Here is a 72089-nt window from a genome sequence, read left to right on the forward strand (position 1 = left end):
CTGCCTCAACCTCTACCAGCCAAAGACTGAGACTCACGCCCTGAAGGACACAAGGACATAGATGATCCTGTTGTTGAACTCGTGGTTATGCCATACCCCCAGAATCTCTACTCGGGCAATCTCACATCATATGCTCCGGACGCCCACATATATAACAAGCATCGGAACTTGCTCGACATTGGCCCAAGTATCCTCTACCACATATGTCACACCACGGCATAAATGACCATGTCTTCCCTGAACCTCATTGTTGCTGCAAACTCGATGCCCGTGAGTTCTCACCTGGTCCTGACTGAGCATATTGGTCAAACATGTAACCATATATCTAAGGCGGTGGAGGTCTAGGTGGCCATCCGAAGTAGTGGGGCCTATAACTGCCCTGAGACTGCTCATGATACCTAGCAAATCTCATCCTCTTATGCTGCCCTTGCTCACTTCTCTTTGTACCCTATTGCCGACGCCTGCCCCTTTCTATATTCTGGGCGAATGCCTGAATCCGGGAGATATCCATATTATCCTACAATGTAGCGGTGGCACATGCCTCGGTCAACTATGGGGTCAAACCTCTTATAAACCTGTGGATCTTGTCCCGCATAGTAGCAACTATGGATGGAGCATATTTGGCCAATGAGTCAAAACAGAGACTATACTCTTGAACGATCATATTGCCCTGCTTGAGGGCTAGAAATTGATCGACTTGAGCATGTCAGATCTCCCACGGTAAGGACTGGTCAAAGAAGGCATCTGAAAAATTCTCCCAAATAGCTGGAGGTGCATCACGTCCCATGAACCTCTCCCATCCCTCGTACTAAAGGATGGCTATATCTCGGAGTCAAAAAACTGCTAGCTCAACTGCCACTTTCTCCGTGGCATGCATAACCCGAAAGATCCTGTAAAACTGATTTATGAAATCCTGCGGGTCCTCCCTCTGATCTGTCCCCGTGAACTTTGGGGTACTCAAGGAAATAAACTCTCAGACCCTTAAACTCTCAGACCCCTCAGAAAATCCTGCACTAGCTGGTTCCCTAGCCTGTTTCTGGTTAGCTACCAAATGGAAGTGGAGGGGGAACTGGATGTGCAGTATCCCTGAGAATCTCCCCAGGTGGTGGAGGAGCCGGTAATGGCTGAGTAGGGGTCTCATCCTGAGCCTCAGACTGGTCCTCATCTACTGGGGGTACCCTGTTGGTCCCCTCACCCGCTGTTGTATCTCTCATCTGACTAGTCATAGTCTTCCTAGTCACCGTCATCTCTGTATGCAAACACCAATACGTAAGTTTAACTCAAAATTTCTTATAACTCAGTTCTACAGCACGATTTAGATTTGAAAGAAGGGTAACCAACTCTTAAATGCCCTATAATTTCCTGCTTATATAATGTGATGCACAACACATTTATAAACAAGACCCTACTAGACACGACTTGTAGATTCTATAGGATAGAACTGCTATGATACCATATTTGTCACGCCCCAAACCTGGGGAGGCGAGACGCACCCGGTGCCTTACTTAACCGAGTGTACCAACCTGAGACTGAGGGACTCTGAACATACAATGTCATACTTTGGCCATGGTACCACATTGCAAGACAATTTGTGAAATAAAATATAAAACTGAACGGAGACTAGCTCTGACTGAACATTAATATAAAGTTGGGCCGACAAGACCGTCATAAGTACTAAAGCTAACAAATCAAAAAAATATACATACAAGGCCTACAAGCCTAAAACATTTCACTGACTGACAGGATATGTTTACAAGCCTCTATTGATGGATGTATTGTGGTTGGAATAGGGCCTCGACCTACCTATAATATATATATATATATATATATATATATATATATATATATATATATATATATATATATATATATACATACATACATACTCAAAACCATAAACCCGGCAACTTGGAAGGACGTGGAGCTTTCTAATCAAGTTGAACTCGGACATCACCTACTGAGGAGGTCTACCTGTTTTTCTATCTGAACTTGCATGCATGAAATGCAGCCTCCCTAGAAAAGGGACGTCAGTACGAAATAACCCGAGTATGTGAGGAAATAGAATAACTGAATTGATAATATAATAATTGAAAGTAACTAGGTGTCAAAGATGAAACAAAATATAAAACTGAACGGAGACTAGCTCTGACTGAACATTAACATAAAGCTGGGCCGACAAGACCGTCATAACTACTACAGTTGACAAATAAAAAAAATATACATACAAGCCTAACATACTTCACTGACTGACAGGATATGTCTACAAGCCTCTACTGATGATGTACTATGGTCGGAATAAGGCCCTGACCTACCTATATATATATATATATATATATATATATATATATATATATATATATATACACACACATACATACTCAAAACCCTAGACCCAGCAACTTGGAAGGACGTGGAGCTTTCCAATCAAGCTGAACTCGGACAACACCTACTGAGGAGGTCTACCTGTCTGTTTATCTGAACCTACATGCATCAAATGCAGCCTCCACAGAAAAGGTACGTCAGTACGAAATAATGTATCGAGTATGTGAGGAAATAAAATAACTGAAAGCTGAAACTGAATTGATAATATAATAACTGAAAGTAACTGGGAGTCAAATATGTTCTGAAGATATACTTACCTGTTGATACTGACTCAACTCTCTCAATATAGTAACTAAAATAGTTGTCCGGCCTTATAAGGCTCGGTACGTGTAACTGCTCGACTATAGTAGGCTCAGTTATAGGCGCTCGGCCATACTAGGATCGGTATCTCGGCCATTCTGGTTCGCTCATAGGCGCTCGATCATAGTAAACTCGGTATATAATTTACCATCTTATTAGAGGTTGCCCAATAGGGGCCTGTCACCGATTATAGCTCGATGGTGGTGAAATACTGTAATACTGCTCAATAGGGGCCTGCCCACCAATTATAGCTTGATGGTGGTGAAAATATTGTAATACTATATATATATATAGGGCCAAATACCTATGTGACCCCTTAAACTTGGCTCCAATTTTCATTTTAACACTTTAACTAAGGTCAGTACCTATTGAACACTCAAACCTGGTCTTACTTGTGCCTATTAAACACAATAGCTGACATGGCAAAAAATGTGTACTTCACCACTCTTAAGCGCGTGAATGGATCTGAAATTATATATTCCTTCTTTTTTATTTAAAACCCCCTTTTTTTCTAAAGCAACCATATCACCACCTTATTAACTCCATTATTGTCGCTCCTCCGCCATTGGTGCGACCATTCTCCTTCATTCTTCTTTCTCCTCACACCACCCTCCACCCTTCCCCTTCTTCTCCTCCCTATCCACCACTGCCACCACCACCATTGATCCTTTCCCTTCCCTCCTTATATGAAACGGAGAATTAAAAATTCAGAGACGGAGAACAAGTTAACTCAGGAGGTTGAGTTGATGAGATAATTAAAATTGATTAGAAATTGGATTAAAGAAAATTGGTGAAGTATGATATTGACGAAGAAGACGACGATGGAAAATTTTCCGACCATGAAGCTCTGCAAATTTTCCATGAACTTCAAATTATTTTTTGTCTTTAGATATTTATTTTTTAGTCAATGGACCAACTTCATATATCATTAATTTGCTGCAGAGCTTGAAAGAAATTAGATTCCATAGAAGACTCTCCCCAATACTCATACTCAGCGTTTAAACAGATGGAATGAAACCCATTTCTCTTTCTCTTTTCTTTTTCTCTGTTGACTTGTCTTTTTCTTATTGGTGTCATTTGTTAGGTCAATGGCAAGTAGCTTCACGTTTTGAAGTTTGTTTAGGGTTATAAAAAAGGTGTTTAATAGGTATAAGTAAGATAAGGTTTAAGTGTTCAACATATACTAGCCTTAGTTAAAGTGTCAAAATGAAAACTGGAAGAAGACAATACTTAATTGAATATAAAGTCTCGATAAGGAAGAATACTGTAACTATGAGACGGGGATAATGTACATAAATTCAAGAATACGAACTTCTCTTTATGTCTCGTTATCAAATACATGTAGCTACAGGATCATGCCAAAATGAAGGAAGGGTTTAGCCTTTACATACCTTATCACAATCTTTCTAATAACCACATTGAACTCGTCTCTTTGCACCTTAATCTACACCAACGATAATAATACTATCATTAAGTTACAAAAGGTACAACTATCGCACAACGAACGACAAGCTTATTTTATATTAAAACGGGCATCATCTCCCCTATAATCTTTACTTCCTCCCAATTCGAGATAACACTAACAACACAAGAACACAACAATAAGAACATATATACATCATTTTCTAATCTTATATCGATCATAAAATACCACAAAACATCCCAACATACCCCAATCATTTCATACACAAAACGACAACCCTAGTAGTGTCAAACAATCCGAAAATATTATGACGAACGACCAGCCCACCACCCTACCATTATGTGGTGTTTCTCCACACCCTTTCTCCTCAAAAACTCCATAAAATAGTAACAAAACATTCAACCCAACAACAACACAAAACAGCCCATAAAATAGTCCACTACAAGTTGAATAACTCGAACCCACAGCTTCCGATCAACGTCCCGTGAGTTCTTACAATTATAGAATGAATTTCTATACTTTTTCCAACAGAAAAAAATGGATGAAAGAGAGTAGTATACTTACCTTATTTGGTGAATATCTCAGCTCCTATCTTGGTTCTTCAATCCTTAGGTTTTCCTCCAACTAGAAATTGAAAAGAAGAGAAAATCATTTAGGATTTGTGTTGGATTTTTTGGGAGAAGTTTGCAGGGGCTTATCTTTGATTTTTTTTTGCTCTATAATGACCGTAATATATGAAGGAAATAATACCTTAAAATGACCCTTTGGCCGACCCGAAATACCCCCTTTTTGGACATATTTAGTCCTCTCATTTATGCAAGTAGGTGATACATCTACTTGTCACCTATCCAGTCTGCGTAGTCTTGTAAAAACACATATATCTCTCTACTCCGATGTCGTATTAACAAACGGTTTAATGCGTTAGAAACTAGACTCATAGATCTTCAATTTGATGGGTGGATCACCCTGTAACTCTAAGTATATTGGGAGAAAAGCTCGGTGACATTTGACCCAAATTTCAGTAAAATTTATGAACATAACTTGTGATAACTTTCATCGACTTTTGTTCCACAACTCGCTTGATGTCAAAACTTAACACATGACTATCATGTGACTAAAATAACTCATAACATAACCCTCCTATCATGTTAAGTACCCTAGTCTCACCCAAAGGTACGGTTTATAACACTCCCAACTTGTCGACTTTCTACGAAACATTATTTTCTTTAATTCGTTTAGCTTCTGAACCTTCCAACCCTTTTGGTACTTGTTGTTCATGATCTTAGTTTGTAACCTCCAAAGCAACATGATTAACTTACTTTATATATTTTCAAAGATGATCTCACTTTTTGGTCTTACATCAGTTTGCTTACGACGTACTTTTACGTACGAAAATAAAGATATCTTGCTTAATAACGTTGCTGATTGTACTTCAGATGCACAAAAATAAAGTCAAGACCATCAGTTCCATAAGGTCATTAGAGTCTGCATATCAACCATTTTGGACCAAATTATAAAGCCAAAACTGGTATCTAGTCTACATACAGTTTCTTCTTAACCCCAAAAACCAGCCTGGTTAACTGCTTCAAAATGCGACTAGACTTGATACATATATCACAAGAAGAGGAAGAAAAAAAAGAATAAAAACGACAGGCTTTAGTGATCAGATATCATCCACAAGAACCCCGGATGAGATACTTTCCAAGGCACAATACTGTCAAACCAAAACAGAAACATTAGAAAAAAAGTTAACATCTTCATTTAGGCTCCATCTTCATCTAATTTACTCTTAGGCAAAGGCATTTGCCCTTCGTTTGGATCTTCTTCTTCAACCACGTGATCAGGTGGAGGGGCTTGCTCCTCTCTTTCACTATTTTCAGGGCGAAAGTTAATAGGGAACTTTGTTACTCTGGGTTTGTCTGATAATATATTTCTTTGAATCCTATCAATTAGGACTTTTTGCGGAGGCTCTTCCCTCAGTTGCTCATCATCATAATCATTGTTCACATAGTACCCAACTCGTACAAATTCCTGCCCCACATATGAGCAGGTCAGCAAGAGCACAGTGACACCAATAATGTCTTCTTCACGAATTTTTGAAGGATCTGGAGGGTCCGCCTAGCATCAAGTTTACAAAATATAGCATAAATTCAATGAGGCAGACAAAGCATTAGTTCTATAATGAACCATTGGAAATCCAGGAGATAATACCTGCAAGACAAAGCGGTAATTTCCAACATTTACGGGGCCAACAAGAACACTTTCTAGAAGTTGGTCATATGTCTCATCCTCAGCTGATCCAACATAGATAAGCTTCCATTCCAAATCTGCAGAGCATATGACAAAACAGATTTATCTGATGCAACCAAAATCAAATAATTTATAGTTACAACAACAACAACAACGAAACAACTAGGCCTCAATCCCAAGTTAATTGGGGTCAGCTGCATGAATCCTCACTAACCATGTCGCTCCATTTAGACCCATTTCAATCAAACAAATTAGATTACAGAAAGAAAATAAGTAACCCGCTTGGTAGTCTTAATCCGTGAAACAGCCAGAACGCACCCAACTTCTTCTTTTTTTATAAAACTCAATTTGGTGGGAGAATTTCTATCCGCAAAGAATTAAGCTTCTATTCATTCAATCCATAGATCATTTTACTGAAATTTTGATCCTAAAAGAGAAGGGAACTGTGTTACCAAAACAAACAGATAACCTAAAAAAGGGTGGCCTTATTAAGCAAATATTTATCTTTCAACAGGCAGATACTTACATAACAAAAGTAAGTATATGCAATAACACATGAAAGAAGAAAACTAAGTTGGAATAGTATGCATCTAAAATAGAAAATTCACAACAGCAGTAGACTCGATTTCCTCTCAATTTTAGCATATAACAAAGAAAATTTTCCCAATTAGTTCAACAGAATGTATCTGTAAGATCTCATTATCTGCAACAGACAGAATCACAAACTTCAATTGACAGGAGTTCTTGAGTAAGATAGAAGGTCCCCTAAAAAAATGCTAAAACTTTAAGTCCGTTCTCTTCCCTTTAACCACCTAAAGAGTCCTTAAAAGTTGGGACAGATGGTTGAGGTCCCAATGTCATTTGTTGTTCTGATACGGAATAAATAACACTCAACCAGATTATGGAGGACTAACATCCACCTTTGGTTTGACTGTAGGGGTGAATAAGCAGTTACACAAAACTATCTTATATCTGTTCTTCGAATTGATGATTTGATGGCTGGCTCCTGGCAGATCACATTTTCACTAAGGGGATTATTCATACCATGGGTCATAAACTAATTCATCCCTTCCAGAGTTTTCCCAACCTCTACCAACCATTGTGCCACTTGACCAACTCCTATGAATTGTTACGAAAATATTTTACTTAATTGACACTTAATAGATGAACACCTTGGTTCAGAAGTTGTTTTGCACTCTGTATCCCACGAATCAAGCGAATGATAAAAACTATTAAATATATACAGTTTTTCACCGTTATAAGCATTGTTATATCCCCTCACAACAATCCATTTCACAAAAAAGTTCTATCCAGATCCATCCCTAGTTTGATGGTATTATGTCACCCTCAAATCCCATAAACAGACCAAACAGCCCCAAAGGAAATAATGCAAAGTAGGTTATTTGATTCATCTTATGCATTAGGATTCAGAAATGGAGGACTACCGAATGTATTAATGCTTCACATAAAATATGGTATTAAATAAATTCCTACAGCAGTATTAGAATCTCTCTGCTGCGGTCATCAGCAAATGAAAATCCCTTTCTTGAAGCTACTGCCGGAACTAACATCAAGACACCACCTCCCCCACCTTGAACCAACTACAAAGGATACTTTAAGTGACATGCCAAGATGCTTCATTGCTTTGGGCACACATGCAAATAATCTAAATCAGATGATCAACGAGTTAGACCAATTAAGTATTAATATTGTTAGACCGTGGGCAGTAAGTAAAATGAAATAAAAGGCAGAGGCTCACAACGAGTTCATTCTTAAAATTCAAATATCCACAATCCGAAACAGAATAACATTTGGACTATTTGGAGGAAATATATGCCTTTTGTGCTGCACATAAAACATGAAATATCTGTTCAAGTGCACTGTGCAATAGACTCCAACATGAAGGAATCCACAAATTTTATGAGCCCTACGACTGATTACTCCTATAATTCTCATTCAACTTCCTCTGAGCATTTGATAATACGCAACATTGCTCTTATGATGCTATTTTTCCCGCATAATATTAGCAAGACCAACCAATTAAGTACTAATATTTATGATTGAAAGAACCACCTCACTATAGAACCCTACTTCTAGCAAATCAACCAAATTTATGCACAAACCTTTTCGGTATCTTTCATCTGAGGTGACCTCAAACACTAATATATTTAGCCTATGGATATCTCTACTCAAGTTGCCAGATTCTACAATAGCTTAGCAAAAAGAAGGCCAGTGCTTTAATGAAATAAACAAATACTAATTCCTACAATATGAAAAAAAAAAAAAACATAAATATTACAACATGAACTCTCTGTATATAAAAGCAACCCTAATATGTACTGAGATACAACATGCAAAAATAGGTACCAATAATTAGCAAAAGAGAGAAATGGAAGAAAGAGACAGAGAAAGCACCATCATCGAGAGGAGTAACGCACTCGTAAGAGATTTCGAACTGGAAAGGGGTCAAAAAAGACGCCGGATTGTCTAACACGGCGACATTCGTGATGTTCACCGCACTCATACTGTATCGAAACTAACCAAAGCTGTAAACGGTGAGAACCCCGGATGTCGGATTCAGCGAAGACGACCTCAAGTTCTAGAATATTAAGCAAAGAGAGCAAGTTTTCTTCACCGCCATAACCAACAATTTCAAGAAAAAGGCAACTGATTAGAACAAAATACCCAGAAAAAACGAAGCAGCAGCAGCCCCTCTATTTTGTGGTGAAGTTGCTCGGACAAAATGATTTCCTTTTATACGTGTGACCTGCTGTTTCTCCGGCTACCGGGTATAGTAGGTTTCTGGCGGGAGTTTTCATCAAGTCCATCATAGCTCTTGGGGGAAATTTATATATTTCCATTCCATTAAATAATGTAAAAATTATACATAGTATATAATACTACTAGAAAATATGCATACCAATAATAGGGATTTAAGCTATTTAAAAATAAAAATGTTTTTCATGCAAATTCCTGCATAACAATCTTCTTTATTGGTCGCTGGATAATTAATTCCTTCATTATTAATCACTGCATAACAATTTATTCATTCTCATTCGCAATTAAACTACTCATACACGTGAACTATACAACTCTTTATTTTATTCTATTCTGATGCTATTTAGAGATTACCTTATACTTATTTTGTCCTGAATTTTTAAACTAAAAATCTTAAATTCAGAACAATTAAGGATATTTTTGTCCCAAAAAAATTTAAATTCCAGACGCACTATCTAATTCCTAAATAGCGGCCCTTTACAATGGCTACCTGATATACGCCATAGATTTTGCCAAAATAAATTTGGGTTTTATTTGGCAAACACATGTTTGGCCATAGATTTTGCCTACATTTCGGCAAAACCCCGAATCCCAAATCCTAGCTGGTTTTAGACCAAAATATCACTATTATATTTTTAAAAAAAATTGCCCCAAACTTTTGTATTTTATAAAAAAGCTCACAATTTATTATTTTGTAACAATGTTGTTTCGTCTTCTCGGTCATCTGATAGTGTATCATGTAGTTCATTATAAAAATGATAATTTTGTATCAAATTCATTTATATTCAGGACTATGATTTGCGATAATATAATGAATATTATTGATAATGGTATGGGTATTTATAATAATTTTTAAAATTTGTGGGTATAAGATATGTTTCATGTTTTTTCAAATTAAATTTGGAAAATATATTTTTGAAAACTTATGTCCAGACATATTTTTTCACCTTCAAACCAAACTTCACCCGTGAAAAAATTGAAAATCTATGGCCAAACGCTAGCTTTATTATTATGGGTGCTTCCACTTCTCCTTTTAAGCAAAGGCAACAGCAAAGCTGAACCCGGAGGTAACACAATCTTTCAGCATTTCTGAGTAGGATATCAAAGTGAACTCACACCAATAACAATGTTTCTGCTATTATCACTTTTAGCCCGCGCCCGAAACTATTTATATTCGGTAGCCGAAAAAATATATAAAACTTGTATAATTTTTGTATATAACATACAAAATGTATATATATAAAAAAAAAAATATACATTTTTTCGGCTATTATTTTGAGAGCATCTATACAATGTCATTTTTCCTAAACAAACTTCTATGAGTAGGATACCAAAGTGCAAAAACACACCAATAACAATGTTTCTTCTTGTTAAACACTCTGGTGTAGATTAGTAATGTGCTCAACACTAGAGAGAGAGAGAGAGAGAGGGGTTCCTTTAGGATAACCAAAATCTACAATTCATGTTCAACATTCACATCCATTCTTCTAGTCTGAGAGCGGAACATGTCGGCTATATCTGCAGATGTGCTACATTCCTCAGGTTTCCTATCTGACAAACACCGAATGAACCTAGGGAATCTGACAGAAATACCACGAGATGGATGGACTGAACCAATGGCTGCATGATGCACTGGGGACACCGTGAAGTCAGCACCCCTTATCTCCCACACAACTTCGGGAGAAAACCACATATCGGCCACTTCTGCAGTTCGATAGTAATGTGGCTTTTTGTTGAAGATTTTGTCCCCAGAGAAGAACTCCTCCATCTGAAAAAAGTTAAATCAGCAAGTCACAATTACTCTACTGAGTGCCAGAAGTGACTGATTTCTTCCACTTTCTTCCACTGATGTAATACCCTTCCTACCTTCTCTTCTTCTTAAAGTAGAATTTTGTTATTCTTAACTTTTACATTCCATGGACACTAACCCCACATAGGTGCTCTGCGCACTCGAGATTCACATTGATGATAGAAATGTTTGTAGGAAATGAAGGCCTTCTTCAAACACCATTTCCAAATGCATACATAAGAATTTGATAAATAGAGACACGCAGAAATATGACAACAAAAAGAAAATTCAAGAGATATTTTTAAGGGTAATGGTCAAGCATGCTTTTATGCGCAAGTAACTAGATATATTTAAAGAGACAGCACTCACTTTCTGAGTATTTTCTTTCTCCCACTCATATCTCCCCCCCCCCCCCCCCAAAAAAAAAAAAAAATAACCCCAACAGAACACCCCAAAACCACAGCTCTCACGTATAGCAAGATTTTAATTCTACTCCCCATATAAAGCACTCTTCCAATAGACAATCGACAATTAATTGGCTACAGCAGTTTGTCCATCCAACTTACACAGAGTATCTGGCTATGCCTCAACAATAAATTGGATCTTCTCAGAGTAAGGGTTTACAGATAGATACTCACAACCCCGTCTATTACCTAAAACAGATGACATAGACGCTGGAGCTATTTAACAAGATAACCAACTGCCTATCACGGGCTGATCTATGGGCTCTATTCTCTATATTTGTGAACCACAATCAAACTCAAAGACCTTGCACACCTCAGGATCCTAACAAAGCAAATAAAAATGCAGGAGCTTCTTTAAAAGATGACCAACTCCCACTCATGTCGTGGACCTATGTGCCCTTCTTTGTGTTTATCTATAAAAGCGAAACAACAACAACAAACCCAGTTTGATCCCAACATGTGGGGATATCTATAAAAGCGAACCACGGTTAAAATCAATAACTCTGCACCCCTCAAAATTTCACAATAAAAGATATCACTAACCAATTATCCTCGTAATTCGCAAAAAAAAGAATGTCTTACTATGAGTAACCATATAAAAGCTTACATCAGAATAAATTTTATCGAGCCACAATAGGCTACTCAACAGACCTAAATGACTACACGCAGGGAAATTCTGCAGGCAAAATGGATGGAATGAAGATTCAGTGATTGAAACTTGAAAGATTCAGAGAATGAACTCCTATACCAATTTCAACTTGATTGCCAGTAGAATAACATGGGGGAAGGGCATGAACTAGCATTCAAGTTATCAAAAGACGGCTTTTGTGTGTGGGGGGGGGGGGTGTTATCAGATATCAAAAGACAATCTTTCTGATACAGATCAAAAGACAAGTTAATCAAAGGAGAGTTTGTTCACCAGAATGCCAATACTAGTATCTACAAGTCCAAGACTATAAGATGTGGGACATGGTAATCAAGTTATATCGCTATTGAACTCACCTCTATGTAGAATGAATCAGAAAACCCAGACATGACCCGGCAGACACTCTGGAATTCCTCAGTGTCAGGGTTGTAGCAGGCCATAAGGAAAGGACTATACCTGTAATTTAAAAAGTAACACATTAATCACATGAAAGCATTCATGCAAAAGAATCCATTGCAATTTATCAGCGGTCATAAAAGAAGCGAGAGAGGGGGAGGGGGACGTTCTCTTACGTGCCCAAACAATATATGCATAACATATAAACATTAGAAAGTAACACATTAATCACATGAAAGCATTCATGCAAAAGAATCCAATGCAATTTATCAGCGGTCATAAAAGAAGTGACAAAGAGGGAGGGGGCCGTTCTCTTACGTGCCCAAACAATATATGCATAACATATAAACATTAGGAAACAACTCAGACGTTTGTAGCACTGAACTGTCAAAATGACATCAGTAGCAGCATATGCTCCCACTTTATTGGTAAAGCCAGCAAAGTTTGCATGGCACAATCATCTTTAGAGTAGACATTCCCGCTAACGCTAAGTTATCTCAAAACCTTAAATAAGATTTCTATGTGAAGAAATGCTCCATTCGTCGGAATTTGCAGTTTACTCCTTAACTTTCCGCATAGTACATATTTAGAAAGGTATTCCTGCTAAGCTATCTCAGAACCTAAAACAGATTTCTGGGTGAAAGATGCTCAAACTCCTGCAAATTTGCAGTTTGATGCCTTAACTGTCTGCATAAGAAAATCAAAAAGAGAAGAAAAGTTGATCATTACCATCCTGCTTTCCTTCCATTCCCATACCAAGCACCAATCGGAACCAAGTCCAAGGAATCACTTAGTCCTTCCACGTAGTCTCTCTTGACCTGCAGACAAGGTCCAGGATTAGGACTAGAGCTCTAATCTTGCTAATGCAATATATCATTCTTCGAGTTGACACCTTTAACCATGCATCAGTGCGCTTTGATGGTGTGTATCCAGCATCTATATCAAGGGATTTCACCATGATTCCTTCACAAGAAGAATGTAGCGCATCATCAAGAAAGCTGTTCATCCTAGCCAATGTGGCTTCGTTATCTGCACAAGCATCATCGGACTCTACCTAAAGAAAGATAGGTTAGGTAAATTACTGAATAGCTGGCAACAGAATGCGCATGTTACGTATTAGCCAACACAACAAAATTATACACCAAGAAGAAACTTACAGTCATTTCTGCCGCATACTCGAAATAACCCACTTTGCCATCACCAAATAAATCCTTCAGGTCTGATTTTCACACACCAAATTTCAAATATTAAGAGGACAGTTTTACAATATCTATTACTCCCTCCGTTTCAATTTATGTGAACCTATTTAACTGGGCACGAAGTTTAAGAAAAAAGAGAAGACTTTTGAACTTGTGGTGTAAAAGAGGCACATATATTTTGTGTGGCTATAAACCATTGTATAAAGGTAAATTGTTTTCAAATATAGAACGGGGTCATCCTTATTGGCACGGACTAAAAAGGAAATAGGTTCACATAAATTAAAATGGACAGAGTACTAAACTTCTACACTAATAGGAAGAAATAAAGATGCATACATTTTCGCCTTTGACGGAGTGGCACATGCAACAATCTGTAGACAAAGAATTCTACAGTTATAGAATCCTAAAAAGGATGTGAACGTCTCAAATGAAATTTTAAAAGAGAGCAACAAGAATCAGCCAGACACAAATTAATGTGGAATAGCTCTATCTAAAGCATAAAAGCCTCAGATTGCATGATCAGCCAATTTTTGAAAGAAGCAGCACATGGAAAGGTCTCCTCAAACCTCACAACTCGGTTGAAGCAGAAACACTAAGGTTACACGCGTTACATCTCATAGTGCAACTTCACATTGTATAAACTGAGAACCTCAATCATGCACCTTTTTTTCAAGGCTCTTGATCGATTAAGAAATCTTTTACTCTATGTTGCGCGGACTCTCCAAAATGTAGCCACACTCGTGTCGGATCCTTCAAAAATGCACTACTTTTGGAGGATCCGACACGTATCCGGCCACATTTTCGGAGAGCCCGAGCAACATAGCTTTTACTCCCTCCATCCGTAAAGGAATGACAGTTCACAGCAAGAGGTCAAATTCAACTGTTGAGGTGATTTTTTTCATTAAATTTTGACTATTCACAATGAAATTTACATATTATAAACGAACCAGATAATTTAGAAAGCTGAAATATTTTTAACATGTTTGAACACTGTAATGAATGAAAAACTTTTCAGTCATTCAATAATAATTGTGTCATAAAATCAGATAGAGGAAGTACAGTATCATTTCTACTAAAATCAGAGAGAGGAAGTATAGTATCATTTCTACTAGCTTCACGTGCTCTCCTCCTTTCCAATAATCTTATGGTATATTATTTTCTTTAGGATTGAATTTAACTGCCATCTTTCTCAACAAATTTAAAGCCCATTGAGTCTTGTAACCTAGAAGTCTAATTGCCAACATTAAGGACTTCTTAATGAAATAAGATCACTTTTTCCAGGGTTATCTTTCCCCAAAAAAGAAAGGACAGTAGGGATGTTATGGTGTATATTCATTAGAATCGATAAGGGACTATTATATCTATGTAATTATGTAACCTTGATATCTTTCCTAGTTTAGAATAGGTCTATGTACTACTTAAACACCCACTAGCTTGGGAGAATGATCAAGAAGTCTTTTATCTCAATCTTATTTTCCTGGTTTCATTTCTCACAAGGGAATTGGCATCTTTGCACTGGATGAGCTTCCCTATAATTTTTCTTCACGTGCAACAAGTAATAGCATAAACATATTTAGGAATGACATCTTTCCATATTTAGGAACAATTAACTTTACACTTCCCACTTTATCCTTGATGATGATTTATAGCCACACAAATTTTTATGGCTTGTTTTAGACCACAAATTTCAGAGGTCTTTCTTTGTTAAATTCCACGACTAGTCGAACACCGTAACATATATTGAGACAGAGGGAGTATAAATTATAGACCTCCTATTCACATCATATACCTTTGTGTCTCATCACCAGGTAAATCCATTTATCAAACTATCAAAGCTTAACAATATTAACAAACTACCCTAACTCATTAAATGAGATTTATAGATCAAAACTGGTGCATGTCACCGACACAAAACATGATTACTATGAAAACAGTACCATTAATGATAGACAAATGTGTAACAGCAGGTATTGCCATCCACAAAAAAATTGGAGAAATGGTTATAGTAATTACTGTTCTCCATTTGCAAACATGATATCGAAGACAAAAATGCATATCTCAACCTGCACCAAGAATGGTAAAAAGTAAGAGATGTCAGATACCAGAATATATTTTTACAGACAGAAAACAACTTTTAGGGGGACTGTCTATCAAAGGCACTGCATAAATATTTTACAAAAATTGGTTGACCAATAAGGTACAAATATCACACTCCTTGGGGTGTGGTCCTTTCACGGACCCTACATGAATGCGGGATGCTTTGTGCACCGGGCTGCCTTTTTAATAAGGTACAAACTCCAATTTAAATAAAACATAAACATAAGAAGACATTTCTCATTACTTTTTGACAAGGGACATTTCTCATTACTTTAGCATGTGGATTAAAAATGAATAAAGACAAGCTCCATTGCCAATCTGCTGTGATCATTGTGAACATGGAGAAAGGGGGTAACCACCATCTTTCCACACACAAGGTCCAAATCCAAATGATAAATTAGATTATTATGGGGATGTCAGAAGGCTAAAGAAATTCCTGATTGAGAGGATTGACAATGACCTTAATTTTATCGAATGCGATGATGGAATCTTTGGTCCCTCTCTCTCGCGAAGATAGTTCTTGGAACGACATGAGCTTTGAACCATTTTTTCTATCAATTGCAACAACCTGAAAAAAGATAGAGGTCATAAACAACAAAAGTTCATTAGTGATTACAATTTCAGCCCAATGGCTGCGAGGGCACTTCGACTATTGATACATTTAACACAGACACCAAATTTGAGTATATAACATCATGGTTTGGTGATGGACACAATCAGACATGGATGCATGCCAGGTGAACTCGATACACATGTTGAACCCATTTTTTTCCCACTCATTATAGGACAACAGTGTCCTTAATATGGACAACTGCCCCTTGATTTAAACACATGTTTCCAATTATTGTAGAGCACCTACATCTAAAACTTGACAAGAATATCAAGGCCTTAATGTATTCAATAAGATTATTCAGGAGCAATTTTTTTACTAAAGCTCCCCAATCTACCGTCTTCCAAACAACAATGACCTAAAACACAAGGCCGAACCAAAAGAACCACTAGCATTCTAATTAGCATAGGAGTAGAAGATGAAGAATCTGGCTTAACAAAGAAACACAACATGGTTCCACCTTTTAATTCCCTCCGAATTCGTCACAGTTGTTTCTCAGAGTCACTCTTTTCTTCTTATGTTTCTTTTTCTTCTCAATTTTTTTTTATTGGATATATTCACCGTGAGTTTTTTTTTTAATTTTTTTTTTTCTCAGAGCTTTTTTTGATATATTCCCTGTGAGCTTCTGGCCCGGCTCTAGTTGGCTCACATGTTCGAAACTCCTGAGATTATGGGTCCACCCCTTTACCCTGCTTCCAACTTAAATACCAAATTTTTTCCATGGTAGGGTTAGAACCAATGACATGTGCTTTTTTCTTAAATTTTCCACTCTGTCACCTTGCTGATTCATTGCTTTTACCCGTTCCTGCTGGCATATTTTCTTCTTTAGCTTCTCTATTATAATCATCTTTTTCAATTGAATATCCAAAAGAAACTTGCTGTGCTTTATATATGCTTACTTGATATTGGCCGTTTGGATGCTTTATTAGCAATATAACAGAATGGTGTAATGTGTTTTTCTTGCATTGTAAGGACAGTCTTAAAACTTCTGTGTTTTATAAACTAGGCACTATGTTATATCCTTTAAATATAATATCCCCTCTCCCATATAGTCTCCCAAAGTTTTTAATTTAACGTGTCTTCCCTCGAATCTGTCTCGTGCTACTTAAAGTGGAATTCCATATAAGAAATACCTCTGCATCCAATATGAATGTCGCTCCTCTGGGACCACATGATTCTGTAATTATGTTTACCAAATCAGGGAATCTCGATGTTGTTTCATCCCCATTCCGTGAAAATACACGGACCGAACCACCAGCTAATTTATGAATTTGAGCTCGCTGACCATCATATCTGCAAAATGGATATCAGTACTTTAAGATATGAGTATGTTCAAAAATAGCAATATCTACAGGCTATATTTCAGCATCGTTAAAACATTGTATCAGAATATTTCTCTTCGGATGTCAATTCATTCATTTTTTCAGAAAGCATAATTATTCGGCTGGAAATCCAAGAAACCGCAAGATACCATTCGTATTAGAAATGATTGGTAAGTCCAGGTAAAGCGAAAATTTTCAGCATGATTCAGGTATTCAAGTATTCACTCAAAATAGAAGCAAAGAGAAGATAATGCACCAAAAAACATCATCACTCCTGTACTTTTCGAAGTTAATTGGATCCTACTAGATAATAGGCTACTAAATAAAGGACCGTGGTACTACAAGAGCTGCCATCACTCCCCTTGCATGAAAACGACAGAATACAGCATCAGGTCTAGATCAAAAACAACTACCAAATAAGAAGAAAAGTCAACCATACCAAATAACAAATAAATAAGAGTAGGACTCCTAAACTCTTTGATACTAGTACTCAAATGATATAACTGAGGAACTCAACAACAAGTATGTGAACTCCAAATAACCCTGCAATTCACTCTCCCTAAAGTTTAAGAAGACTCAGTATCTTCTTGAACTATGACTTGTTAGAACTAAAGAAATAGAGAAAAGATAAAATAGTTTTAAAATTGTATGTAGTTAAAAAATTATTAAATGAATATGAACCTAGTGCTACTTGCAATCAGCTAAAATACAGAAGGTAAAAGAATATTAGCTCTGTTATCACAATTTCTTTTCCTCATTCTTCTTTTACTTTTTTTTTTTTATTTCTAGTTTTATTTTTATTTTATTTTTAATTTTTTTTTTTTTTTGGGGGGGGGGGGGGGGTTTGGAAGGGGGTATAGGTAACCTAGTATTCTCAATTTCACGAAGATAAAAATGCAGTTTGGAGCATTGTGGTGCGACACTAATAAAGCACAAACATCCGTAAAGGGGCATAATTTTAGAATATTCACTTGAAATATGCCAGTCCGACAAAAACCCTATGGAGATGCTTCACTTTTGATTAAACTGTGTCCCTACCAGTTTCATCAGAGTAGTAATTTCATTATCCCACAAAGACCATTTCATTACATTGATGGATGAGCAAACAAATGAAACAATTAGCTACAATGTCCAAAAAACTGATGGAAAAGGAAGTTTCGAGCAGTTACTAATGAAAAAATTAGCTACAATGTCCAAAAAACTGATGGAAAAGGAAGTTTCGAGCAGTTACTTGTACTCGCATGTAAAGGCTTTGTTCTGGAAGAGCTTCAGCACTTGAGGGGCGCCATTAGTAATTCTATCATCAGCGAAAAATTGAGGAAGTATGAGAGATGGTCCATTGTGAAAGAAACAGTAGGACGTAGTACAAAAAGTGCATCATAAACACAAGTACACATTTATCTGTACTTTGCAAGCATTGGTTTGATGGGTATGCCTGGATCCATTGACAACGTATTTGAGGAAAACTCAATCCCCTTTTCCATCAAAGAAGGAACAAGTACATCCTGGTCAAAACAGAGCACTAAATTAATTAGAGACAATAAAAATTAGATAATTCTAGGCAAATCATACTCAAACATCGATAGCCTCTTGCAGAAGGAAATACGTGACTAATTATCTTGAACAAATTGAAATGCTTCACGATTTTAAAATGGCACATTTAGCTCACCGAAGAAAAAATATAAAAAATCATGTAGTTTTTCCTTTTTTTTGTAAGCACTTGGAAACAGTTGAGTGAAATGGAAGTAAAAAAACATACGACCCAGTCAATGATTAACATAAAGTAGAATCACCAAAGATACACACACACACGACTAACTACTTCTAAGTGCATGAAAACATAGAACCTAATACCAATCTTCTAATAAAACCATTAAACTTGAAGAATAACGCTTACCAAGCTGGGAAGGATGTTATATGCTTCAACTGCTTCTGCTGAAAGTCGCTAACGTCAAGGAAATAAAGAATACTAGTTAGTAGGAAAACCATTAAGGCAATATCAATGAGTTCAGAAAAAGGGGAAAAAGCAGCAGACATGGACGGTAGAAACATAAATTCAAGCTATCAAGAGAATTTCCCCACTTCAATCAACAAAAAGGCAGATCAGAACACCAAACATCAAATGCCAGCAGCTCTTACTCATCTCCACAAAGGAGTAGCATCTTTGAGTGTAGTCCACCAAAACAAAAGCATGGGACTCAGGGTGAAACATTCAAGAAGAATGTCCCCTACATATGGAATGAAATTAAATAGAGACTACTATCTCCATCCTATCAACCTCCTATGAACAAACCTGCAGATTCTCTTTCATGTTTTCGACTGGTCCATCATAAAGAAGAGAATTGAACACAATAGCTTGAGCTAATGCAGGAAGAACAGTTCTCATCATGGCTCCAATCCGCAAATTCCTGACCTACAGCAGAAAAAGTAAGCAGAGGTGAAACAGTTAGAAAAAAGCAAGCAGGGGTGAAACAGTTAGAAGAAAGCAAGATATCTTGCTACACATCATCTTTCACAACAAATCAACATACAATGTAATTTGATATTGGCAGAAACAGGAAAAAGAGCTTGTTTAGGTCTTTATTTAGATTAAAGTGTCCTCAAGGGATTGGTTCTAAGCTGATTGGCAAACACCAAATGGCTTTTATTAAAACATGATTTAACCCATGTTTTACCACAGAATCAGGAAAGGAAAACTACTGCATCAAATATAGATTTGAGACAAATATCGTGTGGACTTCAAAGTTCTCTGGTGATTATAATATTCTATTAGGTTGAGTTTGCCAACAAGACCAAGTTATTGTGAAAAACTCTGGAGCCTACTGGTTTGGAGGAAATAAAAAATGCACATAGAAAGCTATTCTTATTTTGCTTACGCTGTTTTAGATGAGGGGTGCAGGGATACAACTACAAAGTGCAATTATCAGTTCTTTTACACATTTATGAGCCTGTAATACCACAGCAGGGCTTTTTATTCTTTGAAGACTGAAACTGTGAATCATACCAAAGTTCTGACAAGAAACTTCATCTCCTTCTCCCTACATGAACACATGAGATTGACAATGAGGCTTTTCTTTCGGACGCCACTCCCACTACCTGCCTGTAAACTGATATATTGTATATAGCAATTATCATTTTGTCATCGAAAGCATACAGAAACCATAAGAAATAAAAAAGGAATGGCAAAATGTATTACAGAGTTGAACTGAACTTTTTGATACTTTTCAAAAAAAGAAGTTCAAGATAAACTATCCTAGCAGTATATTTTCAAGTAAAGCCAAAACATTAAAAATGCACAAATTCAGGTTTTCCCCCTTTATCATCTGATTAATGATTATAAGTGTGGGTATTTCTTTTTTCTTTTTTTTCTAATTTTTTTTTTTTTTGGGGGGGGGGGGGGGCTCGATATAAAAACACACATTACTCAAACCAAACCAAGACAATTGTAAGAGAAGCCAAAGGTATAATGAAGTAAGCTTATCAAAAAGCGTAAAATAATCCTCTTAAGTGGGTAGACAACTCCCCACATTACAATGAAATTGTGATACAGATCGCAAAAGCTGGTATACTTCTGAATATACAAAGGTCAACCTTACGCCCCATCCAGAACAATAAAAAATAAGCCCGCAAGAAGATCATCAGAACCAAATAACTAGCTATGTTGCCGTGGATAGCATCCATTTACTACATAAAACATCTAACATTTTTGCAACACTCTATTATCTTTCATCTTAGACAGACTTCGTTGTATAAATGAGAAAGGATACAAAAAAGTAGAGATTGAAGCTTGCCATAAAAGAAGGAAAACATAGTCTGATATTCACGAAAAGGATGTGCATGACAGAAAAAGAAAAAGAAAAATGATGCAGGAATACAGTGGACTAAGGGAGGAGGCATGGTTCTGGTCGAGGAGTCAAAAAATCCAATAAAGACTAAAGAGAACCTATTTGAATACTGAAAAGAGTACATGATCTCATTCAAACGATCAGCAACAACTATTGCATACCAAAAGGAGTCAAAATCATACCTTATCCTTCTAAGAGTAGAGTATACACCCCTAATTGTAAGTGCCACTGGAGGAGCAAGTAACGATTGTGTTTGTCGGCAAAGTTGAGCAACATCACCTAATCCCAAACAAACAGGCAATAAACTTCAACCCTGCAACAAAAAGCATCCACCAACCAAAGAGAGGAGAAAAGACAAAGCACTGGCTATCCATTCTCCAGAAACCTAGAATGACAAATGTTCCTACCAAGATCACCTAGGCTGTTATATAGTTCTCGTACTTTCGATCTCTTTGTCCCGCATGCCTCCTCAAGTGCTGCTATAACAGTACTGCCCCCAATATTCAATTCCTGGAGCATGATAAGATCACAGTTGAGATGATACTCTTCGAATTCAAATAATAGCAAATAAAATAGAAGTAATGATGTATAAAATCATGCACATATATAAAAAGAATTTAATCACAAAATAGAAAGGACATTTGTAAATTGCAGCCATATCTATCTATATAGAATAGGAGAAGCAAATCAATGTGATGATGTCAAGTGTCCAATTTTGGACAAAAATAGTATGTTAGTTAATAATTAATTACTCTTTTTAATTTGAATTAAAATAATTAAATATCTATATATTTTTAAGGAAACTATTATAAAATAAAATCTATCTATATAGAATAGGAGAAGCAAATCAATGTGATGATGCCAAGTGTCCAATTTTGGACAAAAATAGTATGTTAGTTAATAATTAATTACTCTTTTTAATTTGAATTAAAATAATTAAATATCTATATATTTTTAAGGAAACTATTATAAAATAAAATAAAATATATAAACTTTTAACTTCAATGTAGAGATATATAAAATGATAAGACTAACTTGTTTTTTGAGATGAGAAAGTTTTTGAATAATAATTCATATGGTCATGCTATATAGATAAGATCATGTAACTAAAAATATTATAATAGATAAAACTAAAGAAAAAAACATAAACAATAATTTCAAGAAATAAATAAAATATATAAAGATATAATTGAACTTATTATGTAGTAATTTTAATAAAAAAAATTAAACTTTCATATTAAATACAAACCGGAAGAAGAATTCAATTTAATTTCTTATTGAAAATAATCCAAAAATAATAGTTATTACAATTATTAGTAGATTTATGACATAATAAAAGAACTTCTGTGTTTAACCTTTGAACTAATACAACACCATCCATTTAGGAAAACAATACAACAATATTCGTATTATAGGTAAACACTAAATGAAAAAAATTAAAATATTGTACAACAAAACTAAAATAATAAAATAACAACTAACAATATGATATTAAATTATAATTTTATAAGATTAATATTCTGTCAAATTATCCGCGCATCGCGTAGGTTCTAAACACTAGTATGAGCATAACACTAACAAATATGGTTGTTATTGTCACATCTAATCTCTACCATCTACTGCCCACCACGAAAGCAAGAAGCTACAACAGATGTGACATTGTGAAAGGCCCTGGCATTTTGTAACAACTGTTGTTTAGCTTATGCATTCTCAATTATAAGGATGGGACTTTTTCAAATTTCAGTACGATTGGGTAGCTATGGCAGAAAAGTCTTTTTAAACCTTTACCTTTTCAAAAAAAAAATGGCAGGAAAGTCTTCTTCAAAATATAGTGTGAAGAATGTCAGTAGAACAACATTATAAAGGAGAAAACCCATTTATTTATGACTAGGTCGAGTCATTTAGACTCCCCTTTGCTTCATGGCACATAATTGAAATTCCCTGCACTTTGAGATATGCATTAGACCAACCTTTAGTTTAATGTCACTAGAAGGACCTCCCTTATAGTCTATTACTCCTATAGAACAGTTAAAAGCTTGTGATCTCATCCAAAATGCAATTAATTTAAACTTCTACTCTCCAATGCGAAAGTATTTACAGAAAAATATAGGGCAAACAATAAAATGAAAAAGTTGTCTGCAATCTTTAAATGGGTCAATCCAACTAACTGAATCCTCATTGAGTCACTTCTCTCTCCTTTCTCGAACCTCTGGACACTCCACCTCTCCCATTGCCTTAGCCCCCTTCACTCACCTTTCCCCTTCCTTTAACCTTCTGGTTACTACACTCCCCACTCCCAACAACCAGGTCCTGCCCCTTCCCACACTCCGCTCTCCCTCTTTGCCACCAACTTCTATTGACCTACCGTGATACTTCCATTCCTCAACTCAACTTTCCCAGCCCAATCTTGGCTCCTCTCCTCCAATTCCCAACCCCTTCACTGTCCATCTTGCCCCCCACCCCCACCCCCACCCCACAAACACCAAAAAAAATCTCTTTCTCTTTTTAGCCAGTTTTGCTCTAGATTGCTTTTAAAATGTGAATTTAATTTCAACAATACTCTAATTTGCAATTTCCGTAATAGGATCCTTAGTTCATATATTCTTACATATCCTTTCTTGGTCTAAAAATAAGAAACCTAGTTAAAGTAACAAGCCTTTTGTTAATGGGATTTGGGATAGCTTGGTAGATGACTAGAGTTAAGCTAACAACAACTGTGTATAGACTTTTGGCAATATCCACCTGGTATTAGTGAAGGTGTGTGCATCCTGACCTAAACACTAGGGTTATCAAAAAAAAGGATACTAATGAAGATTATTTGAATTATCTAAAGAAAAGGTGACGGCCTTTAATTTAGTTTATTTTATTTTTGGGGTCTAATTTCAAATCATCCCTTTTGTGACTACAAATATCATTACAACATATACAAGTAATACCTTGAAAATTTTTACCAACTTTTTCCTTTCAAAGGTGGTAATAATGAATCATGAATCCATTATGTGACCCAAATGCCACTTTTAGAACAAGCTTAAATGAGATAGTACGCAAACAACAAACCTATAGAATTGCTGCGAAGACATTTCACTTTACGTATTTGGACAACTTAGATAGAAAGGAACAATAGGTGCCTTGAGGATAGCTTTCTATCTTTATCTTTTGTAAACTCGGAATATTTTATAAGATTACACCTTTGGTGTAACCGAAAAGCTGTAGATGGACTAGATGATGCAATGGAAACCATGGACTTAAATGTTTAACGGACTGAATTCCACAAGTTCCTTTTTGTGGAATTCAAACATCAAAGTATATCACTTTGCTTACCCAAAAGGACAAAGGAAAAAAAAAGGAATTGCAATGGAAGAAGAAACTTAAAGCAATGTTAACATATGAAAATATAAAACCATGGGCCAAAACTGAGGTAATTATGTCAAAGTAGTCAACGAATACACACTCCTGGGCATTAGTGAAAATCGAAATAATTGGCACACAAAAACAATAAGAAGAAAAATGCATCACAATGTTAGAATTCAACCACTAACCAAGAGGCAAAATCTTATAGACAATTATTGTATTAGACTAACCGTATTTTCATGGTCAGGAGCTATCTTGTTTGTGCACAAGTACACTGCAGGAAGCACATCCTCAGGAGACAATGCAAGCAAGCTGTGAATGAGCAGTAACTGATCAACTAATACAGCCATACTTTCTTTGAGATTAGAGGGTGGGTGGATGAAGATTTTGAATCCACGCTACTCCTAAGTCTGTAGACTCATGAAACTGTATTATTTATTGGTGGTGGAGCTGCGGGATTGGATTCTCCCAATTAGCATAAACTACCATTTTACCTCTCATTCATCCCACTACCCCTGCTCCCTTAAGAAAAGGGAACCCTGTCTTTTTCTGGTTTTGATCTGTTACTTTTGAGGATAAGTATATTATTGATACCCAATCAAAGCAAGAACCCAGCTAGTAATCCAATAAACCCAATGGCATAATAAAATCTATAAGAACACCCATGCTTAAACCCTTAACAAATGCCCCTCAGTATAACCCAACTATCTTAGAACCCTTGAAAAGAAAATGATGCCTAAAGGGTTAAAGAGTAGTAGCTACAAACCTCCGAAACATATTGCAGAACATTGATGTTACTTTTATCTTGCCTTTTTCTTCCTCTACCAATTCAAAAGTCCGTGAAAGATGTAGGTATGGAGCAGCCTGCCCCTTGCTCCAGCTAGCTGGGGAATAGAATGAAAGAAAAAAGAAAGGAAAAAAAGTAATATTTTACTGGTGAACAGATTTTACTTGGATAACAAAGTTGGACTTTATGCTTGAATATATCCAAATAATTACATCAGAAATGGTAAATTACAAGACACCAACCATGTTCCAAAGGAGAATATTTCTCAGGTGGAAGTGATACATAATTTACAGCAGTATTGGCTAAGGGAACTCCAGACAAGGATAAATCCGGGTCATTTCCTAATTTTTTGGGCAACTTTTCATCTTTGGAAGAAGGGAAAACCTCTTTAGCAGGTTGCACCACTTTGCTGCTTTCAGAAATCCCGCATCCAACATCTTTGTGTTCTGAAAAATAAATGTCAAGTGCCATACTTATGTCTCCTTTAGTCTTTGCTAGTACTGTGGCAGCATAACTTCTTAAAGACTCATCCCCATTCACAATCTGAATAAACCGATCAGCTTCCTCTTTATAAGACTCAACGGAGGCACTTAGTAGCACACTGTTATCATCGTGGGAATTTCTACTAGCAGTTGCACCATTACCATTCTGCACGGATGGAGGAGGCTTTTTACTGAAGAACTTTGTTATAGTACACTGCTTCGATCCACCAGGTTCCATACTTACATTTCCTCTTGCTTTTTTAAGCGACTTGTTTTCAGCACTTCTCTTCCTTTTACCCGGAAAAATAGTTTTGCAACTGGAACGGTTCATGTTGGGCAATTTAAAGGTTTTATTTGATGCAGTTGTCTCACCCTGCTGCGGGCTTTTACCAACCCATGGTTTGGGAGACAGCATAGATTCATCTCCTTTTGGGTTAAAAGGCAATGCAAACCCATTTGGTGAATTTGGCTCAAATGAAGAGGTAGGAGAATTACTGACAGTGACCCGTTCGCGGTATTCGGTTTCATGTTCATAAAAGTTAGTGACTGCATCAACAATATTTTTCCCCGAAATACTAAGTAAATCCAGCATCTGGTCTTTAGTGACCCAAATGGGTAAACAGTCTTTAAGTTCTTTCAGCTCTTCTTCCACATCGCCTTCACTTATTTTTTCTAAACCTTGCAACTCAGGTTCTCCTTGAGGAAATGAATGGATAATATCCTCCCTATCACCATTATTGCAGATCTTAGAATCCAATGAAGTATCCTCATTTTCTTGCTTGGTGATACTGACTAAAGCATGAGCAGATTCGCCTCTGTTTTCTTGATTGGTGATACTAATTGAAGCATTAGGAGATTCTTTTGCATCCATATCTTCCTCCCCTTGGACACAACGATGAAAACCCATTAGAAATTCTTGCTTAATGGACATCTCATCGACCAAGCCAGCAAAATGCTTCCGCATGGCATTGGCATGTTTGCTATCCAGCTTCTCAACATCTATGCCTACTGTTGGTATGACACGCTTTGGTTTCAGAAACTTCACATATTGTCTAAGCTCATCGTAATTAGAATGTTCACTATATGGAACAAGATGTATCTCAAAGGAATCTTTCTTCCTCACAGAAAACTTATTTCGCTTCACTTCATAAGTCCAGCCAGTTGGGACAAAACCAACCACCTTGGAATACCCTTTCTCTCTCATGATCTCGTTCATTTTCACAAAATTGGGTCTGAAATATGGCCAAGTCTCACCCAACACATTCCACCCAACAACATGAACATCAGTTTCAGATTCAAAGGTAGTAAACACCCCATCCTCCCCATGACCTAATACCTTCAAAACTGCTATTTTCCTGCCATCAACGTGGATCTTTCTCTTACATCTCCACGCAACCTCCACTAAAATCCTCTCCTTCCCAATAACATAAGTAGCAATAAGAAACAATATATGTTTCAATGAACCCTCATTCTCAGCTCCATATTTCTCTATAACACCAACTATATAATCAATTGACTCATCTTGACTAGGGAATATAAATTTCGGATTACAGTAAGTTGTATCTAAAAATACAGCATCAGCACCAACAAATGCATTTAAAACAGGCTCTAATTTCATTTTGTCACAATAACGAAAATCACCTGTGTGAATATACCGCTCAAATTTGCCATAATTAACTGGATTTTTAAATAAAAACTGCACAGCACCAGGACAATGATTGGCGTCGATGAGAAATACCTCGGAGCCGTCGATTAAAACGGCTTCGGAGAGCGGTAAAGACACTACAAATTGCGCGGGAACATTGAGGACTTGGATGAGAAGGTTAGCGGTTATGGAGGAGCAAAAAATGATACCTTTGGACCAATTAGGGGACAGGCCAGTATAGTGATCGGAGTGGAAATGAGAGAGGAAGTACGAAACTGAGAAATCGCCGGCATATTTGAAACCGTCGATGATAAAACGAGTTTTTGGAATCAGTTTCGGTTGGGGGACTGAGGGAGGGAGAGCCGGAAGAGGGAGGGGTGGTGGGTTTGAATGTGAGGAAGATTGACCGGGGAGGGAACTAAGAGCGGTTGTGTAGAGAGTGGTAGAGTCAAGGGTTAGGGTTCCGGCATCGGAGGACATGGCCGCCGGTAAAACCGATGATTACAGTGGAAATTAAACGACTCGAAAGAGGACTTGGGTGATGCTTTTTATGTTTTGAGGAGGTTGGATTGGCGCCAGAAGAACTACTAGGGGTGGGCAACTGGGCATATATAACCCAATTCTTAATTATTTATTATTGGGTTATCGGGTTAACGGTTCGGTAACGGATTAAAAAAAAAATTTTAATTGGGTAATCGGTTCGGGCTCGATTTGGCAATTCTGTTATTGGGTAAAATCGATAACCCAATAAGGATTAACTAATTTACTAGTTTACCCTTAAGTATATACATACTAGGGTTTCATAATTCACTCTTTGATTTCCCTATTCTTTCTCAGTTTCTCCGCCTCACGCCCTCACCAGTCAGCCCATCAAGACTCAGGCCGGCGTCAGTCATATCACGCCCTCATCAGTCAACCTGTCAAGACTCAGGCCGGCGTCAGTCACATTTCTCAACTTCTTTCTTTCACTCTTCAGTCGCATCTTCACTTTAATTCTCAGATCCATCAGATTCTTCAGTCTCATCTTCACTTCACCCTTCAGTCGCATTTCTCAACCGCATTCTTCAGCTTCATCTTGATTCTTCGTGTAAGTTTTTAGTTGCTTCATCTTTATCTTTTTCTTATTTTATTTGGAAGCATTCTGGCTCTCAGGGGCGGATCTACGTGTAAGGGATGGGGTGGTACGCCACCCGCAAGCTTTGGCCGAGACTATACAATAGTATGTATACATATATGTATATATAGAAGGAATGTATACAAATATTTTAAGTGGCACCCTCAGTAACAAAATGGCTCAATGTGCCACTGGTAAGGCACCACCATTTTCACTCTAATGGTGGGGTTCCAATCCGTCCTATCTCATTGTTTTAAAAACTTTTGTTTGGTGCATTTAAGACCATTACATAAGGATCTTTTGTCTCTTCTTTCTCTTTACTTAATTGCTCTTTTTTGTTTATTAGTAGGTCCTATTGACTTATTCTTTGAACTTATTAATTTATTTTGATTTTTTTCTCCTTTTTTTCCTTAAACATTTAACAAAAAATATACGAAAAAATTCTTTCACAAATCTATTCAAAGAAATCCCCCTTGTTGCACTTTCCTAACTCCTCCGTGATTTATCAATAGATAATAAAAAATTAATCGTTTTCTCCAGGATTTATTTTGTTGTCAGATTGCTCTAAAGTAGGACAATTGTATATAATATCTAGTGAATTAATTTTCATAAAAAATATAAATTGAAAAATATTTGTAGACTTACTTAATCTTTAGAGTGCGTATTAGTATAAGTTTTTGCCTTAAGTAGCTAAAATGATAACGAGCCTTTTTTCTTGTACAAAATTCATAATTCAGTTGAATTTTTATACTTGTTTTCCATATTATCATAATTATTACGTAATCTTTTTGCTCGATCGATTTGTTTATATTAACTCCAAAGACGAATAATCCGAACCGAAATCCAATTAGACCGAACCGATTAAATTTGTACCCTATTTAGTAAATTGTAATATGACTACGTTCAAAAATTTTGGCACCCGGAGCCTCTAAATCCTGGATCTGCCTCTGTTGGCTCTAGATTTTTCTTAGTTTGTTTGAAAGCTGAAGTGAGATTTGTGGTGTGCTTTAATTGTTGAGCTGTTACAAAGTTATCTATGTTTAGCAGAACTATTTGATGAAGATGTTCAATCTTCAAAGCAGTCGAAGGGTAGTGACTCAACTTCTCACTTTTTCTTTTGACATTTACAAATATTACATCACAAACATGTGCATCGTGGCTGACACTTGTATTTATTATTCATTTAGATCCCTTGTATTTGCAGAAAGTGTCGAAGTGAAAATGTGACTCATATTCTATTTTTTCATCACTAACTGATATTGGGATTTTTGTTTATATTTTTTGGGTTGAAGAATGAAAGATAGAAACTTTTGTTAGTGTTTATTTTATGGATGTTGCAGTAAATTTAAATTCTTGTGGAATAGAACAGTTTTGAAAAGAGTATTAGCCAAACAATTCTTAAAATCTTATACATTGCGAAACAGTTTTATACATTGTGAAACTATTTTAGTTGTTTTATCTTATCGGGTAAACCGATAACCGAACCAATAATGATCGATAATCGATAACCAATATCTTATCGGTTTGGTTATCGGGTTATGATATTTATAAACCGATAACCGATAAGCAAAACCGATAATATTCATAACCGAACTGACCGATGCCCACCCCTACTACAGGCTTCTGTCGGACTTCTCTCATTGTTTTGCGATTTGGTAATCTAGTCCTCTTTCTTTGGAAAATAAGACACTAACCCCTGATAATTTTGCTATGCGCCTTTGAGTCATGGACAACGGATTTGTAGCCTGTTTGGCCAACCTTTTTTTGTCAAAAGTGCTTTTGGCCAAAAATTGAGGTGTTTGGCCAAGCTTTTGGAAGGAAAAAAAGTGTTTCAATTTGGAGAAGCAGAAAAAAGTAGCTTCTCTCCAAAAGCACTTTTTTGAGAAGCACTTTTAAGAAAAATACACTTAGAAGCAGTTTTTTAAAGCTTGGTCAAATATTAATTGCTGCTCAAAAGTGTTTTTCAAATTAATTAGCCAAATACAAACTGCTTCTCGCCAAAAGTACTTTTGAGAAAAGTACTTATGGAAAAAAGCACTTTTCAAAATAAGCTAATTTTTGCAACTTGGCCAAACGGGCTATTGGCTTTTGGTTACAATTTACACAACTAATAAAGAACTTTGCCTGCTGACATTGGTACAGTTACGCACTAGGTATTGATTAATGTTACCATTGACTTGCTTGAACAATTTTAGGTTCCATCGCAAATTTTCATGTTCTCCCTCATAGTTGAATTTTATCAATTGTTGTTGTATAGGTCCAAATTTAGATGACCATGGCTATTGGTGAATACGACAAGGTACGAGATCCTTACGACATGGAGTCTTCTGGCCGCTAAAGACGACGACTGACAGCGGTTAGAAGGCGTACGACATTTGTAGTAGTGTAGGTACAACAAAAGGCAGTAGGAATATACTTTCGAATATTCTTTATGCTATATCTTTTAGGGTTCAAAAGGGGTTGTCCTTTATAAATTGAAGTGAAAGATTTTGTAAAGACTACTGATTTTTGGCTAAGAGCATCTATTAGGCAAAATACATAGTTTACCCATTAAACTTGCACGAAAATCCCTGTTACACACCCTTTTGTTTACGAAAAACTTCTTATACACTCAACCTTTTGTCGCGCCCCCTTTTTTTAAGGCAAAATCGTGTTCATGACATTTGATAGGACAACTCGTTCCCTCTTGGGAATTGGGTTTTTTGGGTTAAAGAGTCACCTAATGATTAAAGTGCATTAGGACACTAAAGAAGAGTTCGAGTTGGAAAAACAACGTTCGGGTATGGGCTAGAAATTATCTCGAGGGGAAGGTAGGCACCCCCCAAGATCCACTAGTGTGGTTCCCGGCCATGTTACAATTGTGACTTTGAATAACAAGTAAGCAAATAGAAGTCTCAAGTAGAGGGGAGTTTTCACATAATATTGCGAGCAAGTTGAGAGTTTGACGAAAGTAAAGAAAGCAGAAATTTTAAAGAAATAATTTGAGAATAAAATAAACAAATAAAGGAAAAGGGGTACTAGGTTTACAAATAATATGGATCACATCAATACAATACCCGATAATCACTCCTCAAAAGAGGGGCTATACGTGGTATTAGCGCACCGGTCATCATATCCATATCTATCCTTCCCACCCCGTTAAGGTATTAAAGCGCGGAATAGTATCGTTTCTTATTTCATGCTATTACCCGTCCCAATCCTATTAGTCCCGGAGGCATTTGAGACTACTAATCCTAAAGGGGAGGGAGTTGGGGCTTTTCAGAGTTTTAAAAGGATAAAAAGTCTAGGCGACAAACAAAACACATAAGCAATTAGGGGAAAAACAAATAGCAATTAAGGCTCAAACAAGCCTCCTCACCCAGAGGAGCAAATATATAGCATGACTTCAAATACTGGTTATGGTCTGAATTAAAGCGTTAGGACATGTTGATTTATCACATATTTCTCAGATGAGGAGTCCGAATTAGCCTTGTCTGATTGTAGTTTATCAAAACTGACACAGTTAATTGATCACCTAATGGTTTGCCTAGGTGGGATAGCATGACATCTAACAACACTGATTTTAAAGAAAGGATTACTGGTTTTATAAACAAGAGTTATGCAGATTGTAAACGATATTACTACTGATTTTAAACTCAGAGATGGAATAGCGAAACTGATTCAATTGATTACTCCTATAGCCATGATTTCTAAGCGTTATTGGTTTTAAAATGATTATGTAAGTGCAGGAGCCCTATAGGCATGGTATCTAGAATGAAGTTGATTATTATTAAACCTATGATTGTTTGCCTAACGACAAATGAATATGCAGAAATGCAGAAACAAAACTATAGTCATGATTTCTATATGCAGAAACTTATAGGCATGGTTTCTAATGCAGTAATGAAACAACTTAGAGGCAAGATTTCTACGTGTAATGCATAACTTATAGGCAGGATTTCTAAATGCATAAGTGCAGAAACTTATACATGATTTCTATATGCAGAAACTTATAGGCATGGTTTCTAATATAATAATGAGACGACTTATAGGCAAGAGTACTATATGATATGCATAAATGCAGAATTTGTAAATAGTAATCCCTATGAGCATGTTGTCTACCCATATGCATACATAAATGACCCTCCCTTTTTTCACTAGAACCCCATAGTTATTACAAATTATTACAAACCCGAATGAATCAGAAAAAAATATATATCAGAACTTCCAGCTGCAACCAAACAGCCTAATTCAGACTCAAGATTTAACAATATGAGATAAACCAACTTCCAGGATTCGTTTTTTTCAAAAGCCTTTCTCTTATCTAGGATGTGTCAAAGTTCCCAAGAGTCTCAAAGGGACTCAGGGCAGTGCTTACACCCCAAACACATTGCAGAATTAGATTATAGTGCAGTGTGGAAGAGTCAGCCCTCAAATGTCCAAGTTCAGAGGGAACTCAGGGTCCCAAAGCATGGCTCATAAGAGGGGGGACAAAACTTAGAATCTAAGAGTAAGTGTATGTGCATAGAGGGGGCTAAGGGAAGGCCATGGCAGGTTGGTGGTCATGCCCAACAATTTAAGAGTGCTGACATACCCCTGACTAGCCTGTCAGCCAAAATTGGGAGTTAGGATCCATTGAGGATCAGGTTTGGACCTGGGCAGTAATTTGGATACTGCTAGGCCATGAACCTTAACTCAAACACATAGAAGGGAATAAAGATAGGGATTCATAACAGAAAACAGATGCAAGGAAAGAACATACATAGTTAACATTAATCATGAACAACAAAGTAAACAGGATTGCAGAAAACTATAAATAAACACATAGGGGTGAGGCAGGAAAGCTAAATTAGAACATACTAGTTTCAGGAAAAACAGACAAGTAAAAGTAGTCTTGAAAAAGCCAAGTTGCATGCAAAAGTTCCAAAAGATCTCAAGCAAAGCAGAGTATTGAAAGAAGTATTGAATTCAAAGCAGTATTGTAAGTATTGAATTGAAAGTTTAAAGATTGGTAAGTGTGAAGGTGTCGTGTATTGAACTCGAAGTGGTGTCAAAAGTGCAGAAGGGTAGTCCCTTTTATAGTGCAGAAAACGAGTAAGAAAAGGTAAGAAAATAACTTTGAAATTAGTCTCATGTGATCTCCCTTCAGTTAAGGGATTTGATTTCAAATGGGTAGAATACAATTGAGGAAAGAAATTTGATTAAAATCTTTTCACAGTAGCATAAAAAGGGTAAATACATAGAGTTTATTTAAGGCAAAAGTCCATTGGTACTTGGTTTGTAAAGAAAAAGGAAACGGAATCAATCAGACAACCACTAAAATCAACATTACAGGCTTAGTTCGAATGAACCAAGTCAGGAATAGGTAAAGAGGGCTCAATTAAAGGAAATCAGTAACAATCAGTCATGACTTATTAAAAGGAATTTGAAATCAATCAATTAGTTGGTAAAGACCTTTTGAAAGAAGAGTTCTCATATATAAAAGCACACAAACATGTGAATCAAGAAGTTTATTTAGAAGAGAGTTTAATCACAGAGAGGTTCATAATCATAAGCAAGAAAGGCTGCAAGTCCCGTTTGTAGACTCACAATGAGTCTGAGAGTCCAGGGTCCCAAAGTGTAACCCTAATTCAAACACAAAAATCAAAATTGCCAAAGGAAACTCTAAATACTGGGGTTTCAAGATGAATCAGATAATAGAGATGAGAAGGCAAGCCACTCGATAGAGACTCAGAAGTCTTTTCCAAAGACTTATGAGAAACAAACAGACACGATACATAGTTAAGAGCATGGAGAACACGTTTTGAGAAAAATTCAGAACTTAAACAAGTTCAGAAAAAAAAGTGATACAAACTTAGGCAAAAACAGATGAATCATGCTTAGTAAGAACGCAAACATAGTCCAGTAAAGCCAACAACATCAAAGAACTCACAGTAAACACATATAGTAGAAGAGTAAGAAAAACATAACACGGATTAACATGTGAGTATAAGAGTAACGTGTATAGTAGAAAAAAGTAGAAAACAGTACATGTGTAGTAAAAGAAGTCATACGAGCATAACACAGACAAACACACATAAAGAAAGAACAAAAAGAATCAGAAAGATGCTTTTGAAAAACCTTTCAGAAACCCTAAATCGAAATTAAACGATTTTGAAAAGAGAATTTGGGGAAAACCTTTAAAAAGTTCAGTAGAACACAGACATTTTCCAGATCTAAGAAAATAAGCAAGTAAAGAACCTCGGACATCTTAGGGTTTCAGAGAAACCCTAGAAATGAGAAAGGTCTTGAGGAAAGTCAGATCCTGAGTCAAAAAGACTCATATTGCTTGAACATGCCGGGGTAATGGCCGGAGAAGCCATAGATCTACGGATCTGAGAAGGATCTGAAGAGAGCCATTGAAGTCGGGCTTCAAAACCTTGAATAGTTTAGATTTGATGGTGAGAAAGGATGAGTACAGACCATTCGTGGCCGGAGACGCCATGGATTCCGGTGGAAACATGGTGAGATAAGGTGGGAGACGATTAGGGTTTCGGAGAGGCTCGGGAGGATTTGAGAGATGAAGGGGTTCAAAGGCGGCATCTCAGGTGAAATGAATTAGGTCAAGGGGGTTTGGGAATTAAAAAGGAAAGGGTGAATTACGGTCGTTGATCAAAATGATCAACGGCCTAGATCAAAGGGGAGCCGGGTGGGGTTTTTTAATCGGGTCAGGGGTCAGGTAATTTGGGGATTGGGCTGGTTTAATTTGGAGGAGGAATTGGGTCAAATTGAGGGCCAAAATTGAAAGTTGAGAGGGCTGTAATTGAAATAGAAATGGGCTAAGTGTTAAATACCCTATTTTCCCTTTTTATTTTATAAAAATAGTAATAATAACTTTAAAAGTAAATTAAAAACACTGAGCCAACAAATACTATATAAATATTAATTTAAAAATACTGAAAATAATTTTATAATTATAAAATGCTACTAATCGTGAAATAGGCTATAATTGCAATTACATGCAATTTAGCATAAAAATACCAAATAGATTTGTAAAAAATATACAAAAATTACCTTAATTATATTTTGGTGTAAATATGAGAATAAGATAAGTTATTCACCTAAATGATAATCTTCGGAATAATTATTGGATTTTGTACTGCTAAAAAAAGACAATAAATTGATTTTAAAATCTTAAAAAATTAGGAAAAAATACCAAAACTCTTGGCATGCTTATATATATATGTACATACTATTTTGAAAGTATTTTGTATATAAAAATACATAGGGAAAAATTGGGTATCAACAGCTGCCCCTCTTTACCCGGGAAGGATGAAAGAGTTGTTAGGTAAAGATATGATGGCCAATTTTGACCGAATGACACGATTTTGAAGAGTTTGACCGAGCTATGGTTTCTGAGCTACCTACATATCCCTGGTATTACATAAATCAGGCCATATGTAGTTCGGGATCTATCGGCAGAGTATGCCGATGGAGATTTTCGAAAAGCGGACGCGATATTCAGGTTGAGAAAGGATGGTCAGAGTCTGATAGGCTGCGGGAACTGGAGCGGGATCGCTCATGCTGAGACGGTCGTTGCTAGCCAGTGTACCTGCGAATGAACAATACCAGCATATATATATTGTGCATAAATTTAAACGTGATGCAAGTTCCCTTTGGACCGTGAATATTGTCTTTGGACGGTTAGGATGATGTCTTCAGACCATGATGTCATGGGCCATGAAGCATATGATAAAGGATTCACAGGCTATGAAATTATGTTCTCGGGCTATGAGGATGATGCCTCCGAACCATGATGCCTTTGAATAATGATATGCAAAAGATAAAATGGGGTCCTTAGGCCATGGCATGGCGTTCTCGGGCTATGAAAATGGTGCCTCCGAACAATGACGCCTTTGGACAATTTGGCGATCTTTCAGTCCATGAAAATGCAGAAGGTGGCGATCTTTTAGCCGGTGCAACACGTAAATAAATGGCGGTATTTCAGTCATACAAGAGAAATAGAATGGCGATATTTCAGCCAATGCAAGAGAAATAAGGTGGCGGTATTTCAACCATGCAGATGGAGGTAAAGCTTAACCTCGCAAGGCAGAAAGGTAGCCTTATGCAATGCAGGAGATGTAGATGGAGGTAGAGCTTAACCTCAGAAGGCAGAAAGGTATCCTTATGCAATACAGAAAATGCAGATGGAGACAGAGCTTAGTCTCGGAAGGCAGAAAGGTAGCCTTATGCAATGCAGAAAATGCAGATGGAGACAGAGCTTAGTCTCAGAAGGCAGAAAGGTAGCCTTATGCAATGCAGAGAAATGCGGATGGAGGCAGAGCTTAACCTCGGAAGGCAGAAAGGTAGCCTTATGCAATGCAGAAAATAAAAGGCGAATAGTAATGAAATCTCTTAGCTGATAGATGATAGCTGATAGTTGATTACTATATTGTGGCTACTGTGGATGTCGTGTACAGATAGCAACTGTAAATAGGTGATGATTCCGAGAGTTGTATTCCCGGGAAGTATGAGTGTATAGATATATCTGATGATTTTACGACTTGAGTGCCTGCATCCAAAGAAAAATTGTGAGTTTTGTAAAGGGGGAAAGGTTAGTTCGTTTCCCCATAAGCTTCGCTTGTCCTACTTGGCGTTGTGTATCATTGGGGTAGCGTTGCTAAACAAAGCAATTTTGATACCAGACATGCATGATTTAGAAAAAATGTAACATAAATACATAATTTAAAATAGTTTTCTTTAGATGAACCGACGAATGCAACACGGTTCAAGACATTGCAACCTCTCTCGCTCCGGAATTTTGAGAGTCCTTAAAATTCTACCCCAGTTTACTGGGCTGGTGCTTTTGACGGTTGCGTGCGATAAATGGCTGAAATTAACTTCGGAATTTTGAGGGTCCTCTTCAAAATTCTGCCCCAGTTTCCAATAGCGGGGGGAAATGAAAATTTTATTGAATTGTGACCGAACCCATAGGGCTGCCTACGTATCCTCTCTTAAACGAGAATCAGGTCAGGCGTTCAAATTACATCATACAGGAAATCGTAAAAGTTACACATAGTATCGCTTCACTACATCTGAATTGATCGGCTTCGGCCAAACTTCACCGTCCATTTCTGCAAGTATGAGGGCTCCTCCGGTTAGAACCCGGTGAATCATGTATGGACCCTGCCAATTGGGAGAGAACTTCCTTTTGGCTTCATCTTGATGCGGAAAAATCTTCTTTAACACCAGCTGCCCCGGTGTAAACTGTCTCGGCTTGACTCTTTTGTTGAAGGCTCTGGACATTTTGTTCTGATAAAGCTGACCATGGCAAACTATATTCATTATTTTCCCATATATAAGAGCTAACTGCTCGTAGCGACTCCTTACCCATTCTGTATCGTCAAGTTCTGCTTCCTGTATGATTCTCAAGGAGGGAATTTCTACCTCGGCGGGAATGACTGCTTCTGTACCATAAACCAACATATAGGGAGTTTCCCCAGTTTATGTGCGAACTGTGGTGCGGTATCCCAATAAAGCAAATGATAACTTTTCATGCCACTGCTTATGCTTCTCTATCATCTTCCTTAGTATCTTCTTGATATTCTTATTGGCGCTTCTACAACTTCGTTCATCTGAGGTCTGTAAGCTGTAGAATTCTTGTGTTTGATCTTGAAGGTTTCACACATGGCTTTCATCAGGTCGCTGCTGAGATTGGAACCATTATCCATGATGATTGACTTCGGAATTCCGAACTGACAAACAATACGGTCGCGGACAAAATCTGCTACCACTTTCTTAGTCACTACTTTGTACGATGCTGCTTCAACCCATTTGGTGAAATAATCAAATGCCACTAGAATGAACCTGTTCCTATTTGATGCGGCAGGCTCGATAGGTCCGATAACATCCATTCCCCAAGCGGCGAACGGCCATGGCGAGCTTGTTGCAGTAAGCTCATTTAGAGGCACCTTTATCATGTCTGCATGTATCTAACAACGATGGCATTTTTGACATACTGGATGCATTCCGTTTCCATAGTCATCCAAAAATAACCAGCTCGGAGTATTTTCTTGGCTAAGACAAAGCCGTTCATATGTGGACCGCAAGTCCCTGCATGAATTTCCTCCAATATCCTGGATGCTTCCTTTGCGTTGACACACATTAGTAATCCCAAATCAGGAGTCCTCCTATACAGGATTCCTCCGCTATGAAAGAAGTTGTTAGATAATCTCCGAAGTGTGCGCTTCTGAGTAGGATTTGTGAGTTCTGGATATTCTCCCTTCGTCAAATATTCCTTGATATCATGAAACCAAGGTTTTCCGTCTGCTTCTTCTTCTACATGAGCACAGTAAGTTGGTTGATCATAGATCTTTACCGGAATAGGATCAATGAAGTTCTTGTCTGGGTGCTGTATCATGGACGATAGGGTAGCTAATGCATCGACAAACTCATTCTGAACTCTGGGAACATGTTGGAACTTTGTATTTGTGAACCTCTTCCTCAGCTCCTGTACATGATGCAGATAAGGCAGTATCTTGGAGTTCTTGGTTGCCCATTCTTCTCGGACCTGATGTATAAGCAGTTCTGAATCTCCGATCACTAGCAATTCCTGAATGTTCATGTCATTGGCCAGCTTGAGCCCTAAGATGCAGGCTTCGTACTCGGTCATGTTGTTGGTGCATAGGAACCTGAGCTTGGCAGACACCGAATAATGCTGGCTGGTTTCTGATACTAGGACCACTCCTATGCCAACTCCTTTGAAGTTTGCTGCTCTGTCGAAAAACATTCTCCAACCATCATAGGATTCTGCAATATCTTCCCCTATGAAAGATACTTCTTCATCAGGAAAATACGTCTTTAGAGGCTCGTATTCTCCATCCACGGGATTTTCAGCAAGATGATCTGCCAGTGCTTGTCCTTTGATTGCCTTCTGAGTCACGTAAACAATGTCGAATTCACTCAGCAGGATTTTCCACTTGGATAGCTTGCCAGTGGGCATGGGCTTCTGAAAGATGTACTTCAAAGGATCCATTCTTGATATGAGATAAGTAGTATAGGCACAAAAATAGTGCCTCAACTTCTGAGCTACTCAAGTCAGAGCACAATAGGTGCGTTCCAATAGAGAATACCGAGCCTCGTACGGGGTGAACTTGCTGAGATAATAGATGACCTGCTCCTTTCTTCCCGTTTCATCATACTGCTCCAGAACACAACCGAAAGCTCCATCCAATACTGCAAGGTAGAGTAATAGAGGTCTACCCGGCTCGGGCGGGACCAAAACTGGCGGCGTTGACAGGTATTCCTTGATTCTATCAAAGGCTTTCTGACAATCATCAGTCCATTTGGTAGCGGCGTCCTTCAACATCTTAAATATTGGCTCACAAATGACAGTGGATTGAGCTATGAACCAGCTGATGTAGTTAAGTCTTCCCAAGAAACTTATAACCTCTTTCTTGTTCTTCGGTGGTGGAAATTCTTGGATGGTTTTGACTCACAATAAACCCAAGTAGTTTTTCGGTAGGAACCCCGAATGCACACTTGGCGGGATTCAGCTTCAAGTTGTACCTTCTTAGTCTGTTGAAGAACTTCCTCAGATCTTCCATGTGGTCAGTGGATCTCTTGGATTTGATGATGACGTCGTCTACATACACCTAGATCTCTTTGTGTATCATGTCATGGAAAATAGTAGTTATGGCCCTCATGTAGGTGGCCCCAACATTCTTTAACCCAAATGGCATCATCTTGTAACATTACATCCCCCACGGCGTAATGAAAGTCGTTTTCTCCGCGTCCTCCTCATCCATCCATATCTGATGATGCCCAGCAAAACAATCAATGAACGACTGCATGTTTGGCATAGTTGTCAATTAGAATGTGTATGTTTGGCAAGGGGAAGTCGTCTTTCGGACTGGCCCGATTGAGATCCTGGTAGTCAACACAGACTCTAACCTTCCCGTCCTTCTTCGGCACTGACACAATATTGGCTAACCATGTTGGATACTCTACTACCCTGAGAACCTTGGCTTTGACTTGCTTGGTGACTTCTTCCTTGATTTTCAAACTCATGTCAGGTTTGAACTTCCTGAGCTTCTGTTTTACTGGTGGACATGTCGGATCGGTAGGAAGTTTGTGAGCTACAATAGATGTACTAAGACCAGTCATGTCATCATAAGACCAGGCGAATATGTCCTCATATTCCCTTAGAAATTCTGTGTACTCTTTCTTTTCTGATGGTGACAGATGAACACTGATGCGCGTTTCTTTGACATTTTCTGCATCTCCCAGGTTGACAATCTCAGTTTCGTCTAGGTTAGACTTAGGTCTATTCTCAAAATCCTCAACCTCTTTAACAACCTCTTCTGGTATATCATCTTCTTCTGAGTCTATATCCATTTGTTGCGTTGTCTCGTTGCATGTCACAATCGTCGGTTCATCGATAAGTAATAGTAATGATGTGTAAATAAAGTAAACGATAAAAAGTAATAAGAGCAATATTTATAAGAAACTGGAAAGCTTTGATAAATTTCATAATTGTTTTGAACATTGGAGCTCTTATTTCAATATTAAAAATGCGAAAAGAAAGTCAACTAGCGAAAAATAAAGATAATGCATGGTGCTTTGTTCAGCGTTGCTACCCCGAAGCTTTTCGGGCCCTGGTGGTTCTGATGGACCAATTGTTGAGGCGTGCTCCTCAGCTCACAACTTGTATAGAAGGGCCTTCCTCCCCCTCCTCCTCGAAAATGACACAACAATCCATATTATCATCTTCCAAAAACAAATTCCTCATCGTCGCTAGTGCTTCCTCTTCTTCCGACCCATATATGACATCGACTGGCTGGAAGGTCTGCTTTAAGCGAGGTATCGAATGCTCCAGCGGGTAGTAGGGACTGTGCCATGGTGGCGACCGGTGGTTGAACTCCTCCCAAGTGTATTTATACCCCAAACCAAAAGTGGTACCGTGTTTCTTCAACTTGATAGGCTTAGCGATTCCTTGGAGATTCTTGCCAAGTCCCTTGCCAGGTTCGTATCCACACCAATTCAGTATACTTTCAATTTTGTTATCCCACAATTTATCCTTGTCCACGGCGTTCACTCGCTCAATGTGATGGTAGGTTTATCCGCCTATCTTTCTTCTTCCTCCGATTGCTAGGATGGTTTGGCGACTGTATATGGGATTGCTATCGTCACCGTGAATAATTACCTCTTGGTGATTCCACTCGAATTTCACTGCTTGATGTAGGGTTGATACTACAGCCCCAACGACATGGATCCAAGGCCGTCCCAATAGTATGTTGTAAGATGCTGGGTCGTCTATCACTTGAAAATCAACGATGAACCAAGTCGGTCCCATTTGCAGACACAAACTGATTTCCCCAATAGTGGACCTTTGGGATTCATCGAAAGCTTTGACAGTGATGGCTCCATCCTTGATCTCATGCAGGCTCTTTCCCAATGTTCTGAGAGTCACCAATGGACAAATATTGAGGCTGGACCCTCCGTCAATCAGGATTCTGGTGATGAAATAATCTTCGCAATGCACAGTGATGTGCAATGCCTTGTTGTGGCTTAGCCCTTTAGGTGGTAGCTCATCTTCGTGGAAAGTGATTTTGTGACTCTCCAATACTTGCCCTACCATGTTTGCCATTTCTTCTCCAGTTATGTTGTTGGGCACATATGCCTCGCTCAACGCCTTCAATAAGGCATTCTTATGTATGTAAGAGCTTTGTAGCAGAGCCAAGAAGGAGATCTGGGCAGGCGTTTTGTTCAACTAATCAATGACTGAATACTCTTTGGCTTGTATCTTCCTCCAGAGATCATCAGGCCCAGTTTCAATGACGGTTGGTCATCTAGAGGCCTGCTTACTGGACTCAGCTAGATGTTTTGGAGTATAAACCGTGCCGGTTCTTATCATACCTTGTGCTGTAATTGCTTCTCCAGATTTGGTTTTCCTTTTCCTTCTCGCCTCGGCGGTGTAATCCCACGGTATGGCCTTTGGGTAGAACAGTGTTACGGCTGTCATGGCCACCGGAATAGGCACCCTTGCTTTGGAAGGTAATACAACAACCTCAAATGGTACATGTGCCTTTGGGGACCCAAACTCGACCTCAATAGGCCCTGGCATCTTTGTAGAAGAAGGTGCTTTGATCTCAAGTGGTATGGACATGTTCACTTCGATGTCTCCAGAAGGTTGTATCTGGACCACAATCGGGTTAAGGGTGATTGTTGGTTTCTTTGGCTCGTCACCTTCAGCGATCAATCCAATCGACCCTTTGGGGTCCCAATCGTCTTTTATCTTAATCATGTGAACACCTCTACCCTTGTGGTCTAGTAGAGGGTTGTTACGGACATTCGGAGTAGGCTATTTTACCACAATGATCTTGTTGTCAATTAAATCTTGGATCTTATCCTTCAGAGAGCGACACTCATCAATGGTATGCCCCTTCATGCCGGAATGGTATGCACATGTTTTGTTTGGGTTGACCCATTGAGAGGGATTTTCGGGGTTTATGGCAGGGATAGGGGTGAGTAACCAGCAACTTTGAGCCTTTCATATAGCTGGTCGATAGGTTTAGCAATGGTGGTATACTGTTTGGGGGGTCTGCGGTCGAAGTTTGGTCGGGGTCTAGGGAAATTTTGGCGAGGGGGAGGTGATTGATAGTGGGCTTGTTGGGTGTTGTAGGCTTAGTAGACATGTGCGAGTTGAGGGTATCTGGGCGAAGTGGGCTGATATGTAGGAGGTGGAGATGATTGGTAAGTAGGCGGTGGAGCTTGGTTAGAGGGCAAGGGTGCTTGGTAATTTGGGGTAGGCTGATATGTAAGTGGAGGTAATAGGTAGGTTTGGTATTTGATTGGGGACTTTGTTCTCTGTGCAACTATCACGACACTCACATCCTTTTTCTTGGATGTGCCACCAAACCGTAGAGCCTTGTTGGTGGCCTATAATGCTTCAAAGTTTGTGACCATACCACTTTTAATACCTTCCTCGATCCTTTCCCCTAGCTTAATGATGTCAGAAATTTTTTGGCCTTCAATCAACATCAACCTCTCATAATATTGTGGGTCTTGAGCTCGGACGAAAAACCTATTCATTTGTTCTTCTTCTAAAGTCGGCCTGACCTTAGCAATTTCTGATCTCCAATGAGTAGCATACTCGCGGAATGTCTCCGTAGGTTTCTTCTTTACGTTTTGGATGTAGAACACATCTGGCGCATTCTCCGTGTTGAATCTGAATCTGTCCATGAAATCAGACGCCATACTTACCCAATTCGACCACTTCTTCGGGTCTTGGCTAATGTACCAAGATAGAGCATCCCCTTTCAGGCTTCTCATAAAGAGCTTCATGCGAATCTTTTCATCCTTCCCTACTCCGACCAACTTGTCATAGTAGGTCCTCAAATGGACTCTGGGATCCCCTGTGCCATCAAACATCTCGAACTTGGGAGGTTTGTACCCCTCGGGCAGTTCGACATCTGGCTGAATGCAAAGGTCTTCATAATTCAATCCCTCGATCCTCTTGCTTCCTTCAACACCCTGAACTCGGCTAGTCAGCTTCTTGAGTTATGCGGCCAGATTCCTGATAAGAGAGACTTTGTCATCAAACTCAGGTGTGCTTGAAATAGGTTGAGTATAGTGTGGTATGGTTTCCACATAAATGGGGGTGTTTTGGAGATGATCACTTGTGGAGTTTAGTGGTTCAAGGATGAGTAGTGGGGTGTTGTTTGAAGTGTGGCATGTGTTGCAGTGGTGATGGGGAGCGGGTTGGTTTTGTGGTTTCGGGATGTTTTGTGGAGGTGTGGGGTTTTGAGTGTTGGGAAAGTTGACATCTGGGGTGGTGAGGGAAAATGACAAGCTTGCCAAGTTCCGAACTTGGTCTAGTTCTTCCTAAAATTTCAACAACTTTTGCTCGAGCTGGGAGGCACTTTCCTTGGAAACCTGAATACCCTGAGGAACCCCTACCCTTTCAACTGAGTTCTCCTTTCTGATGTTGCTCAAATCTTCCATTTTTCTCTTGTTCTTGTTTTTGATAGGACTCGGAGGAGGAGGAGGCGGAGGACCCTTAGATCTTGTGGAGTATGATGACGATGCCAGAGTGCACGAACTAACCTTTGGGGAGGGGAATAAAATAAAAAATAAAAAATAAAAACAAAGGCAACAAGTTAGTGCGAGCTGTAAGAAAAAGAAGTTGCGATATTTAAACACATAGTGCGAGAATATAATTTGTGTCCTAATTTGGGAGCCTCAATGTGCCCGAGGCAGGCCTAGCGACAAGTTGATTTGGAGAACTTATAATGCTAAATGCCTCATTTTATTGATAAAAATAAGACGAATCTCAAAACGACACTAAAAATAGCAGAAAATAAAATGTCACTAATGGCCATTGGCCTTATTACATTCTTAAAGCAAAAGAAAAGATTCCTAGCTACTTGGTCCCGAAAGACCTTCTTCAGGTTAAATGTTTTCGTTGATCAGATCCTCCAGCTCGCGTAGATTTTCTAGTAAAAATGCCTTCGCCAGGCGTTCTCCTTTGCCTTCCTCAGCGTTTTGATAGTCGGTGACTCTTTTCCTCACTTTCCCTTCCAACTCCAGCAGACTGTATTCCAGATATTCCAGCTTTTCACTAGCCCTGGTGACTCTCTCTTTCCATTCGTTGATTCAGTTACTTGATGGGAGGTTCCTCCACCAGGTCAGCAAGAGTGAGGGTATGTTGACCATACCAAAGTCAGGAACTTTGTCATTTATTTCTGCAAAACAAAAGGGTGAGGCCATACTTCTGACAGATTTGGCTATTAAATATAAACAATTAGTATGACCAGCATTTAGTTCTCCAAATAAATGCACAGACATGGTAGCGTCCGTTTGGGTTTCAAGGAAACCCAGTGGACTTTGGACAAGGCTATCTTAAAGAGTCATTATGCGGACAACATAACTGACTCGACTAGGTTTGACAGTGATGCATGCACAATTGAACAGGGTAAGGTTTCTATGGGTATTAGACCAGTACCCTTGAGCGGATAACTCAAGAGGGAAAAACACAGAACTGTCGACTGCACCGCTGATCGACTGGTTTTACCGCAAATACGCCTTTACCAAATTTAGGGGTGATAATATTGGAAGGGCGCAACCACTCATTATAAGGGTTGCTATGGTATTTTGTTTGGCACGAGTGGAATATGATGTTGAATATGCAATTACAAGAAAGAAACAAGTTGTCACGTATTTGCACGTTCATAAAGTAATGATTACAATAATTGCTCATAATTACAACGGCATTAAAGGAAAGCGGTAAAAGAAAGCATTAAAGAAAAGAAATAAAGAGCCAAGTTAGTTTCATAGCAGAAAAGAGGTAAAGACATTAAATAAAGGTAATAAAGAAGCAGTGAAGTCACAAGTAACATGAGATGGTAAAAGCCTAAAAAAGTCCCCAGCAGAGTCGCCATGCAGTCGCGCCCCCTTTTTCTAAGGCGAAATCGGGTTCATGACATTTGGGAGGACAACTCGTTCCCTCTTGGGAATTGGGTTTTTTGGGTTGAAGAGTCGCCACCAAATGATTAAAGTGCATTAGGACACTAAAGAAGAGTTCGAGTTGGAAAACCAGAGTTCGGGTAAGGGCTTGAAATTATCTCGAGGGGAAGGTGTTAGGCACCCCCAAGATCCACTAGTGTGGTTCCCGGCCATGTTACAATTGTGACTTTGAATAACATATAAGCAAATAGAAGTCTCAAGTAGAGGGAGGTTTTCACATAATATTGCGAGCAAGTTGAGAGTTTGACGAAAGTAAATAAAGCAGAAAATTTTAAAGAAATAGTTTGAGAATAAAATAAACAAATAAAGGAAAGGGGGTCTTGGGTTTACAAATAATATGGATCACATCAATGCAATACCCGGTAATTACTCCTCAAAAGAGGGGCTACACGTGGTATTAGAGCACCAGTCATCATATTCATATCTACCCTTTCCACCCCGTTAAAGTATTAAAGCGCGGAATAGTATCATTTCTTATTGCATGCTATTACCCGTCCCAATCCTATCAGTCCCGGAGGCATTTGAGACTACTAATCCTAAAGGGGTGGGAGTTGGGGCTTTTCAGAGTTTTAAAAGGATAAAAAGTCTAGGCGATAAACAAAGCACATAAGCAATTAGGGGAAAAACAAATAGCAATTAAGGCTCAAACAAGCCTCCTCGCCCAAAGGAGCAAATATATAGCATGACTTCAAATACTGGTTATGGTCTGAATTAAAGCGTTAGGACAAGCTGATTTGTCATATATTTCTCAGACGAGGAGTCCGAATTAGCCTTGTCTGATTGTAGTTTATCAAAACTGACACAGTTAATTGATTACCTAATGGTTTGCCTAGGTGAGATAGCATGACATCTAACAACACTGATTTTAAAGAAAGGATTACTGGTTTTATAAACAAGAGTTCTGCAGATTGTAAACGATATTACTACTGATTTTAAACTTAGAGATGGAATAGCGAAACTGATTCAATTGATTACTCTTATAAGCATGATTTCTAATCGTTATTGGTTTTAAAACGATTATGTAAGTGCAAGAGCCCTATAGGCATGGTATCTAGAATGAAGTTGATTATTAGTAAACCTATGATTGTTTTCCCAACGACAGATGAATATGCAGAAATACAGAAACAAAACTATAGTCATGATTTCTATATGCAGAAACTTATAGGCATGGTTTCTAATGCAGTAATGAAACAACTTATAGGCAAGATTTCTACGAGTAATGCATAACTTATAGGCAGGATTTCTAAATGCATAAGTGCAGAAACTTATACATGATTTCTATATGCAGAAACTTATAGGCATGGTTTCTAATGTAATAATGAGACGACTTATAGGCAGGAGTACTATATGATATGCATAAATGCAGAATTTGTAAATATTAATCCCTATGAGCATGCTCTCTACCCATATGCATTCATAAATGACCCTCCCTTTTTTCACAAGAACCCCATAGTTATTACAAATTATTACAGACACAAATGAATAAAAAAAATACATCAGAACTTCCAGCTGCAACCAAACAACCTAATTCAGACTCAAAGTCTGACAATATGAGATAAACCAACTTCCAAGATTCATTTTTCCAAAAGCCTTTCTATTATTTGGGATGTGTCAAAGTTCCAAAGAGTCTCAAAGGGACTCAGGGCAGTGCTTACACCCCAAATACATTGCAGAATTAGATTATAGTGCAGTGTGGAAGAGTCAGCCCTCAAATGTCCAAGTTCAGAGGGAACTCAAGGTCTCAAAGCATGGCACATAAGAGGGGGACAGAACTTAGAATCTAAGAGTAAATGTATGTGCATATAGGGGGATTAGGGAAGGCCATGGCAGGCTGGTGGTCATGCCCAGCAATTTAAGAGTGCTGACACACCCCTGACCAGCCTGTCAGCCAAAATTGGGAGTTAGGATCCATTGAGGATAAGGTTTGGACCTGGGCAGTAATTTGGATACTGCCAGGCCATGAACCTTAACTCAAACACATAGAAGGGAATAGGGGTAGAGATTCATAACAGAAAATAGATGCAAGGAAAGAACACACATAGTTAACATTAATCATGAACAACAAAATAAACAGGATTGCAGAAAACTATAAATAAACACATAGGGGTGAGGCAGGAAAGCTAAATTAGAACATACCAGTTTCAGGGAAAACAGACAAGTAAAAGTAGTCTTGAAAAAGCCAAGTTGCAAGTAAAAGTTCCAAAAGATCTCAAGCAAAGCAGAGTATTGAAAGAAGTATTGAATTCAAAGCAGTATTGTAAGTATTGAATTGAAAGTTTAAAGATTGGTAGTGTGAAGGTGTTGTGTATTGAACTTGAAGTGGTGTCAAAAGTGCAGAAGGGTAGTCCCTTTTATAGTGCAGAAAATGAGTAAGAAAAGGTAAGGAAATAATTTTGAAATCAGTCTCATATGATCTCCCTTTAGTTAAGGGATTTGATTTCAAACGGGTAGAATACAATTGAGGAAAGAAATTTGATTAAAATCTTTTCACAGTAGCATAAAAAGGGTAAATACATAGAGTTTATTTAAGGCAAAAGTCCATTGGTACTTGGTTTGTAAAGAAAAAGGAAAGGGAATCAATCAGACAGCCAATAAAATCAACATTACAGGCTTAGTTCGAATGAACCAAGTCAGGAATAGGTAAAATGGGTTCAATTAAAGGAAATCAGTAACAACCAGTCACGACTTATTAAAAGGAATTCGAAACCAATCAATTAGTTGGTAAAGACCTTTTGAAAGAAGAGTTCTCATATATAAAAGCACACAAACATGTGAATCAAGAAGTTTATTTAGAAGAGAGTTTAATCAAAGAGAGGTTCAGAATCATAAGCAAGAAAGGCTGCAAGTCCCGTTTGTAGACTCACAATGAGTCTAAGAGTCCAGGGTCCCAAAGTGGAACCCTAATTCAAACACAAAAATCAAAATTGCCAAAGGAAACCCTAAATACTGGGGGTTTAAGATGAATCAGACAATAGAGATGAGAAGGCAAGCCACTCGATAGAGGCTCAGAAGTCTTTTCCAAAGACTTATGAGAAACAAACAGACACGATACACAGTTAAGAGCATGGAGAACACGTTTTGAGAAAAACTCAGAACTTAAACAAGTTCAGAAGAAAAAGTGATACAAACTTAGGCAAAAAACAGATGAATCATGCTTAGTAAGAACACAAATATAGTCCAGTAAAGCCAAAAACATCAAAGAACTCACAGTAAACACATATAGTAGAAGAGTAAGGAAAACATAACACGAATTAACATGTGAGTATAAGAGTAACGTGTATAGTAGAAAAAAGAAGTAGAAGAACAGTACATGTGTAGTAAAAGAAGTCATACGAGCATAACACAGACAAACACACATAAAGAAAGAATAAAAAGAATCAGAAAGATGCTTTTGAAAAACCTTTCAGAAACCCTAAATCGAAATTAAACGATTTTGAAAAGAGAATTTGGGGAAAACCTTTAAAAAGTTCAGTAGAACACAGACATTTTCCAGATCTAAGAAAATAAGCAAGTAAAGAACCTCGGACAACTTAGGGTTTCAGAGAAAACCCTAGAAATGAGAAAGGTCTTGAGGAAAGTCAGATCCTGAGTCGAAAAGACTCATATTACTTGAACATGCCGGGGTAATGGCCGGAGAAGCCATAGATCTACGGATCTGAGAAGGATCTGAAGAGAGCCATTGAAGTCGGGCTTCAAAACCTTGAATAGTTTAGGTTTGATGGTGAGAAAGGATAAGTACAGACCATTCGTGGCAGGAGACGCCATAGATTCCGGTGGAAACATGGTGAGATAAGGTGGGAGACGATTAGGGTTTTGAAGAGGCTCGAGAGGATTTGAGAGACGAAGGGGTTCAAAGGCGGCGTCTTAGGTGAAATGAATTAGGTCAAGGGGGTTTGGGAATTAAAAAGGAATGCGTGAATTACGGCCGTTGATCAAAATGATCAACGGCCTGGATCAAAGGGGAGCCGGGTGGGTTTTTTTTTAATTGGGTCAGGGTTCGGGTAATTTGGGGATTGGGATGGTTTAATTTGGGGGCGGAATTGGGTCAAATTGAGGGCCAAAATTGAAAGGTGAAAGGGCTGTAATTGAAATAGAAATGGGCTAAGTGTTAAATAGCCTATTTTCCCTTTTTATTTTATAAAAATAGTAATAATAATTTTAAAAGTAAATTAAAAACACTGAGCCAACAAATACTACATAAATATTAATTTAAAAATACTGAAAATAATTTTATAATTATAAATGCTATTAATCGTGAAATAGGCTATAATTGCAATTACATGCAATTTAGCATAAAAATACCAAATAGATTTGTAAAAAATATATAAAAATCACCTTAATTATATTTTGGTGTAAATATGAGAATAAAATAATTTATTCACCAAAATGATAATCTTGGGAATAATTATTGGATTTTGTACTGCTAAAATAGACAATAAATTGATTTTAAAATCTTAAAAAATTAGGAAAAAATACCAAAACTCTTGGACATGCTTATATATGTATGTACATGCTATTTTGAAGGTATTTTGTATATAAAAATACATAGGAAAAAATTGGGTATCAACACCTTTTAAAAGTGTGTCTAAAACATACCTCTTCAGTTCTAGACCACTTTTTTTCTCATCAAGTATAGTCACGCACCAATAATAACGTGATACGTGTTGTTGACTTCAAAAAACTTGAATTTATAATTATTTCCATCTTCTTCATCTTCCCCAGGCTGTACCACCATGGCTGGTCCCCTTCCCCCACCACCCAAAGTTTAATTTTAATTTTCAAATTATCAGGATAACATTGAATCTCTGTCAACACACTACTGATTAAATAGTTTCCCTGATATTTCTTTGTATTTGTATCTTCCCTCTTTCAAATTGACCAACCGATTATATAGTTTGAGTACCAAAATTGCTTACACCAAGCAACAGTAAGAACAAAAAAGAACCCAAGAACCCAAAATTCTCAACCCATCAATGGCTGAAATGGAAGAAACTCCACAGACTCAATTAGAACCTACAAAATCTCACAAAACACATATGAAGAACTTCACGAATTTTTCCTTCAGCATTTGGCCACCGTGGCAGCTCAACGGCGTCATTCAGCGATTCATATGTTGAATATGAATCTTTAATTTTTTTATCCTCCCCTAAATCTTGGCAAAAATATTTGGTGGTATGGTGGTATAAGAGGCGATGGTGCAGTAATGGAAAAAGATGAAAAATAATAGTGGATTTTTTATTCTAAAAATGAAGAAAAGGATTTTAAAAAATGAAAATATGAAAAGGCTGGACAAGTGCTGTCAAAATGAGCCTTTAGATATGGAATTTTAATTGTCCACTCGCCTCTTATGTGTGAAAAACACGCGAGTGACATGTAATCAAAAAGGTGTGTTTTCGACACGCTTTTAAAAGGTTGAGTGTGTAAAAGATTACCCGTAAAAAAAGGTGTGTAACAGGAATTTCAGTGCAAGTTTGATAGGTAAACTATGTATTTTGCCTGCCCATCTATTATAATATCTTTCTACATTCAAAATTGTCATATTGACGCTTAATCATTCAGTTTCATGGTATCAAAAAATATTATTCATCTTATTCATCCCTTGCATCTTTCAAGCTAGAGTTTATTATACTTGGGTGAGATTTACCTCTTTATCTTCTTTAATTGATTTAATAAAAAAAGTTCCAATATCTTTTAGGTCAAACAATTTGGCGCTGTCTGTGGAGATTTCTTTAGCTAAGATTTTAGTTTCATCTAGATTCCTAAAAAGGATAATCACCTCTTCCTAGCTTGGTACAAACCAACAATGGCAGGGAAATGAGATGCAAGGCAAAAAGCAATATAAGGTGTCACAACCAACCACCTGGACACGATCAACGAAGATAGTAGAGAGGATAACAAAAATGAAACACCAAACACCACACCCGGGGGAGACGCTTCACCTCCCCCGCACGAGAGTGTGACTGCTTCGCGCTAGAGGGAAGCCTCTACATCTGCAATAGGAGAGGCACCACCGGCAGTAAGAAGACTGCTGGAATAATGGCTAACAAGTACTCTGAACACCATACTTGATAAACCCGCCCAAAGGGATAACAGGAATGTTGCACATGTACATGTCACGATAAACGCTGATGAGCAAGACGCCCTCTGTATAGGTAACACTTATGTTGCTAATGACGCATGTAATGATGCACTTGCAGCCGTTTTAAAAAAAATGGAGGAGATGGAAAATGAAAATAAGGCACTCCATGACCAAATGAAGGAACACGAAGAGAGGGTTGACAAAATACCAGGTGCTCCAAAGTTGCTGCCAAAACGAGATGTTGGTCGATTCATCGAGCAACCATACAGTGAAGAAGCGCCCCCTACACCATTCCAAAGACCTTCAAAATGCCACGCTACTTAAAGATATATGATGGTACTACCGATCCAGAAGATCATATCACCCACTATGTTACAGCCGTAAAAGGTAACGATCTTTCAAAAGAGCAGGTACCATCGGTGCTATCGAAAAAGTTCGGCGAAACCCTAATAGGGGGAGCCTTGACATGGTACTCTCAACTACCGGCATGCTCGATAGCAACGTTCGAGGAAATGGAAGACAAATTCGTCACCGCCCATGCAGGAGCCAAATAGGCAGAAGCTAGGGTAAATGATATATTTGTTGTAAGATAGATGCACTTAGCTCGGTTCAACAGGGTGAGAATGAGCTTGCCAAATGTGTCAGAAGGAATGGCAGTAGTAGCCTTCCAAAATGGATTAAACAAAAACGGGTCGAGAGCGACTAGAAAATTGCTAAGCAGGCTTATGAAATACCCTACAACTACTTGGGATGAAATCCATAATGCCTACTGCACCGAGATACGAGCCGACGAGGATGACCTCAACGGTCTGACCCAACGGCTGACATCACTTCAAATTGAAGCAAGGAAAGATCGTCGCAACGACGGTCGAAGAGATCAGTTGAGGCCCCACCTCGGTCGGGAGATGCATCAGCCCTACGTCAGGACGTCTGCCCTGCCTCCACCGTAGCATACAGATGCTCATCCTCGACATACAGTAATATATCGACACAAGAAAGGTATGCCTCCACTCTTATCAACTCACAATTTTTGTGTTTCTCCTTCAGAAATAGTGTATGCCCTAGAGAAACTCAGTCCAAAGGTGAAATGGCCGCAAAAGATGAGGTCAGACCCCATCACTCGGAAGTCGAGCGCTTTCTGCGAATTTCACCAAGAAAGGGGCCACAAAACTGAAGATTGCATAGGACTACGACATGAAGTAGTACGAATGTTAATCCAGGGAAATCTAAAAGAGTTGCTGAGCAATCGAGGACGGGCTAACTTCGCCCGCAGATGCGAACAACCCCAAGGACCTCCAAAACCGCCTTCTCCCGCTTGCACTATACAGATGATCATCGGCGGGGTGATGGCGCAACAATCAATCATGTCAAGTTCACCACCACACATAAACTCAAACGATCAATCACCCATGAACAATATGATGATCTCGAAGACAGTATCATCTTCGATAAGTCAGACGCCGATGGTTTGTCTTTCCATCACTATGATGTTCTTGTTATCACTTTATGTATTGCAGATACTGATGTAAAAAGAATAATGGTAGATGATGGGAGCGGCTCATGTATTATCCATCCTCGAGTCCTCGTGCAGATGAGACTCGAATACAAACTAATACCACATTGCATAACGCTAATAAGTTTTAATAATGCAGTTGAACGGATTTCTGGAGAGATAGTGCTACCCATCCTTGCCGAAGGGATCACCCTGGAAATGACGTTTCACGTCATGAACCAGGAAATAGCTTACAACGCCATCATAGGGCGCCCGTGGATACACGCTATGCGAGCGGTCCCTTCCAGTCTCTATCAAGTGATCAAGTTTCCTACCCCATGAGGAATATTCAGCATCTAAGGAGAGCAACGTACCGCACAAGAATGCTATCGCATCGCCCAAGATTGCGCACACACCCAACAACTCAAAGGAGCAAATGTGGAAGCATAGCAGTCAGCAATGTCGTGAGCCAAACTTGATGTACGGACAAACGTTATCAAGGAACCGACATCGTGGAAGCATCCGAGTCAATGATAGAAAATCTTGATCTCGTCCCGCTAGATGGCAACGACATCACAAAAAAGGCTTATATCGGGCACAACCTCTCAGAACCAAGCAAGTTTCATAAGTTCTTGACTGATTATGCTTATCTATTTTCCTTCTCCCATGCTGATATTCCAGGTATCCCAAAGGATATCGCCACACACAAGTTAAATGTCGACCCTATTTACTCGCCGGTATGACAAATAAGAAGGATGTTCAACGTCGCAATCAATGAAGCCATCAGCGAAGAAGTCGATAAGCTGCTCGCAAATGGCTCCGTTCGAGAGTCATAATAGGCTCAGTGGGTTGCCAATGTGGTCATGGTGAAAAAGAAAAACGGAAAGTGCCGGATGTGCGTAAATTTCACGTACCTAAACAAGGCATGTCCAAAAGATTCCTTTCCATTGCCACACATCGACCAGCTCATCGACGCAACAGCAGGACACAAGTTACTAAGATTCTTGGATGCCTACTCAGGTTACAACCAGATCCTCATAGAAGAAGAAGACCAGGAGAAAATCACTTTCATCACTCACTAAGGAACATACTTCTATAAGGTTATGCCGTTCGGACTAAAGAATATAGGGGCGACGTATCATAGATTGGTCACCAAAATGTTCAAAAGCCAACTTGGTAAAATAATGGAAGTTTACATCGACGACATGCTGGTTAAGTCAAAAAGGAAAGAAGATCATATCGATCATCTGAAGGAAGCCTTCAACATATTAAGATGGTACAACATGAAATTGAACCCCGAAAAATACGCCTTCTGCGTAAGCTCGGGAAAGTTCCTCGGTTTCTTGGTATCAAAAGAGGCATCGAGGTCAACCCAGAACAGATTAAGGCCATCGAAGGAATACCCGAAACACTGACCAGTAAAAAGCAGGTACAAAAATTGACGGGACGGATAACCGCTTTGTTTTAGGTTCATCTCACGGTCATCGGATAGATGCCATAAATTCTTTAATGTATTAAGGAAAGACAATGGACTTTAGTGGAATTCGGAATGTGTCGACGCCCTAAGGAAACTAAAAGCATACTTGTCTTCGCCACCCTTACTCGCCAAAGCAGATCCAGGTGAGTGCCTCCTAGTCTACCTAGCTGTATCCGAAGTCGCGGTAAGTGCAGTTCTAGTCCAAGAAAACTAAGGTACGCAATCTCCAATTTACTATATCAGCAAAACCTTAATTGACGCCGAAACAAGGTACCCCCACCTTGAAAAACTGGCTCTAGCGCTAGTCGTAGCTTCACGAAGGCTTAGACCATATTTTCAGTGCCACCCCATAAAAGAGGTGACAACCTTTCCTCTCAGGAGTATCCTGCACAAACCTGAATTATCGGGTCGACTAGCCAAATAGGCCATAGAACTGAGCGAGCACGATATAATATATCAACCACGAACCGCAATAAAGTCACAAGTGCTCGCCGATTTTGTCGTCGATTTCAGCGTAGAGATACTGCACGAAGTCGAGCAATAAGCGTTTCGCACTTTATCTGAATGACCCAACCTCTGAGTCCTCTACACCGATAACGCATCCAACGCGTCGGGATTGGGATTGGGATTGGAACTGATAACTAGGAATTATAATGAATTTTACACTCCTTCATGCTCAAGTTTTGATTAGAAATGTGTACAAAATAGTCCCAAAGGCTCACAAGTTGTGCTTGATTGCAGGTTTGATCAACAAGGTGACAAGGTATCAAAAAACCAGCTCAAAAGGGAGTGAAACTTGCACAAGTACCAAAACAAGGCAAAGCTTAGTCAAACAGGGCCAGTGCGGCCGCACACCATTCTGTGCGGTCCGCACAAGTGAAGTTCAAAAAGTGTGCATCTTAGGCTAAAAGGCAATGCGGCCACAAAGGATTTTCTACGGTCCGCATTGGATTCACTGCGGCCGCACTTGATTTAGTGCGGTCCGCAGAGCCAAGGTTCAGAGAGTTGCTAGTTTGAAGATTGAAGCCCAATGCGGTCCGCGCTCCATTTCATGCGGACCGCACTAGAAGCCACCGCGTCCGCACTCAATTTTGTGCGGTCTGCATTGCCCAAGTTCAGAGAGCTGGATATTCAAGTCAAGAGCCTTAGTGCGGCCGCACTTGATTTTGTGCGGTCCGCACTAGCCCTGCAGGGGTATCTTTGTTCAGAATTGTCAGCTTAGTATAAATAGTTTCTTTTCCCATTTTTAGGTCATCAGATAGTTTTTGTACTGAGATACGCTCATGACTTCGCTTCTTTTATCTGTTTTGAGTAATTTTAGCTTCATTTCAACATTGAATCTTCAAGTTTAATTTAACAATTAATTAATATGAGTTTTCTTCATCTATTTCTTTGTTTTCTTCTCTAATTATGAGTAGCTAGACTCATAAGCTAGGGTTGTGGCTCAACCCTAGTGTGGGTAATTGATGGGTCTTGTATTTTGATGCTTGATTGTCTATGAGTGTTTGATATTTGGGCTAATTTAGGGTTTTAATTGTGAATTAGTGGTTGCAAACACTAGTTTATGCCTAGTAGATTTTGGCTCTACTTGAGAAAGAGAGCCTAAGTCCATGAAATTAGTCCAACAAGGAATTGGGGCGTACTCAAGAGATTGATAGCCCCAATTAAAGGGTTAAACCTGGAGATAGTAATACCCGACTTGAACCATGATTGCTTGTGCAAATTTGCATACCAAATTGGTCTTGAGAAAGTCAATTCGGGCAAAATCACTCGAACTACCGAGAGGTATAGAGTGAGTAGAATTGTGCAACGGTTATATCATACTCTTCAAATGTGACAATCTAGCTTTAGACTCAAGAATCTGTCAATTAACCACCTAGGCGAAAGTCACTACCCTAGTGCATTTTAATCATCTGAACAACTTGCAATAATTTAACCTTAGCTTATTTTAGTTTAATTGAGCATTGTAGTTTTATAAAATTAGAATCATAATCAAAACCAAAAATGTGTAGAAGTGCAATTTGGAGCAAATACACAACTCCACTTTAGATAAACACCCGAATCCAATATTTATCTCCTTGTGGAAATCGATCCCGACCTTAATCAGGTAAAAGCTGCTTTGACCTCTCTCGTTACTCCATAATAGTGCAGGGTTGGCCTCGATCAGGGACTCGTACTCGAAGTCCCAACGGGCGAAGTAGTTCACCAATCTGTACGATGCCCTGAAATGACTAACAATGAGGTCGAGTATGAGGTCGTAATCGTAGGATTGAAATTGGCCCTCAAGTATGGTGCTTGGCAGGTCATCCTCAGTTGCGACTCTCAATTCGTTGTAAATCAAGTTACTGGAACTTTCCAGATTAAGGAGCAGAGATTGCAGAAATACCAGACCAAAATCCACAAACTGCCAGCAGAATTCGACGAATGCCGATTCGACCAAATACCCTGAGAACAAAATATCGAATCATACGGTCTCGCCAAGCTGGCAGCAGCAACTAAAAACATCACCAAGGAGAACGTGGTCACCCTCCTCCACTCATCAATAGACCAAATCGAGGTAAATTCTATAAATTTAACTTGAGACTGTCGTAATCGCATCATATCATATCTACAGGAAGGAACACTCCCACAAGATAAAAAAGAAGCCAAAACGCTCCGAATACAAGCGGCCAAATACAATCTCATAAACCACGACCTTTACAAAAGGACGTTCGACAGCCTGTTAGCCAAATGCCTAAAACCAAATCAGATAAGGCGTGTGCTCGAAGAGGTACACAAAGGCCACTTCGGTGCCCATATCAGCAACCGAGCCCCCGTTAAGTGTCTTATTAGTACATGATACTACTCGCCCACTATGAAAAAGAGGCCGCGGAGTACGTCAAGAAATGTGAGCACTGCCAAAAATACGCCCCTATGATACACCAGGCGAGGGAACTCCTGCATTCCGTTACCTCTCCATGACCATTTATAAAATGAGGGATGGATATCGTCGGTCCCCTCTCAACAGGGCGAGGTAAGAAACGCTTCCTTTTAGTTTTAACTGACTACTTTCCAAATGGGTGGAAGCAGGTGCGTCGCTCAAATATGGGAACAAGAAGTCATTGTGTTTATTTGGAAAAATATCATATGCCGCTTCGGCATCCCCAAATAAATCAGTTGCGACAACGGACCCCAATTCGTCGGGAAAAAGATGACTGAGTTCTTCGAAAAATGGCATATCAAATGGATACTCTCCAAGTCATATCATCATGCCAGCAACGGTCAAGCGGAATCCTCTAATAAAACAATATTAAACATATTAAAGAAAAAGCTTGAAGATGCCAAAGGGCTATGGCCGGAACTGCTACCGGAGGTGCTATGGGCCTACCACACAACACTGAAGACCAGCACAGGTGAAACACCATATTCACTAATCTACGAAACTAACGCAGTCATACCCATTGAGGTCGGGGAACCTAGTCCGAGATACTCCAATAAAAGTGGATCAATTAACGATGAAAGCAGATTACAAGACCTGGATGAGGTCGAAGAACGAATGGATATGGCACACATAAGGATGGTGGCCAAAAAACAACAAGCAGAAAGGTACTATAACAAGAAGGCCAAAGTACGACCGCTCAGAGTCGGAGACTACGTACTAAAGGCCAAAACGCAAGCAGCGAAGGACCCTAATGAAGGGAAATTGGGAACGAACTGGGACGGGCCATATAAAATCACAGCAGCAGCAAGAAAATGAGCATTCTAGTTAGAAACAATAGAGGAAAAACTACTACAAAATAACTGGAATGTCGCCCACCTCAAGTACTTCCACTTCTGAAAAGAGACGTCGCCCAAGTCATACTCTTTTTCCCATGCCCGGGTTTTGTCCCAATCGATTTTCTCGGGGAGGTTTTTATTGAGGCGACGAGGGGGACATCTCGAGGTTCGAACTATTGTTCATTGCCCCGCCTATTGATTATATCTCCAGGCCGAGTAATGAAGGACTAGATATAAATAATCTCCATTATATGTACGAAATCGATATTTATATCCGACATATGAATAAAATCACTCCATTATGTATACGAAATCAACACGCGTCTCCAATGTATGAATGAAACTGGCATCTACGATACTCCAACAAATAAAATAGAATGCCACCCTCACGACGGGATACTACTTCGGCACCAGCTCGAAAGTAACATCCCAATGGCTAAGGCCATCGACGAAAAGCGAGTTCGACATTACTCGAAACACGACAGGATATTACTTTGGCACCAGCTCGAAAGTAACATCCCAATGGCTAAGGCCATCAACGAAAAGTGAGTTCGACATCACTCGAACAACGACATGATATTACTTCGGCACTAGCTTGAAGGTAACATCACAATGGCAAAGGCCATCGACGAAAAGTGAGTTCGACATCACTCGAACCACGACGGGATATTACTTCGGCACCAGCTCGAAAGTAACATCCCAATGGCTAAGTCCATCAACGAAAAGTGATTTCGACATCACTCGAACCACAACAGGATATTACTTCGACACCATCTCGAAAGTAACATCCCAATGGCTAAGACCATCAACAAAAAATGAGTTCGACATCACTCTAACCACGGTGGGATATTACTTCGGCACTGGCTAGAAAGTAACATCCCAATGGCTAAGGCCATCGACGAAAAGTGAGTTCGACATCACTCGAACCACAATGGGATATTACTTCGGCACCAGTTCGAAAGTAACATCCCAATAGCTAAGGTCATCAACGAAAAATGAGTTCGATATCACTCGAACCACGACGGGATATTACTTCGGCACCAGCTCGAAAGTAACATTCCAATGGCTAAGGCCATCAACAAAAAATGAGTTTGATATCACTCAAACCACGACAGGGTATTACTTCGGCACCAGCTCGAAAGTAACATCCCAATGGCTAAGGCCATCAACAAAAAATGAGTTCGACATCACTCGAATGACGACGAGATATTACTTCGGCACCAACTCAAAAGTAACATCCCAATGGTTAAGGCCATCAACGAAAAGTGAGTTCGACATCACTCGAACCACGACGGGATATTACTTGGGCACCAGCTCGAAAGTAACATCCCAATGGCTAAGACCATCAACGAAAAATGAGTTCGACATCACTCGAACCACGATGGGATATTACTTCGGCACCAGCTCGAAAGTAACATCCCAATGGCTAAGGCCATCAACGAAAAATGAGTTCGACTTCATTCGAACCACGACGGAATATCATTTCGGCACTAGTTCAAAAATAATATCCCTACGACTAAAGCCATTGCTAATGAAAAGAGTTCAACTAAACTCATAACACAATAACATTTCAACAGAGCTTCAGAGTAACGTGACTGTGACGAAAGTTATCGTCAAACAAACCGAATAAAGGAAACAACAACTCAGAGATACACAACTAAAACGACTTTCATTACAACAAATATATTACAAATATTTGTTTTTACAAAGGGCTCAAAGACGCCCTTACAAAAAAATTATGAAGCAAACAATTAGCACAAACCAAATATTACACATCATTTCTGGTGGCATACACGTCTTCATACCAAGAGTCGGAGGCAAGTCTGTTCGCATCAACAAAATTAATATCATCTCTGTCAGGCGTGAGAGGATCGTACCCGCATGCCTCACGAGTTGCATGGGCCTTGGCACGCACATCCCGAAACTCTACTTTAGATGCCCTACCGCCAATATGAAGAGCCTTGTACACATCGAGCTGGGCTTCGGCGTGAACCCACAACTCATACAAATGTCGAGGCACGATAGGGTCAGCTGAAGCATGAGATGTAAAAGGCTACAACCGTCGTCGTACGTCCTTCGCTTTCAAAGAAGCCACTTGCTCATTTAATGCGGACAGTTCCGCCTCCAACCCTCGAATACGCCCCTCAAGTTCTGTTGTCTTAAGCGCAGACGTCTCCATCTCCTTAGTCCGCTCCAACCTACAAACATGGAGGGGCGTCTTCTGAAACCGCCACCTCAGAGGAAGCAGTTGCCCTCTCCCTCTCAGCGTAGGCCAATCTATCAGCATTCACACTCAATTCACCCTTAAGCTCATCGACCTCCGCCGTCTTCATATCCAGTTCGACAGTTAAACTGGCCACCTTTGCTTGGAGGTCGACATTTTTGGCCACTACTCCCCTACTTAGCTCGAGCTCATCTTCCCTGGCTTTAAGGGCTGCCTCGAGCTCACTATTACGGGCAACGGCCTTCATAAAGTCCTCATCTCGTTCCTTCAACTCCTTGACCTTACACACCAATTGGTCCTCCCTCTTCTTGAGCCCTTCGCGGAACAGTTGGAAGTCGTAATCCTGATTGTAGATGTCGACCATCGCACGATGCTTGGTGCAGTATTCTTGATACTTGGAAGACATCTTTCCATAGATGGGCGTCCTTCTCCTTTTTCGACGCTTACGCTCGATCTCCATGATGAGGGTCTAGCACGAAAAGTAAAGTTAAAACAAATGGATGGGCCAAAAATAGTAACACAGATCCAACAGCGAAATAAAAAGAAAGACATTTACCCGTAGAGCCATGCCAGAAACGCTCCGAGACAACTCTGCATCACTCATAGCTCTAAGTGCCTCACTCTCAGGGGCAGCACATAAATGGGCAAAAACAGACGCTACCTGATCACAGTTTGACAACAAGTCGTAGTCCCCAGGAACAATTATGTATCGATCAGAACCCTCCATTCTGACCTCTATATAAGTGTGACGCTCCAAAACTCGTGAACATCCCCTAGGTCGACGTCCAAGCCCAAGCCGTCGCCCTCGGCGCGTAAGCCCCCTCCGACAGTAGATGATGTGCCACCCTCGGTGGAGCGCACAGACCTCCCTCTTTGATAAACCCTGTCTGTATGGGGAGACCTCCCCACCAAGATGGCGTAGGCCATAAACGTGGGTACCGATGCCATCTCTGATGCACCCGTCCTACTCTTACTGGTATCAATGACCACACCCTTCTTGAGGTCTATCCTTTTTTTTCTCAACGAAGATTCGTCCCCATTAGAGGACTCATCCACAAGGTGATGGACCGATGAAGAAGATATCTCTCCCCTCACAACCATATCCCGAGAGGAGTCCCTCGCCTGTACCGGCTAAGCACAACCCTCTCGGGCAGACTCATCCAAAGTGAATTGCATTCCTGCGAAGGCGATGGCCTAGTGAAATGCAGGGACTAGGGCCCTCCGCCTAGAAGCTCCACGACCTGTCATCATAAAAAGTCGTATCAGTAGACAATGGTATATAGATGAATAGTGATACAGAGGAAGACACTTACTAAATGAAACTTTCAGCCCAAAGCATTTCACAAAAGCTGGCCAGTCTCGAGTCTCCGCTGTATGAAGTAGCAGACGTGCTACCCAATCCCTTATACCTACAATGGGATGGGGTGAGCACCCCATGGCTGCAAAAGGGAGCCGCAAATAAACACTAAGGTGAACGAAGTAGAAAAGAAAGAGTAAACAAGTTGCAACACTTACGATTCTCATTCCACCGCTCCGGGAATCTAGCAGGGTCAGACATGATGTGTTCAGTTCTGACGAAGAAGTACTTATGCCAAAATTTGTGGCTCGCCCGGTCGTTAGTTCTGATCACCAGCCCTTTTATCCCACGGTGCCTCAGATGCACCATAGTACCTCTGTGAATGCTAGGAGAAAACAAGTGTAGGATGTGGTGAACGGTAACTTCGCACCCCGCCAGCTCCGCGTAGTTTGTCAACACCAGGAGTATTTTACACGTGTACGGGGAAAGCTGCGACGGTCAAACATGATAGAATTGATAGAATTTTTCCGCTAATGGGAGAAGGGGGAAGGAATAACCAATCACAAAGGGGTATTCATAAAAAGTACAGTACCCCCATCTATGGACTTCCACGAAGTCCCTTCCCGCTGGAACCATCTCAATATGAGCGGGAATGTTGTATTTTGCACGGAGGGCATCGATATGGACCTGCTCAGTTTCAGAAAATACTAAGGTGGGAGTAGGAGGAGGTTCTTTAAGAAAGTCACTTCGAGACATGGGGTGTCTCGGCAGTAACTCTTCCACGGTGGGAAAACTATCCCCTTCCTCTACCATCATGTCTTCACCACCAGAGGGGAGCACCATGGACAACAGGGTGGCGTCAGAAATCCCTTCACGAGATCGATGTGTTCTAGGCATATCTATGGAAGGAGATGTGTTAATATAACAGAAAAAGCTAAGAACGAAGAATGAAAGAGAGAAAGCAAAGAAATTGTTAGAGCAAACACGGAAGGGATGAGCAGGAATAACCAGAGACGAAATGGACAAGAGTTTTTGAAAAAACAAGCCCTACACCTATTTATAGGATTGGGTAGTGCTAGAATCGAAGCGGAAGGCTGCAAAATGGCACCAAAATCGAAGCGACAAACCATCAACCTCTGTCTCGAAAACACACATAATGATGACGCACGTGGAAGTGACGTTATTTCCCGACAAGACACACTACCCAGGATATCATTGAGCACGCTAACCTTCCGTTGTTGGCCAAACCATTGCGATTCGTAAACCAAATTTCTCCGCAGGTGTGGGAGATGTCTGCTTATCGAGGACGCATCAAGCCATAACCTCAACAAGTGGAGGGACTAACTGTATAGGTCCAAATTTGGATGACCAAGGCTACTGGCGAATACGACAAGGTATGAGATCCTTACGACACGACGTCTTGTGGCCGCTGAAGACGGTGACGACTGACAACGGTTAGAAGGCGCGCGACATTTGTAGTAGTGTAGGTACAACAGAAGGCAGTAGGAATATACTTTTGAATATTCTCTATGCTATATCTTTTAGGGTTCAAGAGGGGGTTGTCCCTTATAAATATGAGGGAAAGACTTTGTAAAGACTACTAATTTTTGGCTAAGAGCATCTATTATAATATCATTCTACATTCAAAATTGTCATATTGACGCTTAATCATTCAGTTTCATGGTATCAAAAAACATTATTCATCTTATTCATCCTTGCATCTTTCAATCTAGAGTTTATTATACTTGGCTGAGATTTACCTCTTCATCTTCTTTAATTGATTTAATCAAAAAAGTTCCAATATCTTTTGGGTCAAACAGTTATACCTTTCAAAATATGAATTTAGTATCATTGAACATTCTTGGTAAATTATGCTTTGGTTGACATCTTCTTGACCTTCTAAGATTGAGAATCAAGGACGAAAAAAGTTTAAAGTTGTTATCTTTCTGTGTACCGTGTCGTAGCCAACCAATATCACATATAGCTAGATATTAATGAGCAACTCATAATCAATAGGAAGAATGAATATCAAATCACCATTTTTTTTTACATAAACAAAAATACTTTACAAAATTATAGAATAACACAAAATGTTCACCCTAAAGTTTGATATATACAACTGGATAAGTATATAAGAAATAATACATTCACAATAAGAACTCCAGTATATGTTGTAGCTCCAAATAACTCTAACATACAAATTATAAAAAGAAAAAGATATTATTAATAGTTAGGCAGGAGTAAAAAAAAGACAAATAGTGATAATCTAAAGCATACATGTGTATTACCAAATTAGAAAAAATGCACCCAAAGGGCCTAGTTGTAGACACTGAAATTTTAACAGATCAAGATAAATCCTAAATTCAAGACAACTCTTGAAATATTAGGAGTCTATTAGGGTTACTTGGTAGCTACTCTACCCAAACTCCAATTCATGCCTATAAATAAGGCTATATATGTCCTTCAAAGACGATTTTAGCAATTCCATAAACTGTCGAAATATGCACAAAGAGATCAAATATGAGATCTCCGAAATTCCATGAAACTCTTGGAGTATTCATTAAGAGATCAAAGACATGTCAAATATGTCTTGCTAAAAGTCCTACATTCGAGAAATACGCCGCTAAGGCCCTCGAATCACGTAGAATATATCAAAGGGAAAAATCAAAGAATAAACAGAGTTGTAACCTACAATATTTATCAATAAGATTCTTTTTTCTTTATAGTTGTTTATGATTGCAGTTTTATTTTTCTCTGCATAAATTTGTTGTAAACACTAGTGGTCAATGTATGGGTCCAAATTTGACCGACCACGACCGAAGATGAATATGACAATTGACGGAGCCTCCTTGAATTGACGCCATAAAGGAGACGACCCTGAGACAAACCAGAGACGGGACGACCCTTGTGATAGTGTATGGCCAACATGGGACGTTGGGAATATTCTTTCGAATATTCCTTGTATTTTGTCTTTTACAGTTTAGAAGAATTTCTCTCTTAGTATAAAAGGAGGACAATAACTTTGTGACCAAAAAAAAGATGGTTCAGGAGACATTACTATTTATGATAAAAAAGAAACCTCATGACCGATTTTTTCATTTTGTCTATTGATCTTTCTAGAGATTATTATCCTCAGCTAAGATTTACCCCTTCATCTTTGATTGATTTGCTCAAAAAGGTTTTAATATCTTTTGAGTCAAACAATTTGGCGCCGTCTGTGGGGATTCAATAGCAGAAATCGTAGTTTTCATCTAGATTCTTGAAAGAAATAATCACCTTTCTTCAGCTCCGTAAAAGCCAACGATGGCGGGAAAGGGAGAAGCGAGGCTAAAGACAATAAAGGGTGTCACAAACAACCTCCTGAATTCCCTCAACGAAGCCGGAGGAGAAGATAGAGAGAATGCAACACCAAGTGTTACACCTAAAGGAGAGATCTCACCTCCTCCGCACGGGGATCTAACGATCTTGCGCGAGAGGAAAACATCAACATCCGCAGCAGGAGAAGCGCCACCGGCTGTCAAAAGGCTAATAGAAGAATGGTTAACGAGTACCTTGAGCAACATGCTCGAGAAACCCATTCAGGGATGTGTCGAAGACACGCTACCCACAGAAACCGTAGCTACTGCTGATGAGCCAAACGCTACACAAACAGGTAACACCCGTACTGTTACTGATATAGGCAACGACGCACTCACGACCATTTTAAAAAAAATGGAAGAGATGGAAAATGAGAACAAAACACTCCACGACCAGATGAAGGAACATCAGGAGAGGGTTGATAAAATACCAAACACTCCAAAGTTGTTACCAAAATGCGATGTGGGCCGATTCGTCAAACAACGATACAACGAAGGGGCAGCTCCCCATTATATTCCAAAGACCTTCAAAATGCCTCCATATTTGAAAATATACGATGGGACCACGCACCCGGAGGATCACTTAATCCATTACGTCATCGCAATACAATGTAATGATCTATCAAAAGAATAGGTACTGTCTGTGCTGCTGAAAAGTTCGGCGAAACTCTGACGGGGGGAGCATTGACATGGTATTCCCAACTACCAGCACGATCGATATCGACGTTCGAAGAGATGGCAGATAAGTTCGCCACTGCTCATGCGAGAGTGAAAAAGGCCGAGGCTAGGGTCAATGATATCTTCCCCTTTAGGCAAATGACGGGCGAGGGACTTCGTGATTTCCTAGCTCGATTTAACAGAGTAAGGATGAGCCTACCGAATGTGTCAGAAGGGATGGCCGTAGTAGCCTTTCAAAATGGGTTAAATAGAAGCGGATCAAAAGCAACCAAAAACTACTCAGTAGACTCATGAAGTACCCCCACCACATGGGAAGAGATCCACAAGCCGAAGTGAGGGCAGACGAGGATGACCTGAATGGACTACTTCAGCGATTAACATCAGTCCAGACCAAGACAAGGAGGGATCGACGTAACGACGGGCGAATGGATAAACTGCCACGTTTCAATCGAGAAAGGCGTCATCCCTATATCCGAACGCCCAATCCGCCTCCTCCACGACACGCGGATGTCGCGCCCTAACACATCGCACCCCTTCGAAACGAAAAAGGTATGCCTCCATTTCTATCTGCTCATAATTTTTGTGTTTCCCCTTCAGAGATAGTGTACGCACTGGAAAAGCTTGGCACAAAGGTGCAGTGGCCGCAAAAGATGAAATCGGATCCGAGCACCAGAAGGTCGAATGTCCTATGTGAATTTCACCAGGAGAGAGGACACAAAATCGAAGACTGCATAGGTCTGCGATAAGAAATAGTGAGGATGTTAAACCAGGGATACCTAAAAGAACTATTGAGCGATAAAGGACGTGCCAATTTCGCTCGTGGGCGCGACCAACCTTAATGACCTCCAAAGCCACCATCACCAGCTCGTAACATACAAATGATCATTGGCGGCAGTGACGATACGATAATCAATAATGTAACATTCACCACCACACATAAACTCAAGCGGACAGTTGCCCACGAACAGTTTGATGACCTCGAAGACAGTATCATCTTCGATAAGTCGAATATCGACAGTTTGTCTTTCCCTCACTATAATGCTTTGGTTATCACTTTGCACATCACGGATACCAATGTAAAAAGAATAATGGTGGATGACGGAAGTGGCACATGTATTGTTCACCCACGAGTTCTCGTCCAAATGAAACTCGAGGATAAAATAATATCGCGTTGTATAACACTAACAAGTTTAATAATGCAGTGGAGCAAACATCTAGAGAAATAGTGCTACCCGTCCTGGTCGGAGGGGTCACCCTGGAAATGACATTCCACGTCATGAATCAGGAAAAACAATGCCATCATAGGACGTCCATAGATACACGCCATGTGAGCCGTCCCGTCAAGTTTTTACCAATTAATCAAATTTCCCACCCCATGGGGGATATTCAGCATCCGAGGCGAGCCGCGCACTGCCCAAGAATGCTATCGAATCACCCAAGATTGCACACACACAAAACAACTAAAAGGGGCAAGTGCGGAGGCACAACAATCAGCCATGTCAGGAACCAGACCCCGACGTACAAGTAGAAGCTATCAAAGACCCGGACACCGTAGAAGCTTGCAAGGCAACTGTAGAGGATCTCGAACACAACCTCTTGGAACCAGGTAAATATCGTGAGTTTTAAACTAACAGCGCCAATTTGTTTGTATTTTCCCACTCAGATATGCCAAAATACCTAAGGTAGATTGCCACACACAGGCTGAATGTCGACCACTTCATCCGCCGGTACAACAAATAAGGAGAAAGTTCAATGCCGCCATCAATGAGGCGGTCAGTGAGGAGGTCGATAAATTACTCACTAACGGTTCCATCAGAGAGTCAAAATACCCCCAATGGGTTGACAATGTGGTCATGGTAAAAAAGAAGAACGGCAAATGGCGGATGTGTGTCGACTTCACCGATCTAAACAAAGCGTGCCCAAAGGACTCCTTTCCATTGCCCCACATCGACTAGTTCATCGATGTGACAACGGGGCACGAACTGTTGATCTTCTTGGACGCTTACTCCGGTTATAATCAAATTCTAATGGCCGAAAAAGATCAAGAAAAGACAACCTTCATCACTCACCGAGGGACATATTGCTATAAGGTAATGCCGTTCGGACTCAAGAACGCAGGGGCCACTTATCAAAGACTAGTTACCAAGATGTTCAAAGAACAACTCGGCAAGACCATGTAGGTTTACATCGACGACATACTAGTAAAGTCGACAAAGAAAGAGGACCATATCGGCCATCTAAATGAGGCCTTCGAGATATTAAGGCAATACAGAATGAAGCTGAATCCCAAAAAATGTGCCTTCGGTGTAACTTCGGGAAAGTTCCTTGGTTTCCTAGTATCAAAAAGGGGTATCGAGGTCAATCCAGATCAGATCTGGGCCATCGACGCAATACCGGAGATACTGACCAGCAAAAAATAGGTGTAGAAATTGACAAGACGAGTAGCCGTCCTGTCGAGGTTCATTTCACGGTCTTCGGATAGATGTCACAAATTCTTCAACGTGCTAAGGAAGGACCACGAACTGCAATGGAATGAAGAATGTGTCGACGCCCTAAGAAAACTGAATGCGTATCTATCTTCGCCACCACTACTCGTCAAAGCAGACCCGAGAGAATGTCTACTTGTGTATCTATCAGTTTTTGAAGTCGCGGTAAGCGCCATCTTGGTCCGTGAAAACGAAGGTACGCAATCTCCGATTTACTATTTTAGAAAGACCTTAATTGATGCCGAAATAAGGTACCCTCACCTTGAAAAACTAGCTTTGGCATTAGTCGTAGCTTCACGAAAGCTTAGACCATATTTTCAATGTCACCCCATAAAGGTGGTGACAACCTTCCCCCTCAGAGGTATCCTACACAAACCCGAACTATTGTGTAGGCTGGTCAAATGGGCCATAGAATTAAGCAAGCACGACATGACATACCAACCCCGAACTGCCATTAAGTCGCAGGTGCTCGCCGATTTTGTCGCAGACTTTAGCGCAGAAATATTGCCTGAAGTAGAATAGGAAGCGCTCCGTGCTTCCGTGCATACCGATCTCTGGGTCCTCTACACCGATGGCGCCTCTAATGCCTCAGGATCGGGACTGGGGCTCGTCCTCGAAGTCCTTACAAGCGAAGTAATTAGACAGTCCATACGATACCCCGAGATGACTAACAACGAGGCCGAGTACGAAGCCGTGATTGCAGGTCTGAAGTTAGCCCTCAAATATGGCACCCGACAGCTTGTCCTCCATTGCGACTCCCAACTTGTGGTGAACCAGGTCACTCAGACTTCCCAAATCAAAGAACAGAGACTACAGAAGTACCAGTCAGAAATTCACAAACTGCTGTCGGAATTCGATGAATGCCGCCTCGACCAGATATCTAGGGCACAGAATATCGAAGCAGATGGCCTCGCCAAATTAGCTGCGGCCACCAAAAATATCAACAGGGAAAACATGGTCACCCTCCTCCATTATACAATAGACCACATCGAGGTACATTTTGTAAACTTAACTTGGGACTGGCAACCGTCTCGTAGCGTATTTGCAGGTTGGAACGCTCCTGCGAGATAAAAAAGAAGCCAAAAAACTTCAAGTACAGGCAGCCCGATAGAACCTCATAAATGGTGATCTTTACAAAAGAATGTTCGATGGCCCCCTAGCCAAATGTTTGCGACCAAATCAAACAAGGTGATTACTGGAAGAAGTACACGAAGGGCACTGTGGCGCCCACACGGGAAACCGCACCCTCGTCTGATACCTCATCCGCGCTAGATATTACTGGCCCACCATGAAAAAAGAAGTCGCGGACTATGTCAAGAGATGTGAACAGTGTCAGAAGTACGCCCCTATGATACATCAAGAAGGGGAACTCCTTCATTCCGTCACTTCATCATGGCCATTCATAAAGTGGGGAATGGACATAGTCGGCCCCTCCCAGCAGGACGAGGTAAGGTACACTTCCTATTGGTTTTAACTAATTACTTTTCTAAATGGGTGGAAGTAGGTACATACACTCAGATACGTGAGCAAGAGGTCATCGCGTTCATATGAAAAAACATAATATGCTATTTTGGCATTCCCAAAGAAATCAGTTGCGACAACGGACCTCAGTTCATCGGAAAGAGAACGACTGAGTTCTTCGAAAAGTGGCACATCAAATGAATACTCTCCACGCCATATCACCCTGCCACCAATGGTCAAGCCGAATCCTCCAATAAAGTAATACTGAATATATTGAAAAAGAAGCTCGAGGATGCTAAAGGGCTATGGCATGAACTACTTCCACTTCTAAAAGAAGGCGTCACCTAAGTCATACTCTTTTTCCCTCACCCGGGTTTTGTCCCAATCGGGTTTTCCCGGGGAGGTTTTTAATGAGGCGGCAAGGGAGACACCTCGAGGATTGAAGTGTTGTTCATTACCCCAACCCCTCGGCATGATCTCCGGAGCGAAGTAATAAAGGGCCCGAATATAGAAAATCATCTCCATTGTATGAACAAGGTCATGTGACAAAAGAATTTAATCAAATCTCCATTGTATGTGAGAGTCGGCATGTGATCCTTACAAGTATAAAATCAAACATCTGTCACACCTCCTTTTTCACTACACCCGTAAGGGCGTAAAGGAGTTTTTCCCATTTAAAGGACAATCGGAACGAGATTTAATTATTAATTATTCAGAGTCGCCACTTGGGAGATTAATGGTGTCCCAAGTCACCGGTTGAACCCCGAACCGAGGAAAAAATATGACTCTGTTACATTCTGCGAACCAGAAATCCGAGTAAGGAATTCTATTAACCCGGGAGAAGGGGTTAGGCATTCCCGAGTTCCGTGGTTCTAGCACGGTCGCTTAACTGTTGTATTTAATTTTATCTGATCTTAATACATGCTAGCTTATGTGCCTTTTATAATTATTTTTTAAAAGAATTGCAATGTCGTGAAAATGCATTTCGAACCGCGCCGCAATCAATGCGCCCGTGGTTGTCAACACACTTCAACTTCATTGAGATTGGGATTTGGGACGCATCAATGCGCACCCGAATTTAAGAAAGTGATTTAATTAAATCGTGCCTAAAGATTCTAACGTATTATTATTTTGGGGAAGGCGGTGGAATTTACTAAACAACCTTTCCAAACTTAATCATTTAAATAATTCTACTGTTATCTACTTAATTTGTCTCTAAGAATCCTGATTAGTTAAGGCCAATACTTTTCAAATCCGAGTTCAAATATCCAGGAAAAAATGCAGAGAAAATTGGTCTTGAACCCATAAGGCCCAAATCATGTAATTGCACATGCTGCGAGCTCAAACTCCCACAGCTCCAAGCATTGTGCCTAACACAGGCCAAAATTTTAAACCCAATAATAGGCATCTGTAAAGCCC

The 72089-nt window shown here is 39.4% G+C and overlaps 2 protein-coding genes across 3 annotated transcripts; both read right to left on the reverse strand.

Moving 5' to 3' along the window:
• Positions 1-5552: 5552 nt before the first annotated feature.
• Positions 5553-9144, reverse strand: LOC104228955 (probable histone chaperone ASF1A). Its single transcript, XM_009781512.2, has 3 exons — positions 8771-9144; positions 6317-6432; positions 5553-6223 (listed from the first exon to the last, which is right to left on the reverse strand). The coding sequence occupies exons 1-3, from the start codon at positions 8877-8879 to the stop codon at positions 5867-5869; spliced, it is 582 nt and encodes a 193-aa protein (XP_009779814.1). The 5' UTR covers positions 8880-9144; the 3' UTR covers positions 5553-5866.
• Positions 9145-10341: 1197 nt separating this feature from the next.
• On the reverse strand, positions 10342-28345 carry LOC104215577 (DNA ligase 6). Of its 2 annotated transcripts, XM_070168086.1 has the most exons (19): positions 25882-28345; positions 25619-25736; positions 25083-25164; positions 21909-22011; positions 21684-21780; positions 20661-20763; positions 19950-20069; positions 19554-19601; positions 19064-19161; positions 18888-18953; positions 17468-17627; positions 16185-16292; positions 15641-15690; positions 13964-13998; positions 13586-13647; positions 13321-13482; positions 13158-13246; positions 12389-12488; positions 10342-10901 (listed from the first exon to the last, which is right to left on the reverse strand). In XM_070168086.1, the coding sequence occupies exons 1-19, from the start codon at positions 28244-28246 to the stop codon at positions 10587-10589; spliced, it is 4281 nt and encodes a 1426-aa protein (XP_070024187.1). In that variant the 5' UTR covers positions 28247-28345; the 3' UTR covers positions 10342-10586. The 2 variants fall into 2 exon arrangements, 1 of the variants encoding a protein (XP_070024187.1); XR_011405400.1 differs by lacking the exons at positions 10342-10901; positions 12389-12488 and having other exon boundaries at positions 13321-13478.
• Between the last annotated feature and the right edge of the window lie 43744 nt (positions 28346-72089).

This window comes from Nicotiana sylvestris, chromosome 2, assembly GCF_000393655.2.
Source record: "Nicotiana sylvestris chromosome 2, ASM39365v2, whole genome shotgun sequence".
NCBI lineage: Eukaryota > Viridiplantae > Streptophyta > Magnoliopsida > Solanales > Solanaceae > Nicotiana > Nicotiana sylvestris.

Bases quoted from the DNA above. Each gene is read 5' to 3' on its own strand.
- LOC104228955 (XM_009781512.2), bottom strand. From the start codon at position 8,879: ATGAGTGCGGTGAACATCACGAATGTCGCCGTGTTAGACAATCCGGCG. The intron at 6,433-8,770 runs GTGCTTTCTCTG...TATGCTCTGCAG, and splicing joins CGTTACTCCTCTCGATGATG to ATTTGGAATGGAAGCTTATC. The intron at 6,224-6,316 runs GTATTATCTCCT...ACTTGATGCTAG, and splicing joins ATTACCGCTTTGTCTTGCAG to GCGGACCCTCCAGATCCTTC.
- LOC104215577 (XM_070168086.1), bottom strand. From the start codon at position 28,246: ATGTCCTCCGATGCCGGAACCCTAACCCTTGACTCTACCACTCTCTAC. The intron at 20,764-21,683 runs GTATGATTTTGA...ACAATATATCAG, and splicing joins TCTACTCTTAGAAGGATAAG to TTTACAGGCAGGTAGTGGGA. The intron at 19,602-19,949 runs GTTTGTTCATAG...CCTTGACGTTAG, and splicing joins ACATGAAAGAGAATCTGCAG to CGACTTTCAGCAGAAGCAGT.